The sequence below is a fragment of the Bufo gargarizans genome, chromosome 1, assembly GCF_014858855.1.
Source record: "Bufo gargarizans isolate SCDJY-AF-19 chromosome 1, ASM1485885v1, whole genome shotgun sequence".
In the NCBI taxonomy this organism is placed as follows: domain Eukaryota; kingdom Metazoa; phylum Chordata; class Amphibia; order Anura; family Bufonidae; genus Bufo; species Bufo gargarizans.
In genome coordinates, this window is record NC_058080.1 from 395,946,836 (window position 1) to 396,018,924 (window position 72,089).

Consider the following 72,089-nt stretch of genomic DNA (forward strand, 5'->3'; position numbering starts at 1 on the left):
GCAACAATACCTTATTTTTCAGGCATGTGTACATGCCTAATTTTTCTGGCCTCTGGTGCTGCACTGTGGCTTCAAAAACAAAACAAAAAAAAGGCACATACATGTGTCAATTCCCCTTCGTGATCGTTACCTTGTTGTGGTTAAGGGGTTTGCGTATCACAATGAAGCGATCACCTCTATGAGTGTGTTGGCAATGGCAATGTTGGCACACCCCAGATGATAAGGTCGTTGCTTCATTGTGAACAGACTAAAAGCGATTGGCTGGATAATTTTTCATACCAAAAACATTAATTTTCTTTGTGATCATCTAAGGTGATCATTAAAGCCTACTAGGCCAACAATGGGCCCACACTGCAGAATCATTGTTTTATGGGTCACTTAATTGTCACTGAACTACCTCAGCACGACCATAGGCTTTGAAAAACCGCCATCACCTGCAATCTCCCAAACGTGCGCACGAGCACAGTCATCACTACACCAAGATTGTCGCATAGAGGAATAAAATTTATGTCATGAGTGTGTCAACTATTGACAACTCTTTGCGGTTGTCTAAAATCTATTTGATACACGTCCCCTGATAAGGGACGTAACAGGGATTAAACTGATAGGAATAGTGCTACTTAACACACCACTCATATAGGGTGGCACAGTACATTGCACGCCGCACGCGCAGTGCCCCAAATTGGAAGTAAGAGGGCCGACTAACCATCTTTTTCCATCTCCCGGTTCCTAAAATCTATTCCATACACCGGCCCCTGATAGGGGACAAAACAGAGATTAAACTGGTAAGAACATTTTTAATTTAAAGAAAAAGAGGCCAGCCTTTGCAGAACTGGGTATTTTTTGGCCGCGTTACTGAACGCTCATGCACAATGGCTGTAGGCTCATGCGTCCTTTTGCGGAGGTGACAATCCTGGTCAGTCAAACCCAAGGCAACATCATCGACCTCATTCCATATGCGAAGAGTGCTGGATCAGGCGGTAGATGAGCATAAAGAGGATGAGTTATGGTCACCACCAGAAGCAGCCTTGTCGTTGTCGATTGCTGGACCTGCGGCAACGCAGAGAGAAGAGTCTGAAGAAGAGGAGTCAGAGGAGGAAGGTGGCTTTTAGGAGGTGGAAGACCAACCACAGCAGGTGACCCAGGGGGCTTGTTGTCACCTTTCGGGGACCCTTGGTGTTGTACGTGGCTGGGTCGAGGAAGAGACCTTCAATTACGTCAGTAAGGACAAGGAACGGGACATGGCTAGCTTGGTATCCAACCTTGTGCAAATGGGGAGTTTGTGGTTGTGCAAATGGACTGTTTGCGGTTGTTTGCGGTGCGTTAAACAGGGAGTTTGGTCTGTCAATGTCTGTGAAGTGGGGGTAACCGTTACACTACCTGATCGATACAACATCATACCTGATCGTATACACACACTGGATGTTTTAAAGCACATTATTCCAAACAATTTAGGAATGGTAGGTGATTTATGCCCTTTATGGATTAAAACCCGACTCTGCGTCAACTACGTAATTTTCCATGGGAGTTTTGCCATGGATCCCCCACCGGCATGCCACAGTGCAGGTGTTAGTCCCCTTGAAACAACTTATCCATCACTATTGTGGCCAGAGAGAGTCCCTGTTGGTTTTAAATTTGCCTGCCTATTAAAGTCTATGGCGGTACGCCCCCGTTCGCGAACATTTGCGGAAATTCGCGCTCGCCATTCGCAAACTGAAAATTTTATGTTCGCGACATCTCTAGTAACAGCCACATTATCTGTGTTGTCACTGTGTTATTTGTTCTCAGACATCCCTGTGGGTTACATAGGTGTTCGGGTAACGGTCCATTCACACGTCCGCAAAACACGGACACCAGCCATGTGCGTTACGCATTTTGCGGACCGTACATGGCCGGCACTATAATAGAAATGTCTTTTCACACAGGGTGCTGTCCGCATCTTTTGCGGCCCCCATTGAAAATAAAAGCGGACCCATTTTGCGGACGTGTGAATGGACCCTTACATCTACTACATTATCTGTACTCAGAGAGTCATCAATGTGTTATCTGTGGTGTTACATAGGACTGCAGGTGATATCTACTGCATTATCTGTACTCAGAGAGTTATCACTGTGTTTCTGTGATGTTACATAGGACTATAGGTAACATCTACTACATGATCTGTACTCAGAGAGTTATCACTGTGTTATCACCTACAGTCCTATGTAACATCACAGATAACACAGTGATAACTCTCTGAGTACAGATAATGTAGTAGACGTCACCTGCAGTCCTATGTAACATCACAGATATCTACTGCATTATCTGTACTGAGAGAGTTATCACTGTTATCTGTGGTGTTACATAGGAATGCAGGTGACATCTAAAGCTATACAGCAGGTACAGATACAGCACATGATTGTCAGGAAGGAAGCATTCCTTCCCAGCAATCGCCTGCTCATTTGTGGAGGAAACCACAGCTATTACATGCAGCGATCTCCTCCACAGTATAGGGATGAGTAATCACTAATTCCATCGCTTGTCCCTGCACTGACTAGTTTTTTGCCGGCAACAGATTATGATTACAACTCACAATCTGCCACCGGCAAACAATGATTTTAAGCATGCTTAAAAATCACAATTGCCCAATGAACGAGCCTTTGCTTGTTTATCAGGTAATTGACGGCAGTATTACACTGCCAGATGATCGCTATTGAGCATTCCTTTGATTTTTTAGATAGGAATAATTTAACTCACCTCATCCACTTGTTCGCGCAGCTTGGCTTCTCTTCTTTCTTCTTCTTCTTCTTTTTTTTTTTTTTTTTACCCCTCCAGCCCTATTTTACTGAGCATTCTGTATTGAGAATGCTATTATTTTCCCTTATAGCCATGTTATAAGGGAAAATAATAATGATCGGGTCCCGATCATCTCATAGCAACCATGCGTGAAAATTGCACCACATCCGCACTTGCTTGCGGATTATTGCGATTTTCACACAGCCACATTCACTTCTATGGGCCTGCTTTGCGTGAAAAACGCACAAAATAGAGCATGCTGAGATTTTCACATGAAAATTACCGGTCATATGCACAGCCCCATAGAAATGAATTGGTCCGGATTCAGTGCGGGTGCAATGCGTTCACCTCATACATTGCACCTGCGCGGAAATCTTGCCCGTGTGAAAGAGGCCTTACCCTGGGTTCAGACCTGAGCGTTCTGAAACGAGCGCTCTGTATGCACGATTGTACCGGCGTTTACAATCGCGCATACAGAGACAAGCGAACACACTTTGTCGCGCGTTCCCGAAAGTCTATGTACGGGAACGCGCGACAAACGCCCCAAAAAAAGCTCAAGAACTTGTTTGAGTGAGGACCATGCTTATCTTATGAGACTTTTTAATAGAATATGCGACTTTTTCGCAAAGACGTGCGACTTTTGTAAAGCTTCTTACTGATGGATAAACTGCTACCGTCAAACCACATTTATTACAGTCTTAAAGGGCCGATCATAAATCTGACTTGGCTAAAACTGACTTTAGCCATATGTGAAAGTGGAATGAGCTGTCAGTCGTGATAAATCTGGCCCATCGTTTACAACAACTTTTCAACGCCAGTTTCCAGAAACAAGGGAAATGATAAATCTCCCCCTCTATTCATTCTGTTCATGGCTTAAATCCAATGGTGCAACTAGAAATGGTTAGGCCCTACAGCAACTTTATGAACAACCCCCCCCCCCCCCCCCCCCCCCCCCCCCCATCCCAGTACATTAGCATCATGTTCCTGTGTGCTGCTGGGACTGGGGACTTCCTATTGCTATGTCTGTACAGCAGTTATTTATATTATCTGAGGGGCTCTTGTCTCTATGGAAACACAGGTGGGCGGGGATGTCATGTGACTGCTCCTCTAAACATGCTTGCTGCAATGCATGCTGGGATTTTTACTTTCACTTTGTAGCAGCTCCTCCCACACAGCCGGTCTGAGGAGCTCCTCCAGGGAGGCATGTCATGGTGAACAGGTTAGAAAAATGATATACAGCCAGTACATGTCACATGATAGAAATACTTCATGGTTTTGGCTATTGTCTGGGGCACTTAAGATTTTAGATACTTAGGGTGGCGAACCCCTTTAAGTGAAAGAACCTCATCATTTCTATAGTACTCCAGAAAAAGAGAGAGATAAAGGAAAGAAGCCAAAAGTTCCAGAATCTGCAATGGCCAAGCATTGGAGTCGGTCAGTAAGGTATTTTGCTGTTTAGGGCTGCTAGAGACTTTACTGCGGTCAGAGGGACATTGCAGATACAACCTTCACACATGGACATGGTCTGGCCAACCATAACTTTAACAGTATCCTAAGTTGTAAATTGCAGCCATCATTGCAAAAGTCATATTGTCAGACATTGATTCTGCAGAGAGACTCTGGAAAGATACTGTGATTTGGAATTATGCTTTGATACCGTTGGATGTACTACAAATCCCACCATGCACTTTAGTAAAGAGAGACGTTTACTTTCTAGAAGTAGCCTGGTTACTAACTCCTGTACCGTACACCAGCCATTGCACCCAACACCAAGGGAGCCCCAACATCAGGGTGTGGAAGGAGGAAGGAGGGGTGCACCCTTCTAACACTGTCCTGGACCCACAGAGCATCAGTTTGAGGATTTCCACTGTGATTGACTGCTACAGCCAAAGCTACTACCACTCCTATCCTCCGCTTTGTTGATCCGGGGCTTGCGACAGATGCAGTGTTTGACTGAGCCGTCTTATAGAGTAGCCATTAAAAACAGGGTGCATGACTTGCAGGAGTGTGGAGCTTCTTTCACTGTGATGATTGGTCGGGGACCTGGAGTTCAGATCCCCATGATCAGTATTGATGACCTACAACAGGGTATAGTTTCAGAGCAGCTGGAGTGCTGACAGTTGCTGATCCCTAGCTTACAATGATACATTGATACATTGCAGTGTGCAATACAGTTCTGGTCGGTGCAATGTTCATGCGTTAGTCTGGGGCTATATGGTGATCTTGGGTGTGACAGTGCAGCCATAAAAATGAATGGTGTTGCATCCCAGAATTGCAACAAATCTAACCCTGTTGTATGCGGGAGGGGGTTCAGAGATGTTGCCCTGTGTTTGCAGAGCACTGGTAAAGAACATTACCTATTGCTGCGCCCAGTGCATGGAGGGGTTGTATGGTGAACATGGCGATCTTGACTAGCGGAACAGAGGAAAAAAAATCCGTAACCCGTGAAGTGGTAGAAACGACACTGGGAAGGAGAGGACGAGCGCCAAACTTCTAATCTGTGATGTGTATATATAAGTGATGTAAATAATAGATGGATAGATAAATACCACAATAGATAAACCTACAAGACAGACAGATATAGTATTGTTAACGTTGATTCTTAATGGTATTAGTGCCAAATTACCCTCACTGTAATCAAAATAAAATTTCAACTGGACTAGACCCGAAATCTGGACATTTCCCACCAAAGGAAGTATCTCAAGTGGAGGTTTAAGGAGAAATAATATATATATATACAGTACAGACCAAAAGTTTGGACACACCTTCTCATTCAAAGAGTTTTCTTTATTTTCATGACTATGAAAATTGTAGATTCACACCGAAGGCATCAAAACTATGAATTAACACATGTGGAATTATATACATAACAAAAAAGTGTGAAACAACTGAAAATATGTCATATTCTAGGTCAGGGCTTGACAAATTTCCTTGGAATCTAGGAGCCAGCTAAAAAAGTTAGGAGCCGTTTTTTTTTTACCTTATAAAGCCTTATTTTTAGCGACAAAAATAACACCTCTTAAATTAACATATAAAGAAGTCTAGAACCAAACAACATGGGCATTGTTTATTATCAGTGTACTGTGACGTCACTGTGTGTATAATCCCTGCGCTGTGACGTCACTGTGTGTATAATCCCTGCGCTGTGACGTCACTGTGTGTATAATCCCTGCGCTGTGACGTCACTGTGTGTATAATCCTTTGTGCTGCAGCTGACTGAATTGAGATCCCTTCCCCAGGATGTTTGGTCCGGGCTCATTCATCTCATAGAACTGCAGCTATGAAATCCACAGCGTATTGCAGCAAACACCAGCAAAATGTATAAGATTTTACCAAAAATCCTCACACTTAATAAAATCCACACGGAAATGAACGTACTGTGCACAATTCAAATCCGCACCGTGGTAATATAGGATTTCACCATGTGTAACTGATCGTGGCTGAATTCCACACGCTACATGTAGAGTTTGATAAAAATCCACAACAGGTAATCCTCTGTGGAAAATATTTCCATTGGATTAATTACCCGAGGAATACTGAGGGGCCTTCCAGCTCTCTCATGGATTGTCACCAAGCTTTCCTGGTCTCGTAGTCCTGAGGAGAACATATCTCACTACGGGAACATATAGAGAAGTTATCAGAGGATTTAGCCATTCAGGAGTCTTATGGCAGCTCCTAGGAGACCTGTGTGGTATACAGCCTGTCACCCAGCTTTCCTGAGGAGAACATATCTCAGTGTGGGAACATATAGAGAAGTCATCAGATGATTTGGCCATTCAGTAGTCTTAGTTCTCATAGGAGCTGCAACCCGGCTTTCCAAGAATCCTGAATGGGTAAATCATATAATAACGTATCTAAATGTTCCTATACTGAGATATATTCTCCTCAGGAAAGCTGGGTGACAGACAGCCTGTATACCACACAGCTCTCCTAGGAGCTGCCACCCGGCTTTCTGTGTGGTATACAGGCTGTCGCCCAGCTCTCCTAGAACGGGATAGAACTAAGAAATGGCCGCATGGTAACTGCAGGGATGGTGCAGGAATATCCACCAGTTGTGGCTAGCAGGAACTCCGGCCTAATGACTGCAGCAGGTATGCAGCTCCCTGCTGGGTTCATGGCCGTAGCAGGCAGACATTACAAACTTTGAGCCTGGCGGATAAGTGCAGAGCGCATCATTTACCGCCGCAGAGCAGGCAGTGCAGGGACCTGGCAGCACTTGGTGCCCTGGGATGCTGCGCTGCCCGATCATGTCCCCTGCTGTATACAGCAGGAGGAATGATGATGGGCTGATTGTCTTCCCTCCACTTGTCAGCGAGTGCAGCGCCACTACCTGGGCTCCCGCTCTGCATCCCCTGCACTAACTAATCTTCCCCCGCCGAGGCTCTCTCATCGGGACACGGGCTCCGATGTGTGCTGGACAGTTATCACATAAGTACCGGCCGGACTTCGCCATTTTCAACTGCCCTGGAGATGATGCACGGCGACTTAAGCACGCTGTGACCACTAGACGGCGAGAGAGAGTGGCCAAACCACGATGGAGCTGAAAGCTGAGAGGTCCGGGCAGGGTGGAAGTCCGAGCCTGGGCGCACGTGATTAAAAAAAAAAAAAAAAAAAAAGGTTTAATTTTGCTCCTCGCGGTCCTAACTCTCCAGTGGCTGCGCCCGGCTGCTGGTGCGCTGGGCCTATTTTCAAGCAGGGGCAAATACCCAGACGCCAGGAAAAATTCCTAGTCGCCATGGCGACCTGGTGCCTGGCATTTGTCGAGCCCTGTTCTAGGTTACTACTTTGCACACTCTTGGCATTTTCTTGATGAGCTTCAAGAGGTAGTCACCTGAAATGTCTTCCAACAGTCTTGGAGTTCCCAGAGATGCTTAGCACTTGTTGGCCCTTTTGCCTTCACTCTGCGGTCCAGCTCACCCCAAACCATCTCGATTGGGTTCAGGTCCGGTGACTGTGGAGGCCAGGCCATCACTCTCCTTCATGGTCAAATAACCCTTACACAGCCTGGAGGTGTGTTTGGGGTCATTGTCCTGTTGAAAAATAAATGATGGTCCAACTAAACACAAACCGGATGGAATAGCATGCCGCTGGAAGATGCTGTGGTAGCCATGCTGGTTCAGTATGCCTTCAATTTTGAATAAATCCCCAACAGTGTCACCAGCAAAGCACCCCCACACCATCACACCTCCTCCTCCATGCTTCACGGTGGGAACCAGGCATGTAGAGACCATCCGTTCACCTTTTCTGCGTCGCACAAAGACACGGTGGTTGGAACCAAAAATCTCAAATTTGGATTCATCAGACCAAAGCACAGATTTCCACTGGTCTAATGTCCATTCCTTGTGTTCTTTAGCCCAAACAAGTCTCTTCTGCTTGTTGCCTGTCCTTAGCAGTGGTTTCCTAGCAGATATTCTACCATGAAGGCCTGATTCACACAGTCTCCTCTTAACAGTTGTTCTAGAGATGTGTCTGCTGCTAGAACTCTATGTGGCATTGACCTGGTCTCTAATCTGAGCTGCTGTTAACCTGCGATTTCTGAGGCTGGTGACTCGGATGAACTTATCCTCCGCAGCAGAGGTGACACTTGGTCTTCCTTTCCTGCGGCGGTCCGCATGTGAGCCAGTTTCTTTGTAGCGCTTGATGGTTTTTGTGACTGCACTTGGGGACACTTTTAAAGTTTTCCCAATTTTTCGGACTGACTGACCTTCATTTCTTAAGTAATGATGGCCACTCTTTTTTCTTTACTTAGCTGCTTTTTTCTTGCCATAATACAAATTCTAACAGTCTATTCAGTAGGACCATCAGCTGTGTATCCACCTGACTTCTCCACACTGAACTGATGGTCCCAACCCCATTTATAAGGCAAGAAATTCCACTTATTAAACCTGACAGAGCACACCTGTGAAGTGAAAATTATTTCAGGTGACTACCTCTTGATGCTCATCAAGAGAATACCAAGAGTGTGCAAAGCAGTAATCAAAGCAAAAGGTTGGCTACTTTGAAGAACCTAGAATATGACATATTTTCAGTTGTTTCACACTTTTTTGTTATGTATATAATTCCACATGTGTTAGTTCATAGTTGTGATGCCTTCAGTGTGAATCTACAATTTTCATAGTCATGAAAATAAAGAAAACTCTTTGAATGAGAAGGTGTGTCCAAACTTTTGGTCTGTACTGTGTGTATATGTATGTATGTGTATGTATGTATATATATATATATATATATATATATAATAAATGCATAAAAACATATATATATATATATATATATATATATATATATACAGGTCCTTCTAAAAAAAATAGCATATTGTGATAAAGTTCATTATTTTCTGTAATGTACTGATAAACATTAGACTTTCATATATTTTAGATTCATTACACACCAACTGAAGTAGTTCAAGCCTTTTATTGTTTTAATATTGATGATTTTGGCATACAGCTCATGAAAACCCAAAATTCCTATCTAAAAAAATTAGCATATCATGAAAAGGTTCTCTAAACGAGCTATTAACCTAATCATCTGAATCAACTAATTAACTCTAAACACCTGCAAAAGATTCCTGAGGCTTTTAAAAACTCCCAGCCTGGTTCATTACTCAAAACCGCAATCATGGGTAAGACTGCCGGCCTGACTGCTGTCCAGAAGGCCATCATTGACACCCTCAAGCAAGAGGGTAAGACACAGAAAGAAATTTCTGAACGAATAGGCTGTTCCCAGAGTGCTGTATCAAGGCACCTCAGTGGGAAGTCTGTGGGAAGGAAAAAGTGTGGCAGAAAACGCTGCACAACGAGAAGAGGTGACTGGACCCTGAGGAAGATTGTGGAGAAGGACCGATTCCAGACCTTGGGAGACCTGCGGAAGCAGTGGACTGAGTCTGGAGTAGAAACATCCAGAGCCACCGTGTACAGGTGTGTGCAGGAAATGGGCTACAGGTGCCGCATTCCCCAGGTCAAGCCACTTTTGAACAGAAGCGCCTGACCTGGGCTACAGAGAAGCAGCACTGGACTGTTGCATGTCATTCGGAAATCAAGGTGCCAGAGTCTGGAGGAAGACTGGGGAGAGGGAAATGCCAAAATGCCTGAAGTCCAGTGTCAAGTACCCACAGTCAGTGATGGTCTGGGGTGCCATGTCAGCTGCTGGTGTTGATCCACTGTGTTTTATCAAGGGCAGGGTCAGTGCAGCTAGCGATCAGGAGATTTTGGAGCACTTCATGCTTCCATCTGCTGAAAAGCTTTATGGAGATGAAGATTTCATTTTTCAGCATGACCTGGCACCTGCTCACAGTGCCAAAACCACTGGTAAATGGTTTACTGACCATGGTATTACTGTGCTCAATTGGCCTTCCAACTCTCCTGACCTGAACCCCATAGAGAATCTGTGGGATATTGGGAAGAGAAAGTTGAGAGACGCAAGACCCAACACTCTGGATGAGCTTAAGGCCGCTATCGAAGCATCCTGGGCCTCCATAACACCTCAGCAGTGCCACAGGCTGATTGCCTCCATGCCACGCCGCATTGAAGCAGTCATTTCTGCAAAAGGATTCCCGACCAAGTATTGAGTGCATAACTGAACATAATTATTTGAAGGTTGACTTTTTTTTGTATTAAAAACACTTTTCTTTTATTGGTCGGATGAAATATGCAAATTTTTTTAGATAGGAAATTTGGGTTTTCATGAGCTGTATGCCAAAATCATCAATATTAAAACACTAAAAGGCTTGAACTACTTCAGTTGGTCTGTAATGAATCTAAAATATATGAAAGTCTAATGTTTATCAGTATATTGCAGAAAATAATGAACTTTATCACAATATGCTAATTTTTTTAGAAGGACCTGTATTATTTCTCCTTTGACCTCCACTTGAGATACTTCCTTTGGTGGGAAATGTCCAGATTTCGGGTCTAGTCCAGTTGTAATTTTATTTTGATTACAGTGAAGGTAATTTGGCACTAATACCATTAAGAATCAACGTTAACAATACTATATCTGTCTGTCTTGTATGTTTATCTATTGGGGTATTTATCTATCCATCTACTATTTACATCACTTATATATACATCACAGATTAGAAGTTTGGCGCTCGTCCTCTCCTACCCGGTGTAGTTTCTACCACTTCACGGGTTACGGATTTTTGTTTTCCTCTGTTCCATTTTCATTGACTTAGTGTTAAAACTTTGTTTACACTGATTTGAGCAGCCTACTTCTTTTTAGTGACTTTTCATCCCTATCTTTACATCATCACAGTCCTGTTGGCGCCCTTCTTTCCTCCTCTTCAGGGGCATTCAGTTGATCCCTAGATAGAGTTGGGATAACCTCGTTTTCTTTTTTAAGTTCTTGATCTTGACTAGCTGCAGGAATGGGAGAAGTAGCTTAGGGGCCCATTAAAAAAAAATCTGTGTTACACCCCTGGGCACGTAGCCATGGTGGCAGTGGCGCTCTGAGAAAATATAGAAGTGGGAATCTTGGTGAAGTAAGGATTCCATGACATATCCCAGTCTGAGAAAAGTGGTAGGGATGATGGAGGTGGTGATTGTGTGTTGGACAGGACCTGGGAACTGGATCAAGGTGATAAGGAGGTGAGGACATCAGAGGAGGAGGGTGGTGGGGGTAATAAACAGCAAAGCCAGAACAGCAAAAACCCTGGCAGGGGCAGATCTGATTCTATCAGACCTAGAACAAACTCGGGTGGTGGTGGCTTTGGGCGGGCATCTCTTATGTTGGAATTTTATTCACATTGCTGGCTGACAATACCGTTGCGGTATGCAACCTCAGGCAGAAAATTAGACAAATGGTCATTTAAGCATAAATGCAGGAGCTGTGGCTTTCATGCCCATCCTGGAAAATTTAATTAAACAGCAGTGTGAGCAAGCCCATCCTCTTCCATCTCCCTATTTTTGTTATATGCCGCTACTACTGCCCCTACTGTTGAATAGCAGTGTCCAAAACCAGAAATCATGCTCCCACACGGAGTGTGATTCCCGCCCAGGACATGTTCATCTGAAATAGGCCTAAGGGAGACCTTACATTACATCTAATAATCTGGTTTTCCTTCTCTGAACTCTCTCAAGCTCTCCTATATCTTTTATAGTATATGGAGCCCAAAACCGTATTCAAGATGTGGCCTTATGAGGGATTTATAAAGGTCTAATATTACATTGGGATTATGGGTTTTTATTTCTCTTTTTCTACACCCTAAAATGTTATTTTGTCTGCTGCCTGACATTGTATGCTGCTGCATAGCTTACTCGTAACTAGACTACCCAAGTCCTTTTCTTGTTCTGTTGATCCCAGTTTTATTTCATTGTTTGTGTATCACTAAATTTCATATGCCATGTTATTGCACATGCTGCCAGCTTATCTAGGATCAAAAAAAGCTAATATGCCTGAATTCCATGGTGTTACTACAAGCCCAAAAGTTGCAGTTTTATTTTACATAGAAATTAATTAGTAATATTTATATATTACAGTTATCCAGCCTTGTGCAATGTGTTTTATGCCCTTGTATGGTTTTTCTGTACATGAAACCAAGAGATGTGTGATCTGTGTCTTTTTTTGTGCCTTCCGCAATTTTTGTGCCTTCCGCAATTTGCAGAATGGATCTGGCGGCCCATTGTAGACATGCCTATTTTTGTCCGCAAAACGGAAAAGAATAGGACATGCTATATTTTTTTTGCGGGGCCTCGGAACAGAGCAATGGATGTGGACAGCACACAGAGTGCTGTCTGCATCTTTTGTGGCCCCATTGAAGTGAATAGGTCTGCACCCGAGCCGCAAAAATTGCGGCTCGGATGCAGACCCGAAAAACGCTCGTGTGCATGAGGCCTTATTTTTTTCCTACAGAGCGTTCAGAATGCAATGGTTTTGTCAGCCAGCAATGTAGAGCATAATTCCCACATGGGAGGGGCCCACACAGAGCCATCACAACCCCAGCTTTCCTGCTATTGAGTTTGCAGCAACAAAATTGATATTGAAGTGCAGGAAAAAAATTGTCCCATGCTGGGAAAATTAAAGGAACTTACACAGAATTAGGGCTCATGCACACGACCGTATGTATTTTGCAGTTTGCAAAAAATGGATCTACAAAAAATACGGATAGCATCCATGTGCATTCCGTATTTTGTGGAACGGAACAGCTGTCCCTTCATAGAACACTACTATCCTTGTACGTAATGCGGACAATAATAGGACATGTTCTATTTTTTTTTTGCCGAATGGAAATACGGACATAGGGAAACCGAATGCACAGAGTAACTTCTGTTTTTTCTGCGGACCCATTGAAGTGAATGGTTCCGCATACAGTCCGCAAAAAAAAAAGGAACGGGCACGGAAATAAAATATGTTCGTGTGCATGAGCCCATAGAGGCATGGCCTAGTATGAAAAAAAACTGCCACTATTGCAGTGTATTGTACAGCCATCAAACCCACTGGATCTTCAAGAACCAAGTTGGTCTGGGTACAAAAAGTGTAGAAAAAATAAAATCTTTTTCCTATATCTACACATTTATAATCAGTTAAGGCCTCCTGCACACGACCGTTGTGTGCACCCGTGGCCGTTGTCACGTTTAACGTGTTTTTCTGCGGTCCCATTGACTTTCAATGGGTCCGTGGAAAAATCGGAAACTGCACCGTTTGGCAGCCACGTCCGTGATCCGTGTTTCCTGGCCGTGAAAAAAATATGACCTGTCCTATTTTTTTCACGGCCAACGGTTCACGGACCCATTCAAGTCAATGGGTCCGTGAAAATCACGGATGCACACAAGATTGGCATCCGTGTCCGTGATCCGTGATCCGTGTCCGTTTTTTCCTATCATTTCAATGGCAAACTTGACTTTTTTTCATTTTTCATGTCCGTGGATCCTCCAAAAATCACGGCAGACACACAGAAGAAAAAACGGGCACGGATCACGGTACAACGGAACCACGTTTTGCGGGACGTTAAAAAATACTGTCGTGTGCAGGAGGCCTAAAACTGAAAAACATAAAATATACTACACATGTTTGGTATCTGAAACAACTTGATCTATAAAAAGATCATGTTACTTTTCACGCACGGGGAATTTCATGAAATAAAAAATAAAAAGTATTATGGAATTGAAATTTTGCCTACCTAACTTCCCCAAAAATGGTATAAAAAGTGATGTACCCCCAAAATAGTACCAATCAGACCATCGCCTAATCCCGCAAAAAATTAGCCCCTACATCAGAAAATCGCTCAAAAACTAAAAAAATATGGCTTTTTTTCAAAAATGCTTTTATTGTGTAAAACCAAAATAAATAAATAGAAAATAGACATTAGATATCTCTGCATCCATAATGACCTGCTCTATAAAAATATTACATGATCTAAATGATGGTGAATGCCGTAAAAAAAAAGAACTGTGCAAATTATTTTTTTTTTGTCATCTTACATCACAAAAAGTGTAATACCAAGCAATCAAAAAGTCTAATACAAACCAAAATAGTAACAATCAAACCTCATCTTGCAAAAAATGAGCCCCTATGTGAGACAATTGCCCAAAAAAGAAATATGATGTTTAGAAAATGGAGAGATAAAAACATGATTTTTTTTTTCAAAAACGCTTTATTATGTAAAACTTAATAAAAGTAGACATATTTGGTATCATCGCTTTGTAACAGTCTTCTCTATAAAAATACCACATGATCTATGATCTATGTCAGGTGCACATCATAAAAAACAGAAAATAAAAACTGTTCCAGAACAGCCATTTTTTTATTACATTGCCTCACAAAAAGTGTAATATAGAGTGATCAAAAATCATAGGTATCCCAAAATAGTACCAATAAAACTGTCCCTTTATCCCATGTCCAAAATGGGGTCACTTTTTGGGAGTTTCTACTTTAGGGGTGCATCAAGGGGTCTTCAAATGTGACATGGTGTCTAAAATCCAGTCCAGCAAAATCTGCCCACCAAAAACCATACAGTGCTCCTTTCCTTCTGCGCCCTGCTGTGTGCCCTTTCATCAGTTTACCACCACATGTGGGGTATTTCTGTAAACTGCTAAATCAGGGTAATATATATTGAGTTTTGTTTGCCTGTTAACCCTTGCTGTGTTACAGGACAAAATTAACATGGAAAATCTGCCCAAAAAGTGAGATGTAGAAATGTCATCTCCATATTTCCTTAATTCTTGTGGAACACCTAAAAGGTTAACCAAGTTTGTAAAATCAGTTTTGAATAACTTGAGGGGTGTAGTTTCTAAAATGCAGTCATTTATGGGTGGTTTCTACTATGTAAGCCCCTCAAAGTGACTTCATAACTGAACTGGTCCTTGAAAAAGTGAGTTTTCCAAATTTCCTTAATTTTAAGCCTTCTAACATCCTAAAAAATAAAATTACATCTACAAAATGATGCCAACATAATGTAGACATATGGAATATGAAAAGTAATAACTATTTTGTGAGGTATTACTATCTTCTTTAAAAGATGAGAAATTCTAATTTAGAAAATTATGAACTTTTCCAATTTTCTTGTAAATTTAGGATTTTTTTAAAATAAATAAAGGTGATTTATGTTGACTCAAATATTACCACTATCATGAACTACAATGTGTCACTAGAAAACAATCAGAATGACTTGGATAAGTAAAAGTGTTTTAAAGTTATTACCAAATAAAGTGACGTGTCAGATTTCCAAAATTTGGGACTTAATGTGAAAATGGGTGTGCTGAAGGGGTTGAATAGTCTACATGCGACTGAAAAATTTGAAAGCAACAGTATGAAGACGGGTTGATGTATGTTTTCTTTTACAGGTGTTCACATTACAGAAAAAATATTGCATGTGTGAAGGAGTGAATTTTCACATGCTGGCTTTGTGGTGTTTCTTCCACAGCTTTGGATAAACACAACATTTTTATGCTGTGAATTTGCATATATTGCTTCAAAGGAAAACACCACAAAACCAACATATGTAAATGCATCTAAATATGCTGTCCAGGGAAAGATGGCATATAGCCCCCTCTCCCAGAGACCATGGAGTAGATGTTAAGATGCATATAGAGTGTCTACTGTTACTATCCTCTAGAAGAGATTCCAGTATTGAGAGAGAGAGAGAGAGAGAGAGAGAGAGAGTATACTGCAATTATTAGTTTATTCTCATGTTGTAAAAAATGTGATGCCTCTGTCAGTGGTGTAAATAGAAGTGACTGGCCCCTTCAGCAAATTTTTGAATGCCCCCCCCTGCAACACTTCCTCCAGTTCAACCCTCATTTCTGTGGCTAGTCAAGATTACTCTCAGAGACCAGGCCAGGCAGCAGCTCCGTCCTTTTCGTACACGTATATACTGTATGTCATGTATAATACTGTTGAGTGGGCCTTGACAATAACTTTTCTCAGTCCTCCTTCTGGGTGGGGCCCTTCTGAGTTCCTCCCGTAGCACCTGCTTCCGCTTATTCCTCTATAGCTACGTCCCTGCCCTGTGTCCATGTGGGCGTTCAAACTAAAATAACACAGAATATACAAAAGTTACATATAAGGTATACATACAGTTATAAACAGGTGAAACGTTAAAAATTAGAATATCGTGCAAATTTCATTTATTTGAGTAATGCAACTTAAAAGGTGAAGCTAACTCAATACATGCAAAGCGAGATATTTCAAGCCTTTATTTGGTATAATTTGGATGATTATGGCTTACAGCTTATGAAACCCCAAAGTCACAATCTCACGTACCCTTTGCTCAGGGGCTATGGACTAATTAGCTGACTAGAGTGTGACACTTTGAACCTAGAATATTCAACCTTTTCACAACATTCTAATTTTAAGCTGCATTAACGCAATTCCTTTTAATTTGCATTACTGAAATAAATGGACTTTTGCACTATATTCTAATGTTTCGAGTTTCACCTGTATGTGTACAATGTAAATCAATACAGTAGAAATTGTGTCCAAACTAAGGCTACTTTCACACTAGCGTTGTTTTAATCCGGCGTTCAATTCCGACACTGGAACTGCCCGCCGGATCCGGAAAAACGTGTGAAAACGGATTACATTTGAATCCTGATCAGGCTTTCGATCACAATGGAAAAATGCATTGGAAAAAACGGATCCGCCATTTATGGACTTTAACTTTTTTTTCACATTTTTCGGGTTTAACATGCAAAAGCCGGATCCGTTTTGACTGAACACACGGGGCCGGATCCGGCGTTAATGCAAGTCAATGGGAAAAAAGCCTGATCAGGCGTTCAGTCAAAGTGTTCAGGCTTTTTGGCCGGAGGTAAAAATACTGCATGCTACGTTTTTCTGAAAAGCCTGATCAGTCAAAAAGACTGAACTGAAGACGTCCTGATGCATCCTGAAGGACTGACTCTCCATTCAGAATGCATTAGGATAAAACTGATCAGTTCTTTTCCGGATTTGAGCCCCTAGGACGGAACTCAGCGCCGGAAAAGAAAAACGCTAGTGTGAAAGTACCCTAAATGGAAATAAAGGATGCATCTTGTGTGACTCAAATAGTATGGATTAATATATTTAAATATTATTCCGAGTGTAGGTATAAGTGACAACATCTGTAAGTTAAACATCAGTATAATTTAGGAATATCAAATGTAGACAATCTTCATTCCTAGAAGATAAGGGATGTCATATAAGCAGCTAGAGCAACTAGGGCAGCCCTTTTATCTGCAGGTTTGATTTCAAACTTCCTTGTCTGAAACACAGAAGAGAGAGTTTGTCTATCAAGGCTATTGAGATTAGATGAATATTTGTATATTTATTGAGATCCCCTTTAAAAATGTCAATGTCACTAAGCTAATAAATGTTTATATGCTTGGTGAATTCTTAGGAGGAAGGAAACTGCTCTTAGTACATCATACGTAACGTGATCCACCATTCACTCTAAGAACCTCCTGTTACCGGTCCCTGCACATTTCTATAACCTCAAACATTCAAGTCACTGAACACATTCTTATGCCCAGACAAGGTGGAGATAGAGTCAAAAGGCTCAAAATTAGGGAAATCTTCTGGATACAGTATATAAACTGCACAATCTTGAACCATGCAGCATAAATCGATAATATGAATTCTACTGGTTTATTTAAATTGCTGGACATGATCTGATATGATGATAATAGTACTCTGTCTCATCCTCATTTTTCCATTTGTTAAACTATTTCTGTAGGTTGGCTGGAATCCCCACTACGTTACTCCTCCCGTCTTGGCTATATACTGTATACACATCCGAATCTCTATCTTCCATCTGTGGAAATTTAGTGTAACTGTCTGCTCATGTGTTTCTGCGCCTCTCTCAGGCCCATAATCTCTTGAAGATGGCCTATCTACTTTTGCTATGCTTAAACTATACTGATGTTTAATTTATATTGATGCTGTCACTTATACCTACAGTGAATAATATTTAGTTGGGATACGATTTCTACTGTATTGAATCACATTGTACATGTATATAAATGTATGTACACCTCTGTATGTTCTGTTCTAGTTTGATGAAAGTCTACACGGACCGAAACATCACATGTTTTTCCACATAAGAATAAACTGATAATTAGAGATGTCGCGAACATAAAATTTTCCGTTTGCGAACGGCGAACGCGAATTTCTGCAAATGTTCGTGAACGGGCGAACCGCCTCTGACTTCAATAGGCAGGCGAATTTTAAAACCCACAGGGACTCTTTCTAGCCACAGTAGTGATGGAAAAGTTGTTTCAAGGGGACTAACACCTGGACTGTGGCATGCCGGATGGGGATCCATGGCAAAACTTCCATGGAAAATTACATAGTTTTTTTTTTTTTTTTTTTTTTTTTTTTGCTTTCAAAAAAATTTATTGGGAAAACTACAAAACATTTGCAATAAAAAGTTTTTACAATCTCTCAATTCTTAGTGACCCAACTAATTATATATAAATATAAATATATTCAACTAGTCTTTTTATAACATTTAGAAAACCCTCCCCTCCCTCCCCCCCGATTTGTGGTGCGTCAAAGTAGGACCCCTATATATAAAACAACTTGACCTCAGCTAATCAGACCTCCAACCACCCCATATCCTACTCCATTGGTATTCAATTTCTCTCCGTCTATATATAATTTTCTCGTAGTTCTTTACCTTATCAATTAAATTTATCCATGTATTTATGTCTGGAGTGGATCGGGCAAACCAGGTCCGACTGATCAAAACTCTAGCCAACATCAGTATTCTACTCAGGAAGATCTTTTGATACTTGTGATTTTTTAGTTTGGAAAGATCATTAAGAACAAATACTTGTGGTTCAAAAGGAATTAGAATTTTTAGTTTATACATAATACAATTATTGATACTATTCCAGTAATTTATAAGTTCTGGACAGGTCCATATCATATGGAGAAAGTCTGCTCCTACAGTGTCACATTTGGGACAGTTGGACGTGTCTCTTAACCCGCATTTATTCATCCATAGGGGAGTAATATATAATCTGTGGCAAATATAGAATTGTATTAGAACATGGTTAAAGTTCTGGGATAATAAAGATAAATTCCCAAAAATATTCTCCCACCCTTCTATTTGTAAATTCGGACAATCCACCTCCCACGCTTTTTGTCCTGGTGAGTGTATATCACTAAACCGTACCTTAAGTAATAACTTATATATATATGAAATTTTTATTCTAGAAAGTGTACCCCCTACCCAATCATTCAGAAAAGATGAATTATCTATATCCAACAACCGCTTATCATCCAAACTAGATAATACAGATCGCAATTGAAAATATCTAAACCATGAAAGATTTTTTATATTATGTGTCATTTCTATAAAGGGTTTAATTTCTCTATCTTTAACTACCTGTGAAATATATAAAATTTTATTCTTCTGCCAAAATGTGTCAGCTGCAATTTCATCCAGCCTTTGTAAATACAAATTATGCCAAAGAGGCGTAAATGTAAGTGAACCCTTAACCTTCAACCATGTCCTAGTTGTAGCCCACACCTTGAGGAGTAGTTTTATAGTCTCTTTATAGCCTTGCTCGTAACTCTTCAATAGGCCAGATTCCAACAAGGTAAAAATATTATTGTGAGCGTGACTAGATACCAACTTCCCCAGTAGTGCACTGTTCTCTGATTCATAGCACATCAATAACTGGGCTGCAATAAAATACCCCTTAAAGTAGGGGAGATTTAAACCCCCACACTCCACTGATTTATACAAATATTCCAACTTAATTCGAACTCGCTTTCTTCCCCATATTAAATCATTAATTATTCTTTCCATAAGTTTAAAATGTTTGTCTTGTATCCAAATAGGTGTATTCCTGAGCACATAAAGAAATTGTGGTAATATCACCATTTTAACTAGTGAAACTCGATCAGCTCTAGATAGGGGAAGTTTCAGCCAGATTCCTATTTTAGCTCTAATCTTTACCATTATGGGGATCAAATTAAGTTCTAGAAAATTTTCGACCCGAGGCGATATAGTCAAACCCAAGTATTGAAAAGTATCAACAATATCCAACTGTGTAACAGGAACCTCTTTCTGTGGCAGGGGGTCTATTGGGAGCAGACTGGTCTTGGCCCAGTTTATAAGAAGACCAGACACCTCACCAAATACTTTAACCATTTGAATAATCCTAGGGAGAGTAGTTTCCGTATGATCTATAAAAAACAGAACATCATCTGCATATAATGAGATACGGTCTTGTATTCCTAGCGTACCAAATCCTTTAACCTGATCGTCCTGCCTGATGGCCATCGCAAGGGGTTCGATATACATATCGAATAATAAGGGAGATAGTGGGCAACCCTGACGGGTGCCTCTGTTTAAATCGATACTACTACTCAGAATTCCATTAAGACTCAATTTAGCCCTTGGGGATCTATACAATAACTTAAGAGTGCGTATAAACCTCTCTCCAAAGCCCATCCTAGCAAGAACCTTCCAGAGGAAACGCCACTCCACCCTGTCAAAGGGCTTGGAGGCATCCAATGACAGGATGGAGCGGGCGGTCCCCCCAGGGGCCTGGATATTAGAAAAGAGCCTATGCAAATTATGATGTGTACCCTTGTTTTGAATGAAACCGCTCTGATCTGGATGGACAATGGAGGAGATGACCCTAGAAAGCCTTGTAGCAAGGACCCTCGCAAAAAGCTTTACATCTGCATTGAGCAGTGAAATTGGTCTATAAGATTCTAAATCTAAAGGGTCCTTGCCTTTTTTTGGAATTAGTATTATTGTGGCCTCCATCATTGAATCCGGCAGCATCCCATCCTCCATTGATTCAGCAAAGACCTCCAATAATCTAGGAAAGATACAGTCCCCGTATTTACTATAAAATTCATATGGAAGCCCGTCTGAACCCGGAGTAGAATTGGCTGAACATAGTTTAATGGCTCCCTCAAGTTCCTGAATTGAGACCTCCAATTCTAGTGCTTTCTTTTGCGTCTCAGTAATAGTTGAAAAGTTGATCCTATCTAGATAGAGATCTATCTTATCATCTGGAAAATTACATAGTTGACGCAGAGTTGGCTTTTAATCCATAAAGGGCATAAATCACCTAACAATCCTAATTTTTTTTGAACAACGTGGTTTAAAACATCCAGTGTGTGTATACGATCAGGTATGATGTTGTATCGATCAGGTAGTGTAAGGGTTACGCCCGCTTCACAGACATTGACAGACCAAACTCCCCTTTTAATGCACCGCAAACAACTGCAAACAGTCCATTTGCCCAACCGCAAAATTCCCACTTGCACAAGGTTGGATACCAAGCTAGCCATGTCCCATTGATGTAATTAAAGGTTTCTTCCTCCACCCAGCCACGTACAACACCAAGGGTCCCCGAAAGGTGAATTGAATTGATTTTTCGAACGGAAAGATGGTTAAAAAAACGCTGGCTCCCTTCCCTTTGTTTGAATCCACGCCACGGTCACTGCGTCTGCGCCGTGCAATTTACTGTCACACCCGATATGAGTGGTATTTTCTGTAGTACTATTCTCATCAGTTTAATCCCTGTTACGTCCCCTATGCGGGGACGTGTGTCGAATTGATTAGTCCTTGTCGAATTAACGACATCCTGAAATAATTTTGTTCTGAGCTCTGTACTTGCTTTGTATTGGAATTGATGGGGATTTTTTTAAATTTTCTGCATTATTTCTAATAAAAAAATCATAATAAAGTCTCTTAATAGTTTATTTTATGTATTAAAAACCCATACAACTTAAAAAAAAAAAAAGTTTTTTCTATGAAAAATTATCCAGCCGATCGCTTTTAGTCTGATCATAATGAAGCAACGGCCTTATCTGGGGTGTGGCAACATTAGAGGTGATGATCGCTTCATTGTGATATGCAAGCCCCTTCACCACAACAAGGTACCGATCACGAAGGGGAATTGACACATGTATGTGCCTTTTTTTGTTTTGTTTTTGCAGCCACAGTGCAGCACTAGAGGCCAGAAAAATTAGGCATGTACACATGCCTGAAAAATTAGGTATTGATGCAGCGGCCAGAAAAATTTATGTTTTTCAGGCAGAAAGGTGACTAAAACATTGCGGCTTGAACCCTAGTTGCTGGTGGAGAATTCACGAAAGTCATCCGGTACGCAGACATTAAATACAGGAGCGTGGGGGACCATTTTGAGGCCAAGGCATTTCATCAGGCCTTTTGTTAGTCAAACGTATCCCCCACTGTCAGTCCCTTCGGGATCCATGCCTCATTCATCTAAATGAAGGTGAGGTAATCAACACTTTTTTGACCGAGGCGACTTCTTTTGTCAGTGACAATGGCTCCTGCTGCACTGAAGGTCCTTTCTGACAGGACACTTGAAGCGGGGCAGGCCAGAAGTTCTATCGCAAACTGGGATAGTTCAGGCCACAGGTCAAGCCTGCACACCCAGTAGTCAAGGGGTTCATCGCTCCTCAGAGTGTCGATATCTGCAGTTAAGGGGAGGTAGTCTGCTACATGTCGGTCGAGTCGTTCTCTAAGGCTGGATCCCGAAGGGCTGTGTAGGACTGAAAAAGCTCCTCCATCAACAACACATCTGTAAAGCATCCTGTCCTTGCCGCCATGGTCATGGTAGGAGGAGGATTACTTTCACCTCTTCCCCTGTTAGATTCCCGTTGTGCTGTGACATCCCCCTTATAAGCTGTGTAAAGCATATTTTTTAGTTTGGTTTTGAACTGCTGCATCCTTTCTGACTTCCGGTAATTATGTAACATTTCCGCCACTTTCTGCTTATACCGGGGGTCTAGTAGCGTGGCCACCCAGTACAGGTCGTTCTCCTTCATCCTTTTTATACGAGGGTTCCTCAACAGACATGACAGCATGAAAGACCCCATTTGCACAAGGTTGGATGCCGAGCTACTCATTTACCGTTCTTCGTCCTCACTGATGTCATTGGCGTTCTGTTCTTCCCCCCAGCCACGTACAAGACCACGGGTCCCAGATAGGTGACAATAACGAGCACCCTGGGATGCCTGCTGTGGTTGGTCTTCCTCCTCCTCAAAGCCACATTCCTCCTCTGACTCCTCTTCCTCATACTCCTCTTCCAGCGTTGCCGCAGGTCCGGCAAGCGATGATGACAAGGCTGTTTCTGGTGGTGATGGTGACCACAACTCTTCCTCTTCCTCTTCACGCTCATCTACAGCCTAATCCAGCAATCTTCGCAGGGCACGCTCCAGGAAGAAAACAAATGGGATGAGGTCGCTGATGGTGCCTTCGGTGCGACTGACTAGGTTTGTCACCTCCTCAAAAGGACACATGAGCCTACAGGCATTGCACATGAGCGTCCAGTAACGTGGCAAAAAAATTCCAAGCTCCGCAGAGGCTGTCCTAGCACCCCAGTCATACAAATACTCGTTGACGGCTTTTTCTTGTTGGAGCAGGCGGTCGAACATTAGGAGTGTTGAATTCCAACGTGTCGGGCTGTCGCAAATCAAGCGCCTCACTGGCATGATGTTTCGGCGCTGAATGTCTGAAAAGTGCGCCATGGCCGTGTAGGAACGCCTGAAATGGCCACACACCTTCCTGGCCTGCTTGAGGACGTCCTGTAAGCCTGGGTACTTAGACACAAAGCATTGTACGATGAGATTCAACACTTGTGCCTTGCACGGCACATGTGACAACTTGCCCAAACTCAATGCCGCCAACAAATTGCTTCCATTGTCACACACAACTTTGCCGATCTCCAGTTGGTGCGGGGTCAGCCACTGATCCACCTGTGCGTTCATGGCGGGAGTGCTGGTCCGGTGTGGCTCTCTGCTTTCAGGCAAGTCAACGCCAAGACAGCGTGACACTGTCGTATCCGGGATGTGGAATAGCCCCTGGGGAGCTGGGGGGATTCAGTTGATGTGCAGCCAGACGCCGCAGCAGAAGAGGACTCAGCCGAGGAGGTTATGGAAGAGGATGGAGTAGGAGGAGTAGAGAAGGTGGCAGTAGGCCTGCCTGCAAGTCGTGGCGGTGTCACCAACTCCGCTGCAGAGCCACGCATTCCATGCTTGGCAGCCGTCAGCAGGTTGACCCAATGCGCAGTGTAGGTGATATACCTGCCCTGACCGTGCTTTGAAAACCAGGTATCAGTGGTCAGATGGACCCTTGCCCCAACAGTGTATGCCAGAGATGCCATGACTTCCTTTTCAATCACTGAGAAGAGGTTTTGGATTGCCTTATTTGAACAAAAAAATTGTCCGGGTACCTTCCACTGTGGTGTCCCAATAGCAACAATTTTTTTGAAGGCCTCAGACTCCACCAGCTGGTATGGTAAAAGCTGGCGGGCTAAGAGTTCCGTCAAGCCAGCTGTCAGACGCCGGGCAAGGGGGTGACTCTGTGACATTGGCTTCTTACGCTCAAACATTTCCTTTACAGACACCTGACTGTGGGCAAATGAGATGGAACTGCTGAAGGTGAGAGGCGGAGTGGCGGGTGGTTGAGAGGGGGCAAGGAGGACAGCAGTGGTTGACGTGGCTGAAGATGCTGGACCAGGAGGAGGATGGTGGCTTTGAGCTTGTGTGCTGCTTCTACTCGTCATCATGTGTTGATCCCATAGGCGTTTGTGATGTGCAATCATGTGCCTTCGCAAAGCAGTTGTACCTAGGTGGGTGTTGGATTTCCCACGAGTCATTTTATTTTGGCACAGGTTGCAAATGGCATCGCTGTTGTCAGAGGCAGACACACAAAAAAAAATGCCACACTGCTGAGCTATGCAATGACTGCATTCTGGTGGTGGCAACAGCCTGCGTTGATTGGCGTGCTGTCTGGCTGACCCCGGGTGCCGATACATGCTGTCTGACTGTGCCACTAGCTCCTTGCGACGACCTCCCCCTGCTTTTTTATTTGCAAGGTATTTGAGTGAATGACACCCTGTAACGGTATGAGTGGAGGCCTAGCCAGTGGCCACAATACAGTCTGTGTGGGCCTGACACACACACACAGGCTTGCAATTTGCAAATGTGATTATATCACAGAAAAAATTTAAATATAATTTTTTATCTGCAAGGCATTTGAGTGAATGACACCCTGTAACGGTATGAGTGGAGGCCTAGCCACTAGCCAGTGGCCACAATACAGTCTGTGTGGGCCTGAAACACACGGGCTTGCTAATGTGATTATGTCACAGAAAAATATTAAATAGAATTTTTTTATCTGCAAGGTATTTTCTGTCACACCCTGTATGAATGGTGTGCACGTGCTGTCTGTGACTGAGCCTGCAGCCTCTCACACGGGCAGCCAGGCAACTGCAATATATATATATATATATTTATATATATATAGATACAAAAATTGGACTGCACTCCAAACAATTCGTGAAAAAAAATCTGTGTTTATTCACCCATCTATGGCAAAGCGACGTTTCGGCTCCAACTGAGCCTTTCTCAAGCATTGGTGAACAGTGCATGGCAAGTATATAAAGGTGTATCCCATATACAATCAATAAAATCACATAATTGGTACTTTACAAATAGTATCTGTATATAATACATACATGTGCAAAAACCACACATTCATTTATGTTACATCAAGTGACATGTGCTTAATCAAATGACGGAAGTCAGAATTGTGTCATATTACAGAGAAATACCAAAGAGTACATGATTGTTTGCACCTGTAGCTTATTAACGTATCATTAATATATTAGCTAGAATGGTATCCATGTGCAGCAATACAAAGGATTAATGAATTTTACCCTGATAGAAGGATGGAAGCCCACATATACTGTAGCGCCGATCGGCGCGTCCTGTGCAGTCCAATGCGCATGTCCCAGCCTGCCCGCGTCATCAGTAGAGGACACATCCAAGCACCAGGCCGCCGCCTACTGATGACATCAGCCTGCACCTTAGTGACGCCCATCGATGTCAGCAAAAGGCCGCGCCTGCGCAATGTTCTCATCGCCATATAGCCACCATATTACTTAATGGAATCCTGCAGGGGAATGATCTTTACTGTACATCTAAATATCTAATACACGTTCTGCAATGTCAGTTGCTGTGGTCGCTTACCACAATACAGCAGGTGGGATGCGTCATCATCTTTGTCCAAAATGATGAACGCACCTCCGATGTTCCCACATAGGCCCCCGGCACGTCAGTGTCGTTGGCCCTGTGGGATCTTACCCAGCTTCGTTAAGCAACTATGAGGGTACTCCTCATTACAGCAGAACGTTGTCCACATAAGGACAGTATAAGAGGAATTAGATCCCTTCCCCATTGTTGCATATTTCAGCTGGATGGAATACACGTCTGGACTGCACAAAAATATAAAAATATGTAGATCAAACTAAAATAGTAGAACAAACTAAAATAGTTTTCTCTGGGGCTTGTCATCCACTCTCAGGTTCATCCATCTTCCAAAGTACCTTCGGTATCAGATTTGTCTAAAAAGACAAGTAAGAGATGTGTTAGTGACTGTGTGAAACAAAATTGTGTTTAAAATATTTTAGTTTTTTCTATATAAAACCAATGATTCAGTACTACACACAGGATAATACACAAAGTTCATACATGTTGCATCGGGGCAAACTGTTACCTCACGTAATCCCACCATATCTATAATCAATGTTTAAACCTGCAGGATGAAGGCTTTTTAGAGTCTGAATCCACTGCATTTCCTTTTTCTTTAATAAAGCTATCCGGTCCCCACCTCTCCGTGGCATTGGAACATGGTCTATGATCCAACACCTAAGGTCTTTTTCTTGTGTTTGAATAGCCCAAAGTGTCTTGGGACTGGTAGGTCCTTACGGCCTTTCCTAATTGTATGACGGTGGTTGTTTAATCTGGTTTTCAGATCTGTAGATGTTTCTCCTACGTATAATATTTCACATGGACAGGATAGCACATAGATAACAAATGGGGTATCGCAGGTTAGATGGAATTTTATGGGGAATACTTGTCCCGTCTCAGGGTGTACAAATGTCTTGGATCTCCGGATCAACCCACAATTGACTCAATGTAGACACGGATAGCACCCCGTGCCCAATGGTGCCAGTGTGGTCTGTATCACCCTAGATTTAGGGCCCAAATCGGCCCTCACTAGTTGGTCTCTAATATTGCGAGGTCTACGGTAGGCACACAGGGGAGAGGTTGCAAACTCAGGTATCTTTTTAAGGCAACTACCCAATATAGGCCAATGTCTTTTTATAATTTTGCTGATCGAGTCACTATACTCTGTATACGTAGAGACAAACGTAATTTTATTCGGTTTTTCCTTGTTGACCTTGCCCTGTAATACAGTATCACGATCCATAGTCAACACCTTCTGTTTCTGTTCGATAAGTAATTTATTGGGATAACCCCGTTGTCTAAATTTAGTGACCATGTTATCAACCGTCTGTTCAAGGGCATCACTATTGGCTACGATTAGTTTAGCTCTTAAAAATTGCGAGTGTGGGAGGTGTTTCACCATGCTACTGGGGTGGCAACTCTCATATCTCAGTATCATGTTCCTATCTGTGGGTTTCGTATATAATGATGTAGTGAGCTTACCATTGGAAATCTCCACGTTAGTATCAAGGAACTGAACTGAGGTATTAGAATATGTCAAGGTGAATTGTAGTTCACCATCAATCCCATTGAGGTAATGGTGAAAATCAGACAATTGTTCCTCCGTACCTGTCCCGATGAGGAAGATGTCGTCTATGTATCGCCACCAGCCCAAAAGATACTGGGCATGGTGGGACCCATAGACGACATCTTCCTCAAAACGGCGCATAAATATGTTGGCATACGTTGGGGCCACATTGGACCCCATCGCCACGCCGCGTTTTTGGATATAAAACGTGTCCTGAAAAAGAAAATAATTGTACTCCAGTACTATCCTCAAGAGCGATATGACAAACGAGCTCGCCTCAGGCGTCATGGATGACGCATCCAGCATACTTTGTACCGCCGTGATGCCCTTATGATGGTTAATGGAGGTGTATAGAGACACCACATCAAATGATGCCAGAGTGATCTCGTTAGTCATATCCAAGTTCACAGAATTGAGCTTCTTCAAAAAATCATGATGTGTCCCTAATATAGGACTGACCCCCTGTAGAAAAGTTGCGTAACACTCTGTCTAAGAAAATAGATATGTGACAGAACACTGAATCCGTGCCTGAAACAATGGGGCGCCCGGGTGGGTCCACCATTGTTTTGTGCACTTTCGGCAGGACATAGATCACCGGAGTGATGGGGTGGGAGACCGTAAGGTATTCCCTAAGGCCCTCATCTATAATGCCCGCTTGTGTTGCATCTGTCAAACATTCATCAATTAAACGCATGATATTAAACTTGGGATCATAAGATTATCTCACAGTATACATTTTCATCACTAAGTTGCCTTAGGATCTCCTTGGTATATTTGGAGGTATCAAGTACCACAACGGCACCGCCTTTGTCGGCCGGTTTTATCGTGAGCTCGGTATCCCTCTTCAATTCCAGTCAATGCATGTATCTCAGCCGTAGTGAGATTGGGAAACCTGAAGCTCTCATTGTGCGGAAGAGCCCTCAGGGCACCAATCTCATTTTTGACCGCTGAGATATACGCATCGACGGCTGGTTCATTTACAGTTGGATTAAAATAACTTTTCTTTGACAAATTAAACATCCTGCATGTAAATTCACTGGACCTTGTTGTCTGTTCACCACCCTTCCCCTGGAACCACACTTTAAGCTTGATAGAGCGAAAAAAATTACATAAGTCAGACTCAACATCTAACCAATTAATCTTTGCATTGGGACAAAAGGATAATCCTTTCGATAGAACAGATACCTGTGCAGGTGTCAATAATTTAGAAGAAAGGTTAATTACCGCTATTTCTTCTTTTTTTGAATTTGAGTCCTGGTTTTCATATTGTGACTTCTGTTGGTCTCTTCTGTGCCGGCGGCCGCCTCTTCTGGTTCGTCTCCTCTTGTTGTATGGGAATCCATTTTGTTCCCTAAAAAAACTTCTGGCTCCCCTTTATGTATCTGGATATTTTTTCTCACTTTTTTTTATTATCCCTCATGTTGTTGAACGGGGGATTGCCGGGTTGCCAGCTGTAAATATCTCCCTTCTTGTAGTCTTCAATATCGCATGCCCACTTGATCCTTTTTCCATCCTCTAACTCCATCTGTAACTGTTGAAGTTTCCCCTTTAAATTTTCTTTAAACTCGATAACTTGATCTTCTGTCATATGTGCACAGAGCTGTTGTTCAATGTGTGCCATGTCAATGGTCAGTACAGCGACCTCTTCCTGTAGAAATTCAACATTTAATAATATGAAGTCCAGTATCTTCATTACTGGGTAAGCACCTGCTGCCGTCCTTGGATTTTGGACCCATATATCCGAAGGGTGGTGCCGCCTGTGGTTTTTCTTTTTTCATTTTTCAAGTGTTACCGGCTGAGCACACCATCTACAACTATTTCCATTACAAAAGACTGTTATACTGGTTGGTTTTGATCTACCAACATGTCACAACCTGATGCACCCAGTGGCTATGTCTATACACAGGAGGACGCGGAGCGCATTATTGGTGGCATCGAGGGAGATGCTGCTTTCCTCACCACCCCATCGTTAAAAGAAACTCAAGAGAAAATACGAAAATCAGTCAAGAAGGACATTATCGTTAAAGCTGCATATGACGACCCTTGGACATTATTATAAAGAACAACGCATTCCGAGAGGTATGCGGTCACATCTCCGTCCTAATTTATTTTCACACAGTGATCCTTATTGCAAACGCTTTGAAGCTCTGTCCAATAAATATTCCATGGACTTCATATTATTAAATGTTGAATTTCTACAGGAAGAGGTCGCTGTACTGACCATTGACATGGCACACATTGAACAACAGCTCTGTGCACATATGACAGAAGATCAAGTTATCGAGTTTAAAGAAAATTTAAAGGGGAAACTTCAACAGTTACAGATGGAGTTAGAGGATGGAAAAAGGATCAAGTGGGCATGCGATATTGAAGACTACAAGAAGGGAGATATTTACAGCTGGCAACCCGGCAATCCCCCGTTCAACAACATGAGGGATAATAAAAAAAAGTGAGAAAAAATATCCAGATACATAAAGGGGAGCCAGAAGTTTTTTTAGGGAACAAAATGGATTCCCATACAACAAGAGGAGACGAACCAGAAGAGGCGGCCGCCGGCACAGAAGAGACCAACAGAAGTCACAATATGAAAACCAGGACTCAAATTCAAAAAAAGAAGAAATAGCGGTAATTAACCTTTCTTCTAAATTATTGACACCTGCACAGGTATCTGTTCTATCGAAAGGATTATCCTTTTGTCCCAATGCAAAGATTAATTGGTTAGATGTTGAGTCTGACTTATGTAATTTTTTTCGCTCTATCAAGCTTAAAGTGTGGTTCCAGGGGAAGGGTGGTGAACAGACAACAAGGTCCAGTGAATTTACATGCAGGATGTTTAATTTGTCAAAGAAAAGTTATTTTAATCCAACTGTAAATGAACCAGCCGTCGATGCGTATATCTCAGCGGTCAAAAACGAGATTGGTGCCCTGAGGGCTCTTCCGCACAATGAGGGCTTCAGGTTTCCCAATCTCACTACGGCTGAGATACATGCATTGATGGAATTGAAGAGGGATACCGAGCTCACGATAAAACCGGCCGACAAAGGCGGTGCCGTTGTGGTACTTGATACCTCCAAATATACCAAGGAGATCCTAAGGCAACTTAGTGATGAAAATGTATACTGTGAGATAATTTATGATCCCAAGTTTAATATCATGCGTTTAATTGATGAATGTTTGACAGATGCAACACAAGCGGGCATTATAGATGAGGGCCTTAGGGAATACCTTACGGTCTCCCACCCCATCACTCCGGTGATCTATGTCCTGCCGAAAGTGCACAAAACAATGGTGGACCCACCCGGGCGCCCCATTGTTTCAGGCACGGATTCAGTGTTCTGTCACATATCTATTTTCTTAGACAGAGTGTTACGCAACTTTTCTACAGGGGGTCAGTCCTATATTAGGGACACATCTGATTTTTTGAAGAAGCTCAATTCTGTGAACTTGGATATGACTAACGAGATCACTCTGGCATCATTTGATGTGGTGTCTCTATACACCTCCATTAACCATCATAAGGGCATCACGGCGGTACAAAGTATGCTGGATACGTCATCCATGACGCCTGAGGCGAGCTCGTTTGTTATATCGCTCTTGAGGATAGTACTGGAGTACAGTTATTTTCTTTTTCAGGACACGTTTTATATCCAAAAACGCAGCGTGGCGATGGGGTCCAATGTGGCCCCAACGTATGCCAACATATTTATGCCCCGTTTTGAGGAAGATGTCGTCTATGGGTCCCACCATGCCCAGTATCTTTTGGGCTGGTGGCGATACATAGACGACATCTTCCTCATCGGGACAGGTACGGAGGAACAATTGTCTGATTTTCACCATTACCTCAATGGGATTGATGGTGAACTACAATTCACCTTGACATATTCTAATACCTCAGTTCAGTTCCTTGATACTAACGTGGAGATTTCCAATGGTAAGCTCACTACATCATTATATACGAAACCCACAGATAGGAACATGATACTGAGATATGAGAGTTGCCACCCCAGTAGCATGGTGAAACACCTCCCACACTCGCAATTTTTAAGAGCTAAACTAATCGTAGCCAATAGTGATGCCCTTGAACAGACGGTTGATAACATGGTCACTAAATTTAGACAACGGGGTTATCCCAATAAATTACTTATCGAACAGAAACAGAAGGTGTTGACTATGGATCGTGATACTGTATTACAGGGCAAGGTCAACAAGGAAAAACCGAATAAAATTACGTTTGTCTCTACGTATACAGAGTATAGTGACTTCGATCAGCAAAATTATAAAAAGTACATTGGCCTATATTGGGTAGTTGCCTTAAAAAGATACCTGAGTTTGCAACCTCTCCCCTGTGTGCCTACCGTAGACCTCGCAATATTAGAGACCAACTAGTGAGGGCCGATTTGGGCCCTAAATCTAGGGTGATACAGACCACACTGGCACCATTGGGCACGGGGTGCTATCCGTGTCTACATTGAGTCAATTGTGGGTTGATCCGGAGATCCAAGACATTTGTACACCCTGAGACGGGACAAGTATTCCCCATAAAATTCCATCTGACCTGCGATACCCGATTTGTTATCTATGTGCTATCCTGTCCATGTGAAATATTATACGTAGGAGAAACATCTACAGTTCTGAAAACCAGATTAAACAACCACCGTCATACAATTAGGAAAGGCCGTAAGGACCTACCAGTCCCAAGACACTTTGGGCTATTCAAACACAAGGAAAAAGACCTTAGGTGTTGGATCATAGACCATGTTCCAATGCCACGGAGAGGTGGGGACCGGATAGCTTTATTAAAGAAAAAGGAAATGCAGTGGATTCAGACTCTAAAAAGCCTTCATCCTGCAGGTTTAAACATTGATTATAGATATGGTGGGATTACGTGAGGTTAACAGTTTGCCCCGATGCAACATGTATGAACTTTGTGTATTATCCTGTGTGTAGTACTGAATCATTGGTTTTATATAGAAAAAACTAAAATATTTTAAACACAATTTTGTTTCACACAGTCACTAACACATCTCTTACTGTCTTTTTAGACAAATCTGATACCGAAGGTACTTTGGAAGATGGATGAACCTGAGAGTGGATGACAAGCCCCAGAGAAAACTATTTTAGTTTGTTCTACTATTTTAGTTTGATCTACATATTTTTATATTTTTGTGCAGTCCAGACGTGTATTCCATCCAGCTGAAATATGCAACAATGGGGAAGGGATCTAATTCCTCTTATACTGTCCTTATGTGGACAACGTTCTGCTGTAATGAGGAGTACCCTCATAGTTGCTTAACGAAGCTGGGTAAGATCCCACAGGGCCAACGACACTGACGTGCCGGGGGCCTATGTGGGAACATCGGAGGTGCGTTCATCATTTTGGACAAAGATGATGACGCATCCCACCTGCTGTATTGTGGTAAGCGACCACAGCAACTGACATTGCAGAACGTGTATTAGATATTTAGATGTACAGTAAAGATCATTCCCCTGCAGGATTCCATTAAGTAATATGGTGGCTATATGGCGATGAGAACATTGCGCAGGCGCGGCCTTTTGCTGACATCGATGGGCGTCACTAAGGTGCAGCTGATGTCATCAGTAGGCGGCGGCCTGGTGCTTGGATGTGTCCTCTACTGATGACGCGGGCAGGCTGGGACATGCGCATTGGACTGCACAGGACGCGCCGATCGGCGCTACAGTATATGTGGGCTTCATCCTTCTATCAGGGTAAAATTCATTAATCCTTTGTATTGCTGCACATGGATACCATTCTAGCTAATATATTAATGATACGTTAATAAGCTACAGGTGCAAACAATCATGTACTCTTTGGTATTTCTCTGTAATATGATACAATTCTGACTTCCGTCATTTGATTAAGCACATGTCACTTGATGTAACATAAATGAAGTGTGGTTTTTTGCACATGTATGTATTATATACAGATACGATTTGTAAAGTACCAATTATGTGATTTTATTGATTGTATATGGGATACACCTTTATATACTTGCCATGCACTGTTCACCAATGCTTGAGAAAGGCTCAGTTGGAGCCGAAACGTCGCTTTGCCATAGATGGGTGAATAAACACAGATTTTTTTTCACGAATTGTTTGGAGTGCAGTCCAATTTTTGTATCTTCATTACTGGGTAAGCACCTGCTGCCGTCCTTGGATTTTGCACCCATATATCCGAAGGGTGGTGCCGCCTGTGGTTTTTCTTTTTTCATTATATATATATATATATATATATATATATATAAAAAATTAATAAAAAAAGAGCACACTGATTTACCAGCCCTGAAAAGGGCTTTTTGGGGTGCTGTCAGGGCGCTGTCCTTACAGCAGATGAGTCTGTGGATACAGAACACTGCCCTAGCTAACGCTTTCCCTATTGAATCAGCAGCAGCAGCACTGTCCCTCCTCTCACTGTGAATGCAGTTTCCGAATGAATCTAAAATGGATGCTGTCCAGGAGGTGGGAGGGTCTGGGAGGGAGGGTCTGCTGCTGATTGGCTGGAATGTGTCTGCTGACTGTGAGGTACAGGGTCAAAGTTTACTCAATGATGATGTATAGTGGGCGGTCCGAACATCGCATATGTTTGCCCGCAGCGGCGAACGCGAACAAGCTATGTTCGCCGGGAACTATTCGCCGGTGAATAGTTCGGGACATCACTACTAATAATTGCATTATTCTGTCTCTAATTTTTTTTTTGTACAATATAACTAACTATAAAAGCTAAAATTTCTGGGGTAATTGTGTTAAGTGTTCTTGCCTCCACCAGTAGTCTACAACTGGAGTGGGCGGAATAACTGGGTGGAGTGGCTTGAGTAACTGTTGTGTGGTTGGAGTGGCTGGAGTAACTGTGGAAAGGTTGGACTGGGCAAAGTAACTTTATGGAGTGGGCAGAGAAACTGTGTGGAGTGTTTGGAGTGAGTAAAGATAGTAAACATTACACTAACCAATTGATTGATCAAATACACGGGTCCCGTTCTGTGGCCATTCCGCATCACGGATGCGGACCCATTCATTTCAATGGGTCCGCAAATCCGGAGATACGAAACACTACGGAAGCACTACGGAGTGCTTTCTGAGGTTCCGCACCGCAAAAAGATAAGGCTTGCGGATCTATTTAAGTGAATGGGGCCGCGATCCCTATGCGGCTGTCACACGGCAGGTGCCCATGCTTAGCGGACTGCAATTTGCGGTCCACATCATGGGCACGGGCTTTACACGGTCGTGTGAACGAGCCCTTACATTAAGGCTGGGTTCACACCTGAGCGTTTTACAGCGCGTTCCTACGCGCTGTAAAACGCACAACAGGCAAGAACCAATGATTCCCTATGGGAATGGTTCTCACCTGGGCGTTTTACAGCGCGTACGATCGCGCTGTAAAACGCCTGACGCTCAAACAAGTGCTTGAGCTTTTTTTTTGGGCGTTTGTCGCGCGTTTTGGCCCATAGACTTCAATGGGAACGCGCAACGCTTGATTTTCGCGCGTTTTTGACACATAAAACGCGCGTTCGAACGCGCGTCTTGGATTTTGCAACATGCAGGAAAAGGCACAACACCAGGTGCAAAGCACAGTTTTGGAGAGAATCCAGCATGGAGGAGTCTCTCTGTGACACCGAGAACCTCATCAGGCTGGTGCAAGGCAAACGCTGCCTGTATGACACACAGGATGCCAACTACAAAAATAGGAGGAGCAGGCAGCAGGCCTGGGAGGATATTGGCAAAAGCATCTGGCCAGATTGGAGAAGTTTCACCAAGACAGTGAAACAGGGAAAAGGTATTTCCATGTGTGTTCTAATGTGAAAAGTAAACTCCTTGTGTGCAGTGGTGTCCCAACTATATGTAATAGCCCTGGCCAGCTCTACCTGCAGCCCTCCAGCTGTTGTCAAACGCCACCTCCACAAATGCTGGGCTGTATTTTACTTGCTGGAGCCTGTGCAGGCATGCATGGACTTGGATTTTAGCAACAGCTAGAGGGACGCAGCATCACCATCCCTGTTCTTGTATATGGGCACTCAGTGGCCTTAGTTTACAAAGAATGATGTGCACATTAGATGTTGTAATAGTGTCCCCTCGCCCCTTTAGTTTTTAGTACTGTCCTGGTTCACCCTCCCCCACATTCTGGTACAATGCAATGGGCCAGTATGTTCAATTTGCAGTGGTTCCACTATCTTGTGCCAGACTGCGCTCTTTCAATCCGCAAATGTAGTGGCATTTTGAAATGTAGGCCTAAGTTTGGGTTGAGGGATTTGAATCCTAAGTTGTTATTGATATTGTGTACTTTTTAGAATTAGACTGTTTGTGGGCTATGGGTGGCAAGGCATATGTTAGGTGCTTCGGTTTGTAACGTGCCAGTATTGGGCACCTTGATGGGATCCGTTATTTCACCCTCCTTGGCTTATATTCTACTGGCCGAGTATTGGCCACTTAAATGGGACACCTGATTTCGCCCATATTTCTAAACCCTTGTTAATGGGCGACTATTGATGGCCACTATAGGGGCATCCTCAAGGGGCACTATATAGGTTAAAAAAAAACAAATGCACAAAAGATCGTTTCCAAATTTATCATTTAGCCCTAGTCATAATCAACCAAATTTGAAAATCAAATAATATCTAAACACTCTTTTCAGACAAAAAATATAAATGAACATAAATTTAGATGGCTTCCAATTGCCAGGGTAACGCCCCATGTGGTGTCAAAAAATATGCGTTGAAGTGGTCCCGGACAGCTGCACCGTGCCGGGTCCCACGCACACCGCTCGGATTATGACTCTCAAAGGAATGGCTGAGGGAATCTTCGAAATTAAAGCCATCCCGTAGACGGACAAAATTATGCAGAGCACACGCTGCCTTCACGGCCGAGATAGCGGTCTCCAATTTTAAATAAATGGGAGAATGGAGAAAGCGCCATTTGATCGCTAAAATCCCGAAGGCGCACTCCACCACCCTGCGTGCCCTTGTCAGCCGGTAATTAAATACCCGCCTGGCAATGGAGAGTCCCCGGCTGGAGTACGGCCTCATCAGATGCTCCCCCAGCGCAAAGGCCTCGTCCCCCACAAAAACAAAGGGCATAGCGGGAAAAGTGGTCCCAGGCAGTGTGGTGTTCCCCGGGAGGTCCAGCTCATTATTATTGAGCATTTGCCCAAAGGCCGAATGCCCGAAAACAGCTGAGTCTGAGCTGCTGCCGTAGGACCCCACATCAATGTATCTGAAGCAATAGTTTGCATCACACACCGCAAAAAGAACAAATGAAAAATATTTTTTATAATTAAAAAATTGACTCCCGCTCCTTATGGGCTTCTGAACGCGGATGTGTTTGCCGTCTATTGCGCCGACACAGTTTGGGAAATTGCAGGATTCTAAAAACTGATCCGCAATTTGCAGCCAGTCCTCCTTCTGTGGTTGGGCCATCACAGCAGGATGAAGGACGTCCCAAATTGCCACGCAGGTTTCACGGATGATCATACTGGCTGTGGACTTCCCAATGAGAAAGGCGAAGTGTAGACTGGCCAATGACTGTCCGGTAGCTAAATACCTGAAACAAATGTAAGAAAATAAAGAGACATGAACGGATGCTTTTTATTTCGTTTTTCATAGTCAACACTATCAAAGGCAAATGGAAAAGCCTGAAAGACGCCTTTATCCGCCATCGCCGCAAACAAAAGGAGCAGAGGAGCGGATCGTCCCCAGGCGCACGCTCCAGTTATGTGCATGCAGCCCAAATGTCATTTTTGATACCGTGCACCGAAATGCGGAGGTGAGTCAAGGGCATACACATTGAGGAGAGGATGTGGTATGACATTACATACATTCAATTTCATATGGGGAACATACTTACCTATATTTTCCACTTCACAGCACCGATAGTAGCTGGGAACCCAGCCAGGCGCAAGCTGATGAGGAAGAGGACGAGGGCACAATCGACAGTGAGCCGGGCCCATCTATGGGGCCAATGAGTCCTCCAGCCCCCCCCCCCCACTCCGACTTTCGTCAGCCCCATGCAGACTGTCCAAGCCGTACCAGAGGCAAGTCGGCAGCCCCGACATAAAAGGAGGAGAACTGAGAGACAGGAGGACCGGCTAATCGGCTGCCTGGATGCCCTGGCACATCCTGTGCCAAAACTTAGCAGCGACGCATATTTTCTCCTCAGTCTAGAGGAGAAAATGCTACATGTGCCGAGACATCTCATCACAAAAGTAAGGGAGGAGGTGACTAACACCATTGACAAGTATTGCCTCCCTTATGAGCTAGCAACGTCTAGCACTGCCCCACAGCATCCCCCACAGCAGCCACCACAGCCACCACAGCAGCCACCACAATATGGCCACCAATATGGGCCACAATATTGCCCACAATATGCCCCACAATATGGCCCACTACATCCCCAACATGCACAACAACACCCTCACACATACCCAGCACACACATACACACAAAGTAACATACAACACCCTCTTGAGACATGGCAGACACAACACACATCATACCCATATCCCTCTTCAAGCACGGGCCCAAGCACCTCCACCATCACCACCACTGAAATGCCACCCGCCAATCAGTCTCGCGGAGCCAGAGAGACACGGCGGGATCCCGAGGCAGAGTTTTCTGGGCCGCAATATGAAACCCTTTGAGAAACTTAGAAGAGGGAAATTCTCCGGCTCAAGGGTTTGGGAGCCAAAAAGGGCACTTATCTAGAAAAATGTTTGTAATATTTTGATGTTATTTATACTACATTGCTCCTTTGTTTGTAAAACAGTTTAAACACATTTTATTTGGAAATGTATGATGTGAATACATTCACCAAAGTTAAAAAAATTGAAACAACTGTTTGGACTATTTTTGGAAAGTGAGGGGTAAAACATGGCCAAATGTGGATACATGATGCATGTATGGGATATCTATGCCACACGTTGACAACATACACATCACATACCCCCCGCACAAACACTCATACGTCACAAACAGCAAGAGAAACAGGGCGAAACTCAGATCATGGCACAACACACTGCAAATGGTTTAAATGGCCACAATAATAGGCTACTTACCGCAAAGTAATGACCAGTCTTTCCACTGGTGGGATGCAGTCCCGCATGAAGGTGTCCTGACGCTGCAAATGAGGAGACAACAGAACCAGGAGCTCGTCAAAGCTGGGAAACAAAAAAATGTTCATGGTTAACTATACAAAAAGCACAAAACACTTAGCTTAACCATTGCAAAAACATTGCAACCACTGTATACGTACTAACCTGTGGATGGACATCCTGGTGTAGTCCAAAAACTTGTCCTCATGGGCACGGAGGTTGGCATACAGTGCCCAGAACTGGCCCCTCTCCTGTCTATTCGCAATCACAGGATGGACCCAGAAACGTCGCCTGCTGTCCCGCCTTCTCCTCAAGCGTTCCAGGTGGATAGCTGCAACAAGTGCCGCAACACGTCGCCGTCTATAGCATTCCATGATGACTACAAACCACACACTCTACCAACACACATGGAATTTCACACCTCCAATGCCCTAGGATTGGCCAAACTTCATATACACAGGGATATTTGCTGATTGGACAACACTGCAGTCAATCACAGAAACGCGCGTCAAACGCGCGTTTACTATTGCAAAAAACGCGCATAAAAACGCACATAAAAACGCGCGTAAAACGCGCGTCTCAGAAAGGCTCAGGTCTGAACCCAGCGTAACCCCTTCAACCCCGGGCCTGTTTTCACCTTCCTGCCCAGGCCATTTTTGCAAATCTGACATGTGTCACTTTATGTGGTAATAACTTTAAAACGCTTTTACTTATCCAGGCCATTCTGAGATTGTTCTCTCGTCACATATCATACTTCATGACAGTGGTAAAAATGAGTAAAAAAGAAAATCTTTTTATTTATAAAAAAATACCACATTTACCAAACATTTTGAAAAATTTCCAAATTTCCATTTCTCTACTTTTATAATAGATAGTAATACCTCCAAAAATAGTAATTATCTTACATTCCCCATATGTCTACTTCATGTAGCACCCTATCACAGCCCTTCTCTTCTAGTGATCAGTGTGTGTGTGTGTGTGTGTGTGTGTGTGTGGGCGGGGGGGGGGGGGGAGAGCATTCTCAGCTCACTTGCATGGCCCAATACTCAGGGGAATGGTCTTGTAACAGTTTCTTGAGATGTACCAGCAGAGAGAGTAAGGCCTCTTTCACACGGGCGTCATATTTTTGGCCCGGATAAAAGGCGGGTGCGTTGCGGGAACACGCGCGATTTTTCCGCGCGAGTGCAAAATATTGTAATGCGTTTTGCACTCGCGTGAGAAAAATCGTGCATGTTTGGTACCCAAGCCCGAACTTCTTCACAGAAGTTCGGGCTTGGGATTGATGTTCTGAAGATTGTATTATTTTCCCTTATAACATGGTTATAAGGGAAAATAATAGCATTCTGAATACAGAATGCATAGTATAATAGTGCTGGAGGGGTTAAAAAAAAATTAAAGTTAACTCACCTTCTCCTCTTGATCGCGTAGTTCCTGGTCTCTTTACTTCTTTAATGATGAGCTGTGGGCTAAATGACCTGTGGTGACGTCAGATCACATGCTCCAATCACATGGTCCATCACCGTGGTGATGGAGCATGTGATCTGACGTCACCACAGGTCCTTTAGCCCACAGCTCATCATTAAAGAAGTAAAGAGAACGGGAACTACGCGATCAAGAGGAGAAGGTGAGTTAACTTTTTAATATTTTTTTTAACCCCTCCAGCACTATTATACTATGCATTCTGTATTCAGAATGCAATTATTTTCCCTTATAACCATGTTATAAGGGAAAATAATACAGTGAATAGACAGTCTCCTAGAACCCATGGGTGAAAATCGCACCGCATCCGCACTTGCTTGCAGATGCTTGCGATTTTCACGCAACCCCATTCATTTCTATGGGGCCTGCGTTACGTGAAAAACGCAGAATATAGAACATGCTGCGATTTTCACGCAATGCATAAGTGATGTGTGAAAATCACTGCTCATGTGAACAGCCCCATAGAAATGAATGGGTCTGGATTCAGTGCGGGTGCAATGCATTCAACTCACGCATCGCACCCACGCGGAATACTCGCCCATGTGAAAGGGGCCTAAGGGTAAAGCCAAATGGTCCATCTGTGGCCATTCTAGCTGGATGCTCATTTGTTGAGTTCTTGTTGAATCAATTGTTAATGTGACTAGAGTTGAGCGAACACCTGGATGTTCGGGTTCGAGAAGTTCGGCCGAACTTCCCGAAAATGTTCGGGTTCGGGATCCGAACCCCATCCGAACTTCGTCCCGAACCCGAACCCCATTGAAGTCAATGGGGACCCGAACTTTTCGGCACTAAAAAGGCTGTAAAACAGCCCAGGAAAGGGCTAGAGGGCTGCAAAAGGCAGCAACATGTAGGTAAATCCCCTGCAAACAAATGTGGATAGGGAAATGAATAAAAATAAAAATTAAATAAATAAAAATGAACCAAAATCTATTGGAGAGAGGTCCCATAGCAGAGAATCTGGCTTCCCGTCACCCACCACTGGAACAGTCCATTCTCAGATATTTAGGCCCCGGAACCCAGGCAGAGGAGAGAGGTCCCGTAACAGAGAATCTGTCTTCATGTCAGCAGAGAATTAGTCTGCATGTCATAGCAGAGAATGAGGCTTCACGTCAGCCACCACTGCAACAGTCCATTGGCATATATTTAGGCCCAGCACCCAGGCAGAGGAGAGAGGTCCCGTAACAGACAATCTGGCTTCATGTCAGCAGAGAATCAGTCTGCATGTCATAGCAGAGAATCAGGCTTCACGTCACCCACCACTGCAACAGTCCATTGTCATAAATTTAGGCCCAGCACTAGTGTTGAGCGGCATGTCCCATATTCGAATTCGCGAAATTTTGTGAATATTCGAAAGAATATTCGTAAAATATTCGCGATTATTCAAATTCGTTATTATTTCGCATATGCGATAATTCGAATTTTCGCATCGCATAATACATATGCTATGCAAAATTCACATGTGCGCTAATGAAATCGCCTTACGAAGATTCGCAACTCAATTCAATCACTAATGTATGAATGCAATGCCCTTTGCCTCTGTTCTGGGACAAGTGTAGATATTCGCATGTGCGCTAATAAAATCGCCTTACGAAGATTCGCACCTCAATCACTTTCTAGGGAATGTGAGACTTTTGGGAATCAATCGAGATACAGTGGGGGGTGATGACAGTAGTTGACAGAGTACAGATCAATGTAATCTGTAAGGTGGAAAGTAAAATAAAAAATACGAATATTCGTAAATCGAATTTTACGAAGTTCTACGTATTCGCGAATATGGTGCTATACTATATGAATGCACAGGCCTTTGCCTCTCTGTTCTGGGGACAAGTGTAGATATTTGCATTTGCGTTAATAAAATCGCCTTACGAAGATTCGCAGCTCAATTCAATCACTAATGTATGAATGCAAAGCCCTTTGCCTCTGTTCTGGGACAAGTGTAGATATTCGCATGTGCGCTAATAAAATCGCCTTACGAAGATTCGCAACTCAATTCACTAATGTATGAATGCAAAGCCCTTTGCCTCTGTTCTGGGACGTGCCGATATTCGCATGTGCGCTAATAAAATTGCCTTACGAAGATTCGCGCCTCAATCACTTTCTAGGCAATGTGAGTAAGATCTGAGCTGTTGGACCTTTGGGAAACAATCAATTATATGTGTACTGTAATTTTGTGGGGGGGGGGGAAAAAAACAAAAAACGAATATTCGTTTTTACGAATATATAGCACTATATTCGAAATATTCGCGAAGTTGCGATATTCGCGAAAAAAATTTGCTTTTCGAATATTCGCGCTCAACACTACCCAGCACCCAGGCAGAGGAGAGAGGTCCCGTAACAGACAATCTGGCTTCATGTCAGCAGAGAATCAGTCTGCATGTCATAGCAGAGAATGAGGCTTCACGTCAGCCACCACTGCAACAGTCCATTGGCATATATTTAGGCCCAGCACCCAGGCAGAGGAGAGAGGTCCCGTAACAGACAATCTGGCTTCATGTCAGCAGAGAATCAGTCTTCATATCATAGCAGAGAATCAGGCTTCACGTCACCCACCACTGTAAGAGTCCATTTTCATAAATTTAGGCCCAGCACACAGGCAGAGGAGAGAGGTCCCGTAACAGAGGATCTGGCTTCATGTCAGCAGAGAATCAGTCTGCATGTCATAGCAGAGAATCAGGCTTCACGTCACCCAACATTGGAACAGTCCATTGGCATATATTTAGGCCCCGGCACCCAGACAGAGGAGAGGTTCATTCAACTTTGGGTAGCCTCGCAATATAATGGTAAAATGAAAATAAAAATAGGATTGAATGAGGAAGTGCCCTGGAGTCCAATAATATATGGTTAAGGGGAGGTAGTTAATGTCTAATCTGGACAAGGGACGGACAGATCCTGTGGGATCCATGCCTGGTTCATTTTTATGAACGTCAGCTTGTCCACATTGGCTGTAGACAGGCGGCTGCGTTTGTCTGTAATGACGCCCCCTGCCGTGCTGAATACACGTTCAGACAAAACGCTGGCCGCCGGGCAGGCCAGCACCTCCAAGGCATAAAAGGCTAGCTCTGGCCACGTGGACAATTTAGAGACCCAGAAGTTGAATGGGGCCGAACCATCAGTCAGTACGTGGAGGGGTGTGCACATGTACTGTTCCACCATGTTAGTGAAATGTTGCCTCCTGCTAACACGTTGCGTATCAGGTGGTGGTGCAGTTAGCTGTGGCGTGTTGACAAAAGTTTTCCACATCTCTGCCATGCTAACCCTGCCCTCAGAGGAGCTGGCCGTGACACAGCTGCCTTGGCGACCTCTTGCTCCTCCTCTGCCTTGGCCTTGGGCTTCCACTTGTTCCCCTGTGACATTTGGGAATGCTCTCAGTAGCGCGTCTACCAACGTGCGCTTGTACTCGCGCATCTTCCTATCACGCTCCAGTGCAGGAAGTAAGGTGGGCACATTGTCTTTGTAGCGTGGATCCAGCAGGGTGGCAACCCAGTAGTCCGCACAGGTTAAAATGTGGGCAACTCTGCTGTCGTTGCGCAGGCACTGCAGCATGTAGTCGCTCATGTGTGCCAGGCTGCCCAGGGGTAAGGACAAGCTGTCCTCTGTGGGAGGCGTATCGTCATCGTCCTGCCTTTCCCCCCAGCCACGCACCAGTGATGGACCCGAGCTGCGTTGGGTGCCACCCCGCTGTGACCATGCTTCATCCTCATCCTCCTCCACCTCCTCCTCATCCTCGTCCTCCTCGTCCTCCAGTAGTGGGCCCTGGCTGGCCACATTTGTACCTGGCCTCTGCTGTTGCCAAAAACCTCCCTCTGAGTCACTTCGAAGAGACTGGCCTGAAAGTGCTAAAAATGACCCCTCTTCCTCCTCCTCCTCCTCCTCCTCCTGGGCCACCTCCTCTTCCATCATCGCCCTAAGTGTTTTCTCAAGGAGACATAGAAGTGGTATTGTAACGCTGATAACGGTGTCATCGCCACTGGCCATGTTGGTGGAGTACTCGAAACAGCGCAACAGGGCACACAGGTCTCGCATGGAGGCCCAGTCATTGGTGGTGAAGTGGTGCTGTTCTGTAGTGCGACTGACCCGTGCGTGCTGCAGCTGAAACTCCACTATGGCCTGCTGCTGCTCGCACAGTCTGTCCAGCATGTGCAAGGTGGAGTTCCACCTGGTGGGCACGTCGCATATGAGGCGGTGAGCGGGAAGGCCGAAGTTACGCTGTAGCGCAGACAGGCGAGCAGCAGCAGGATGTGAACGCCGGAAGCGCGAACAGACGGCCCGCACTTTATGCAGCAGCTCTGACATGTCGGGGTAGTTGTGAATGAACTTCTGCACCACCAAATTCAGCACATGCGCCAAGCAAGGGATGTGCGTCAAATTGGCTAGTCCCAGAGCTGCAACGAGATTTCGCCCATTATCACACACCACCAGGCCGGGCTTGAGGCTCACCGGCAGCAACCACTCGTCGGTCTGTTGTTCTATACCCCGCCACAACTCCTGTGCGGTGTGGGGCCTGTCCCCCAAACATATGAGTTTCAGAATGGCCTGCTGACGTTTACCCCGGGCTGTGCTGAAGTTGGTGGTGAAGGTGTGTGGCTGACTGGATGAGCAGGTGGAAGAAGAGGAGGAGGAAGCCGAGAAGGAGGAGGTGGCAACAGGAGGCAAAGAATGTTGCCCTGCGATCCTTGGCGGCGGAAGGACGTGCGCCAAACAGCTCTCCGCCTGGGGCCCAGCTGCCACTACATTTACCCAGTGTGCAGTTAGGGAGATATAGCGTCCCTGGCCGTGCTTACTGGTCCACGTATCTGTGGTTAGGTGGACCTTGCTACAGATGGCGTTGCGCAGTGCACACTTGATTTTATCGGATACTTGGTTGTGCAGGGAAGGCACGGCTCTCTTGGAGAAGTAGTGCCGGCTGGGAACAACATACTGTGGGACAGCAAGCGACATGAGCTGTTTGAAGCTGTCTGTGTCCACCAGCCTAAATGACAGCATTTCATAGGCCAGTAGTTTAGAAATGCTGGCATTCAGGGCCAGGGATCGAGGGTGGCTAGGTGGGAATTTACGCTTTCTATCAAATGTTTGTGAGATGGAGAGCTGAACGCTGGCGTGTGACATGGTTGAGACGCTTGGTGACGGAGGTGGTGGTGGTGGTGTTGGTGGTTCATCCCCTGTTTGCTGGGCGGCAGGTGCCAACGTTCCTCCAGAGGCGGAGGAAGAGGCCGAGGCGGCAGCAGCAGAATAGGCCGAGGCGGCAGCAGCAGAAGAGGTAGCAGGGGGAGCCTGAGTGACTTCCTTGGTTTTAAGGTGTTTACTCCACTGCAGTTCATGCTTTGCATGCAGGTGCCTGGTCATGCAGGTTGTGCTCAGGTTCAGAACGTTAATGCCTCGCTTCAGGCTCTGATGGCACAGCGTGCAAACCACTCGGGTCTTGTCGTCAGCACATTGTTTGAAGAAGTGCCATGCCAGGGAACTCCTTGAAGCTGCCTTTGGGGTGCTCGGTCCCAGATGGCGGCGGTCAGTAGCAGGCGGAGTCTCTTGGCGGCGGATGTTCTGCTTTTGCCCACTGCTCCCTCTTTTGCTACGCTGTTGGCTCGGTCTCACCACTGCCTCTTCCTCCGAACTGTGAAAGTCAGTGGCACGACCTTCATTCCATGTGGGGTCTAGGACCTCATCGTCCCCTGCATCGTCTTCCACCCAGTCTTGATCCCTGACCTCCTGTTCAGTCTGCACACTGCAGAAAGACGCAGCAGTTGGCACCTGTGTTTCGTCATCATCAGAGACATGCTGAGGTGGTATTCCCATGTCCTCATCATCAGGAAACATAAGTGGTTGTGCGTCAGTGCATTCTATGTCTTTCACCGCTGGGGAAGGGCTAGGTGGATGCCCTTGGGAAACCCTGCCAGCGGAGTCTTCAAACAGCATAAGAGACTGCTGCATAACTTGAGGCTGAGACAGTTTCCCTGGTATGCATGGGGGTGATGTGACAGACTGATGGGGTTGGTTTTCAGGCGCCATCTGTGCGCTTTCTGCAGAAGACTGGGTGGGAGATAATGTGAACGTGCTGGATCCACTGTCGGCCACCCAATTGACTAATGCCTGTACCTGCTCAGGCCTTACCATCCTTAGAACGGCATTGGGCCCCACCATATATCGCTGTAAATTCTGGCGGCTACTGGGACCTGAGGTAGTTGGTACACTAGGACGTGTGGATGTGGCAGAACGGCCACGTCCTCTCCCAGCACCAGAGGGTCCACTAACACCACCACGACCATGTCCACGTCCGCGTCCCTTACTAGATGTTTTTCTCATTGTTATGGTTCACCACAACAACAAATATATTATTTGGCCCAATGTATTGTATTCAAATTCAGCGGGATATAAATTTGAGGCCTAGTATTTAGGCGCTGGGTGACCGGTATGGATTTAGTGACAGAATTAGACTTGGAAATGCACAGAAGCGTGTGTGTGAAGTTATTCTGAATGACCCTATGTGCACCTTGAATATTATATACCCTTTTAGGGATAGATTTCAAATAGCTCTGATATAGCAGAAACCACTAAATTATGAAATTGCTAAATTGGGAATTGTATTTCAACCCAGAACAAGAAATGTGCTTGAACGGACACTAAATAACTCGCCCAGCTACAGCACTAAGGACAGATTTAGCTGGATATAAATTTGAGGCCTAGTATTTAGGCGCTGGGTGACAGGTATGGATTTAGTGACAGAATTAGACTTGGAAATGCACAGTAGCGGGTGTGTGAAGTTATTCTGAATGTCCCTATGTGCACCTTGAATATTATATACCCTTTTAGGGATAGATTTCAAATAGCTCTGATATAGCAGAAACCACTAAATTATGAAATTGCTAAATTGGGAATTGTATTTCAACCCAGAACAAGAAATGTGCTTGAACGGACACTAAATAACTCGCCCAGCTACAGCACTAAGGACAGATTTAGCTGGATATAAATTTGAGGCCTAGTATTTAGGCGCTGGGTGACAGGTATGGATTTAGTGACAGAATTAGACTTGGAAATGCACAGTAGCGGGTGTGTGAAGTTATTCTGAATGTCACTATGTGCACCTTGAATATTATATACCCTTTTAGGGATAGATTTCAAATAGCTCTGATATAGCAGAAACCACTAAATTATGAAATTGCTAAATTGGGAATTGTATTTCAACCCAGAACAAGAAATGTGCTTGAACGGACACTAAATAACTCGCCCAGCTACAGCACTAAGGACAGATTTAGCTGGATATAAATTTGAGGCCTAGTATTTAGGCGCTGGGTGACAGGTATGGGTTTAGTGACAGAATTAGACTTGGAAATGCACAGTAGCGGGTGTGTGAAGTTATTCTGAATGTCCCTATGTGCACCTTCAATATGATCTACCCTTTTAGGGATAGATTTCAAATAGCTCTGATACAGCAGAAACCACTAAATTTTTAAATTGCTAAATTGGGAATTGTATTTCAACCCAGAACAAGAAATGTGCTTGAACGGACACTAAATAACTCGCCCAGCTACAGCACTAAGGACAGATTTAGCTGGATATAAATTTGAGGCCTAGTATTTAGGCGCTGGGTGACAGGTATGGGTTTAGTGACAGAATTAGACTTGGAAATACACAGTAGCGGGTGTGTGTGAAGTTATTCTGAATGACCCAATGTGCACCTTGAATATTATATACCCTTTTAGGGATAGATTTCAAATAGCTCTGATATAGCAGAAACCACTAAATTATGAAATTGCTAAATTGGGAATTGTATTTCAACCCAGAACAAGAAATGTGCTTGAACGGACACTAAATAACTCGCCCAGCTACAGCACTAAGGACAGATTTAGCTGGATATAAATTTGAGGCCTAGTATTTAGGCGCTGGGTGACAGGTATGGATTTAGTGACAGAATTAGACTTGGAAATGCACAGTAGCGGGTGTGTGAAGTTATTCTGAATGTCCCTATGTGCACCTTGAATATTATATACCCTTTTAGGGATAGATTTCAAATAGCTCTGATATAGCAGAAACCACTAAATTATGAAATTGCTAAATTGGGAATTGTATTTCAACCCAGAACAAGAAATGTGCTTGAACGGACACTAAATAACTCGCCCAGCTACAGCACTAAGGACAGATTTAGCTGGATATGAATTTGAGGCCTAGTATTTAGGCGCTGGGTGACAGGTATGGGTTTAGTGACAGAATTAGACTTGGAAATGCACAGTAGCGGGTGTGTGAAGTTATTCTGAATGTCCCTATGTGCACCTTCAATATGATCTACCCTTTTAGGGATAGATTTCAAATAGCTCTGATACAGCAGAAACCACTAAATTTTTTAATTGCTAAATTGGGAATTGTATTTCAACCCAGAACAAGAAATGTGCTTGAACGGACACTAAATAACTCGCCCAGCTACAGCACTAAGGACAGATTTAGCTGGATATAAATTTGAGGCCTAGTATTTAGGCGCTGGGTGACAGGTATGGGTTTAGTGACAGAATTAGACTTGGAAATGCACAGTAGCGGGTGTGTGAAGTTATTCTGAATGTCCCTATGTGCACCTTCAATATGATCTACCCTTTTAGGGATAGATTTCAAATAGCTCTGATACAGCAGAAACCACTAAATTTTTAAATTGCTAAATTGGGAATTGTATTTCAACCCAGAACAAGAAATGTGCTTGAACGGACACTAAATAACTCGCCCAGCTACAGCACTAAGGACAGATTTAGCTGGATATAAATTTGAGGCCTAGTATTTAGGCGCTGGGTGACAGGTATGGATTTAGTGACAGAATTAGACTTGGAAATGCACAGTAGCGGGTGTGTGAAGTTATTCTGAATGTCCCTATGTGCACCTTGAATATTACATACCCTTTTAGGGATAGATTTCAAATAGCTCTGATATAGCAGAAACCACTAAATTATGAAATTGCTAAATTGGGAATTGTATTTCAACCCAGAACAAGAAATGTGCTTGAACGGACACTAAATAACTCGCCCAGCTACAGCACTAAGGACAGATTTAGCTGGATATAAATTTGAGGCCTAGTATTTAGGCGCTGGGTGACAGGTATGGATTTAGTGACAGAATTAGACTTGGAAATGCACAGTAGCGGGTGTGTGAAGTTATTCTGAATGTCCCTATGTGCACCTTGAATATTATATACCCTTTTAGGGATAGATTTCAAATAGCTCTGATATAGCAGAAACCACTAAATTATGAAATTGCTAAATTGGGAATTGTATTTCAACCCAGAACAAGAAATGTGCTTGAACGGACACTAAATAACTCGCCCAGCTACAGCACTAAGGACAGATTTAGCTGGATATAAATTTGAGGCCTAGTATTTAGGCGCTGGGTGACAGGTATGGGTTTAGTGACAGAATTAGACTTGGAAATACACAGTAGCGGGTGTGTGTGAAGTTATTCTGAATGTCCCTATGTGCACCTTCAATATGATCTACCCTTTTAGGGATAGATTTCAAATAGCTCTGATACAGCAGAAACCACTAAATTTTTAAATTGCTAAATTGGGAATTGTATTTCAACCCAGAACAAGAAATGTGCTTGAACGGACACTAAATAACTCGCCCAGCTACAGCACTAAGGACAGATTTAGCTGGATATAAATTTGAGGCCTAGTATTTAGGCGCTGGGTGACAGGTATGGGTTTAGTGACAGAATTAGACTTGGAAATACACAGTAGCGGGTGTGTGTGAAGTTATTCTGAATGACCCAATGTGCACCTTGAATATTATATACCCTTTTAGGGATAGATTTCAAATAGCTCTGATATAGCAGAAACCACTAAATTATGAAATTGCTAAATTGGGAATTGTATTTCAACCCAGAACAAGAAATGTGCTTGAACGGACACTAAATAACTCGCCCAGCTACAGCACTAAGGACAGATTTAGCTGGATATAAATTTGAGGCCTAGTATTTAGGCGCTGGGTGACAGGTATGGATTTAGTGACAGAATTAGACTTGGAAATGCACAGTAGCGGGTGTGTGAAGTTATTCTGAATGTCCCTATGTGCACCTTGAATATTATATACCCTTTTAGGGATAGATTTCAAATAGCTCTGATATAGCAGAAACCACTAAATTATGAAATTGCTAAATTGGGAATTGTATTTCAACCCAGAACAAGAAATGTGCTTGAACGGACACTAAATAACTCGCCCAGCTACAGCACTAAGGACAGATTTAGCTGGATATGAATTTGAGGCCTAGTATTTAGGCGCTGGGTGACAGGTATGGGTTTAGTGACAGAATTAGACTTGGAAATGCACAGTAGCGGGTGTGTGAAGTTATTCTGAATGTCCCTATGTGCACCTTCAATATGATCTACCCTTTTAGGGATAGATTTCAAATAGCTCTGATACAGCAGAAACCACTAAATTTTTAAATTGCTAAATTGGGAATTGTATTTCAACCCAGAACAAGAAATGTGCTTGAACGGACACTAAATAACTCGCCCAGCTACAGCACTAAGGACAGATTTAGCTGGATATAAATTTGAGGCCTAGTATTTAGGCGCTGGGTGACAGGTATGGGTTTAGTGACAGAATTAGACTTGGAAATGCACAGTAGCGGGTGTGTGAAGTTATTCTGAATGTCCCTATGTGCACCTTCAATATGATCTACCCTTTTAGGGATAGATTTCAAATAGCTCTGATACAGCAGAAACCACTACATTTTTAAATTGCTAAATTGGGAATTGTATTTCAACCCAGAACAAGAAATGTGCTTGAACGGACACTAAATAACTCGCCCAGCTACAGCACTAAGGACAGATTTAGCTGGATATAAATTTGAGGCCTAGTATTTAGGCGCTGGGTGACAGGTATGGGTTTAGTGACAGAATTAGACTTGGAAATGCACAGTAGCGGGTGTGTGAAGTTATTCTGAATGTCCCTATGTGCACCTTCAATATGATCTACCCTTTTAGGGATAGATTTCAAATAGCTCTGATACAGCAGAAACCACTACATTTTTAAATTGCTAAATTGGGAATTGTATTTCAACCCAGAACAAGAAATGTGCTTGAACGGACACTAAATAACTCGCCCAGCTACAGCACTAACGACAGATTTAGCTGGATATGAATTTGAGGCCTAGTATTTAGGCGCTGGGTGACAGGTATGGGTTTAGTGACAGAATTAGACTTGGAAATGCACAGTAGCGGGTGTGTGAAGTTATTCTGAATGACCCTATGTGCACCTTGAATATTATATACCCTTTTAGGGATAGATTTCAAATAGCTCTGATACAGCAGAAACCACTAAATTTTTAAATTGCTAAATTGGGAATTGTATTTCAACCCAGAACAAAAAATGTGCTTTGACGGACACTAAATAACTTTCCCAGCCACAACAGGACAGCGGTAACGAGAGATTTAGCGGGATATAAATTTGAGGCCTAGTATTTAGGCGCTGGGTGACCGGTATGGATTTAGTGACAGAATTAGACTGGGATATGGCCAAAAAATAACCACACTATTGCTGGTTAAATGCACTTGGTGATGGGCGCAGCTTGCCCCTGATGTAGTATATGGCCAAAAAATGAACAGACTATTGCTGGTTAAATGCACTTGGTGTCACAGCTTGACCAACCACACTACTGAGGGTTAAATGCACTTGGTGACGGGCGCAGCTTGCCCCTGATGTAGTATATGGCCAAAAAATGAACAGACTATTGCTGGTTAAATGCACTTGGTGACGGGCGCAGCTTGCCCCTGATTTAGTATATGGCCAAAAAATGAACAGACTATTGCTGGTTAAATGCACTTGGTGTGATAGCTTGACCAACCACACTACTGAGGGTTAAATGCACTTGGTGACGGGCGCAGCTTGCCCCTGATGTAGTATATGGCCAAAAAATAAACAGACTATTGCTGGTTAAATGCACTTGGTGTGACAGCTTCACCCTGATGTAGGCTTTAGCCAAAAAACAAACGCACCATTGAGGGTTAAATGCACTTGGTGACAGGCGCAGCTTGCCCCTGATGTAGTATATGGCCAAAAAATAAACAGACTATTGCTGGTTAAATGCACTTGGTGTGACAGCTTCACCCTGATGTAGGCTTTAGCCAAAAAACAACCACACCATTGAGGGTTAAATGCACTTGGTCGCAGCTTGTGCTGGCGCACCACAAGACACAAAATGGCCGCCGATCACCCCAGAAAAATGTGACTGACAAACGGTCTGGGCAGCCTAAAAACAGTGAGCAATTGAGGATCAGCAGCTCAATGATCCACAGCTGCAGATCGATCAGTTAATCAAGTCCTTTGGAGGAGTTAATCTGCCTAATCTCGCCCTACTGTCGCAGCCGCAACCTCTCCCTACGCTAATCAGAGCAGAGTGACGGGCGGCGCTATGTGACTCCAGCTTAAATAGAGGCTGGGTCACATGGTGCTCTGGCCAATCACAGCCATGCCAATAGTAGGCATGGCTGTGATGGCCTCTTGGGGCAAGTAGTATGACGCTTGTTGATTGGCTGCTTTGCAGCCTTTCAAAAAGCGCCAAGAAAGCGTCACAAAAGCGCGAAGAAAGCGACGAACACCGAACCCGAACCCGGACTTTTACGAAAATGTCCGGGTTTGGGTCCGTGTCACGGACACCCCAAAATTCGGTACGAACCCGAACTATACAGTTCGAGTTCGCTCATCCCTAAATGTGACACATAAAATTGCCCTCTGTGAACAGGGATGTGCTGCTGACAAACAATGTATCTGTATGGAGATGAAGAATTATACCAGCCATCATTCATCCTCGTGAAAAGTGGTTGATTGTTGCATGCAAAAACGAGATGGCAATGATCAGGAACAAACGACTCACCTGACAAATGAGTGTCCGCCTGGTGCATGACGTTTTGATGGACGTCACGTGGGTGCCCACGAGAGAGGAAGAGGAGGGGAGCTCAGAGGGAGAGACTGAGCAGCAGATAGGGAGGGGAAGGAGTAGAAGCAGGCAGAACTCGCAGTGCACGGGAGGCAAAAAGCAGACTGCAAATGTATCTGGAGCGAGCCATCCACCATGCACAGTCACATCTTGCGCTCCCAGGACGCCGGCACATGGCTCCACAGTGTGGGCTTTTTATAATGTGTCAGCTGCTGACAATAGTCTTGCCGTCTGCAGCCTGTGCTGTCAACGCATAAGTCATGGTAAGCCCAACACTCACCTAGGGACGACATCCTTAAGAAGGCACCTGCCCTCTCATCACCAAGCCCAGTGGGGGCAACACCGTCAGAACCCACAAAGACACATTCCTTGTGCTTCCCGTCCTGCCTCTTTTCATCTCTCTCCTCCCATTTTTCCTCCACTCCACCTTCCACCATACAGTCGTCGTGTTCACCTGGCAGAAGGCAGGCTTCCATGGCCCAAATGTTCGAGCGTAAAAAGTTGATGACGTCGGATAACCCTCTTGTCCAACGGCTAACCGCTGGCTTGCTGGAACTGCTAGCCTGCCAACTACTGCCATATAAACTGATGGACTCGGAGGCCTCTAGAAAATTTGTAGCCTTTGACTCACCGCAATGGAAAGTCCTCAGAAGGAAATATTTCTCCCACAAGGGCATCCCAGAGCTATATGGCTACGTTCGGCAGCAAGTGAATATATCTCTGGCACACAGTGTTGGTGCCAAGATACATCTGACCACAGACACGTGGTCTAGCAAACACGGGCAGGGAAGGTACATAACTTTCACTGCCCACTGGGTGAACATTCTGACGGCCGTCAAGCATGTAACCCGTGGCACCCATGTGGATTTGGTGTTACCGCCTTGGATTGCATGCAGGCCTGCCTCTTCTTCTCCTCCTTCTACTCTATCCTCCATCTCCTCCTCGGCTGACTCCTCCTTTTCCACTGCTACCAACTCTTCCGCTGCACCCCCCAAGCTCCCCAGAACCTATTCGACATTTGACAGTTGGTTTGAATGGTGCCAATCTGCTGAGCGCACTGAGACAGGGCAAAATGACACACGTGCTGTGCATGGCACACGTCCTGAACTTAGTCGTGCAGCGATTTGTTGCCAAATACTCCAGGGTCCAGGAAGTCTTGTGGCAGGCCTGGAAAATCTCTGGCCATTTTAGAAGATCTTACATGGCTATGGCTCGCCTTGCTGACGCTCAGTGGCGACACCACCTGCCTGTCAGACGTCTGATTCGTGACAACCCGACGCGCTGGAACTCCACCTTGTATATGCTTTATAGGCTGCTATAGCAGCTACGTGCCGTTAATGACTACCTGTACGAACGAACTCTGCAGCAGGACAGGTTCTGGGGAGCTTGGTTTCTTTTCACCGTGCCAGTGGCTGCTCATGTGCGACGCATGCAGACTTCTGCGGCCATTTGATGAGATCACCAAACTGATCAGTCACAGCCAGGGCGCCATCAGTGACATTGTAACTTAAGTCTTCTTTCAAGCTGCCTAGGAGCAGGAGCAGGAAGATGGGAAAGTCGCAATGCTAAATGAATTCCCAGGGGGGGGTACTCCATCTGAGACAAGTCAGCAGGAGTGTGAAGAGGAGTCAGAGAAGGATGGTGGCTGGGGAGAAGAGGAGGAGGAGTAGCAAGAAGAGCAGGCTTTAAGGGGGACTTTAAACTTTTCGGGGATCCCTGGTGTTGTCCGTGGCTGGGGGAGGAGACTGAGGACGACATTCTCCTGGAGGATGAGCAAGAGCCAGGGTGCTCCACCACTTCCAATTTAGTGTTGAGGGACCCCGTATAATAAGCATAAAGGGCAATGACCAGTACTGGGTGGGAACGTACTTAGACCCCCGGTATAAGCACAAAATGGGCGACATGTTACCAGCATCACAGACGGCTATCAGAATGCCGTGCTTCCATGCCTTGATGTGAGAGATGCTTCATTCTACTGTTGCGGGCGCTGGCAGAGGAATTTCCACCCACAGAGAAACAGTTGCGGATACCAATACTACCGCGCCTGCAAGAAGAGGGCGGTTTGAAGATGTGTTGGTCATTTTGCATATGAGATCATCCCTTGCAGCCAACCCATCGACAGCCACCCTCTGGATCCAGCCTCAGGGAACGCCTAGAACGACAGGTGTCCGACTACATCGGGTTAACGGTCTATGTGGACATTCTGAGAAGCGAGGAACCCCTGGACTACTGGGTGTGCAGGCTTGACCTGTGTCCAGAGCTGGCACAATTTGCCATTGAACACTTGGCTTGCCCTTTGTTTAGTGTCCTGTCCGAAAGGACGTTCAGCGCAGCAAGGGGGATTGTGCCCGATAAGTGCACTCGCCTAGCTCATGACAGTGTGGACTACCTCACATTTCTAAAAATGAATGAGGCATGGATCTCAGAGGAATTCAAGACCTGTGACGACTACATGTAATTGAATTTCCTCATGTCAGCTTACACATATCCGCCACCACCCAGAACAAAGAATGATCCTTGTCTTATGTATATACAGAGGCATAAAAGGCCTTTTCTGTCAGGTGAATGCCCAGTGGTCTACAGTAAACTTTTTATCCAGTGGCGGCCTAATGTACCTCCAGACACATAATCACTTGTTCTTTTCTGTCAGGTGAATGCCTAAGTTTTGGGGCCTGTACTGACCTACAGTAAAATTGTTATCCACTGACCGTCTAATATACCTCCAGCCACATAAACACTTCTTCTTTTCTGTCAGGTGAATGCCTAATTTTTGGGGCCTGTACTCCACTGGCCTACAGTAAAATTGTTATTTAGTGACTGCCTAATGTACCTCCTGCCACACAAACACTTGTTCTTTTCTGTCAGGTGAATGCCTAATTTATTGGGCCCGTACTCCCGTGGCCTAAAATAAAAATTTTCTAGGCTCCAGCAGGGCACATTTTTGAGAGTTTCCCTTTAAGATGCATTAAAATGGCCCCTTATTAAAAATACATATTTTTTGTGGGAATTTGTGCCATTGATCGCCCTCTGGTATGTCACTGTCCATGTTGTGGGACTATTTGTGCACTCCTAGTAATTATTTGGTGGCTGCAAATATGACCTGAAGGTTTTAAGGTTCGCCTGCCATTAAAGTGAATGGGGCCCGCTGCGAACGTGAGGTTCGCGAACATTTGAAACGTCCCGGCCGATGTTCGTCCATCACTAATCGCTAACAAGCATTACTATGAATGCTCATTAGCGATTATCGGGCAGAAAATCCGCCCATCTAAGACACCCTTTAGTATAGCTGCAATTAACTAAGAAACATATGGCCATTTTTTTTAAACCCCTCTAGATAAGAAAGGAACAATATTAGAAGTTCAACTTAGATGAATCCAATATGTGTTATCAATAATCATTTCTACTGTATATTCAGTCTCAGTAAGGGCACCTACTGTTATATCCCTGTGTACTTTTCAGATGGAAAGATCATTGCTTTAGTCGCCCAGATGCTTTGCAATAAATTAAATATAACAAATCCGGTTATTACACTCTAAAAGAAAGGCTTCAAACAAGAGAGCCTGAAACAAATTTCTAAGTGAAGCACTAATCTTGCACTTTGTATTTTTGGTTGGAACCAGCAGGATTGTTTTATTAATTGGTTCCAAGTACACTTTTCTTCACACCTGGCTCTGATTGAATAGCACATTGAGGAGTGAAGCCGTGGAAATCATCAGGGATGGAAACTGCTTCTCTTTGTCTCAGTATAATTAGGTGGGAAAAAAAATCTGTAAAGTTTAAAAAAAGCAAGACTTTCTCAACAGACATTATTTAGGAGAGACCCAATTAACAAGATTAACTCTGCCTGCTGTATGAGCTAATGTTTCTGTTTTAGATTATATGGAAGATAGCATAATAGATGCTAGCCATTAGAAGATCAAGGTGATGTTCCATTGCTCTTTATATCAGGATTCTATCCACCCGACAAAAATAAAAACCATACTGAAGATGATGTCACTAAATTATTTATTCAGTGACAATTTTATTATAACTATAATATTAGAGTTGAGCGAACACCTGGATGTTCGGGTTCGAGAAGTTCGGCCGATCCGAACCCGATCCGAACTTCGTCCCGAACCCGAACCCCATTGAAGTCAATGGGGACCCGAACTTTTCGGCACTAAAACGGCTGTAAAACAGCCCAGGAAAGGGCTAGAGGGCTGCAAAAGGCAGCAACATGTAGGTAAATCCCCTGCAAACAAATGTGGATAGGGAAATTAATTAAAATAAAAATTAAATAAATAAAAATTAACCAAAATCAATTGGAGAGAGGTCCCATAGCAGAGAATCTGGCTTCCCGTCACCCACCACTGGAACAGTCCATTCTCAGATATTTAGGCCCCGGCACCCAGGCAGAAGAGAGAGGTCCCGTAACAGACAATCTGGCTTCATGTCAGCAGAGAATTAGTCTGCATGTCATAGCAGAGAATGAGGCTTCACGTCAGCCACCAATGCAACAGTCCATTGTCAGATATTTAGGCCCAGCGCCCAGGCAGAGGAGAGAGGTCCCGTAACAGAGGATCTGGCTTCATGTCAGCAGAGAATCAGTCTTCATATCATAGCAGAGAATCAGGCTTCACGTCACCCACCACTGCAACAGTCCATTTTCATAAATTTAGGCCCAGCACCCAGGCAGAGGAGAGAGGTCCCGTAACAGACAATCTGGCTTCATGTCAGCAGAGAATCAGTCTTCATATCATAGCAGAGAATCAGGCTTCACGTCACCCACCACTGCAACAGTCCATTTTCATAAATTTAGGCCCAGCACCCAGGCAGAGGAGAGAGGTCCCGTAACAGACAATCTGGCTTCATGTCAGCAGAGAATCAGTCTTCATGTCATAGCAGAGAATCAGGCTTCACGTCACCCACCACTGCAACAGTCCATTTTCATAAATTTAGGCCCAGCGCCCAGGCAGAGGAGAGAGGTCCCATAACAGAGGATCTGGCTTCATGTCAGCAGAGAATCAGTCTTCATATCATAGCAGAGAATCAGGCTTCACGTCACCCACCACTGCAACAGTCCATTTTCATAAATTTAGGCCCAGCACCCAGGCAGAGGAGAGAGGTCCCGTAACAGACCATCTGGCTTCATGTCGGCAGAGAATCAGTCTTCATGTCATAGCAGAGAATCAGGCTTCACGTCAGCCACCACTGCAACAGCCCATTTTCATAAATTTAGGCCCAGCACCCAGGCAGAGGAGAGAGGTCCCGTAACAGAGAATCTGGCTTCATGTCAGCAGAGAATCAGTCTGCATGTCATAGCAGAAAATCAGGCTTCACGTCAGCCACCACTGTAAGAGTCCATTTTCATAAATTTAGGCCCAGCACCCAGGCAGAGGAGAGAGGTCCCGTAACAGACAATCTGGCTTCATGTCAGCAGAGAATCAGTCTTCATATCATAGCAGAGAATCAGGCTAAACGTCACCCACCACTGCAACAGTCCATTGGCATATATTTAGGCCCAGCACACAGGCAGAGGAGAGAGGTCCCGTAACAGAGGATCTGGCTTCATGTCAGCAGAGAATCAGTCTGCATGTCATAGCAGAAAATCAGGCTTCACGTCACCCAGCACTGTAAGAGTCCATTTTCATAAATTTAGGCCCAGCACCCAGGCAGAGGAGAGAGGTCCCGTAACAGACAATCTGGCTTCATGTCAGCAGAGAATTAGTCTGCATGTCATAGCAGAGAATGAGGCTTCACATCAGCCAACACTGCAACAGTCCATTGGCATATATTTAGGCCCAGCACCCAGGCAGAGGAGAGAGGTCCCGTAACAGAGGATCTGTCTTCATGTCAGCAGAGAATTAGTCTGCATGTCATAGCAGAGAATCAGGCTTCACGTCACCCAACATTGGAACAGTCCATTGGCATATATTTAGGCCCCGGCACCCAGACAGAGGAGAGGTTCATTCAACTTTGGGTAGCCTCGCAATATAATGGTAAAATGAAAATAAAAATAGGATTGAATGAGGAAGTGCCCTGGAGTCCAATAATATATGGTTAAGGGGAGGTAGTTAATGTCTAATCTGGACAAGGGACGGACAGGTCCTGTGGGATCCATGCCTGGTTCATTTTTATGAACGTCAGCTTGTCCACATTGGCTGTAGACAGGCGGCTGCGCCTGCGTTTGTCTGTAATGACGCCCCCTGCCGTGCTGAATACACGTTCAGACAAAACGCTGGCCGCCGGGCAGGCCAGCACCTCCAAGGCATAAAAGGCTAGCTCTGGCCACGTGGACAATTTAGAGACCCAGAAGTTGAATGGGGCCGAACCATCAGTCAGTACGTGGAGGGGTGTGCACACGTACTGTTCCACCATGTTAGTGAAATGTTGCCTCCTGCTAACACGTTGCGTATCAGGTGGTGGTGCAGTTAGCTGTGGCATGTTGACAAAAGTTTTCCACATCTCTGCCATGCTAACCCTGCCCTCAGAGGAGCTGGCCGTGACACAGCTGCCTTGGCGACCTCTTGCTCCTCCTCTGCCTTGGCCTTGGGCTTCCACTTGTTCCCCTGTGACATTTGGGAATGCTCTCAGTAGCGCGTCTACCAACGTGCGCTTGTACTCGCGCATCTTCCTATCGCGCTCCAGTGCAGGAAGTAAGGTGGGCACATTGTCTTTGTAGCGTGGATCCAGCAGGGTGGCAACCCAGTAGTCCGCACAGGTTAAAATGTGGGCAACTCTGCTGTCGTTGCGCAGGCACTGCAGCATGTAGTCGCTCATGTGTGCCAGGCTGCCCAGGGGTAAGGACAAGCTGTCCTCTGTGGGAGGCGTATCGTCATCGTCCTGCCTTTCCCCCCAGCCACGCACCAGTGATGGACCCGAGCTGCGTTGGGTGCCACCCCGCTGTGACCATGCTTCATCCTCATCCTCCTCCACCTCCTCCTCATCCTCGTCCTCCTCGTCCTCCAGTAGTGGGCCCTGTCTGGCCACATTTGTACCTGGCCTCTGCTGTTGCCAAAAACCTCCCTCTGAGTCACTTCGAAGAGACTGGCCTGAAAGTGCTAAAAATGACCCCTCTTCCTCCTCCTCCTCCTCCTCCTCCTGGGCCACCTCCTCTTGCATCATCACCCTAAGTGTTTTCTCAAGGAGACATAGAAGTGGTATTGTAACGCTGATAACGGCGTCATCGCCACTGGCCATGTTGGTGGAGTACTCGAAACAGCGCAACAGGGCACACAGGTCTCGCATGGAGGCCCAGTCATTGGTGGTGAAGTGGTGCTGTTCTGTAGTGCGACTGACCCGTGCGTGCTGCAGCTGAAACTCCACTATGGCCTGCTGCTGCTCGCACAGTCTGTCCAGCATGTGCAAGGTGGAGTTCCACCTGGTGGGCACGTCGCATATGAGGCGGTAAGCGGGAAGGCCGAAGTTACGCTGTAGCGCAGACAGGCGAGCAGCAGCAGGATGTGAACGCCGGAAGCGCGAACAGACGGCCCGCACTTTATGCAGCAGCTCTGACATGTCGGGGTAGTTGTGAATGAACTTCTGCACCACCAAATTCAGCACATGCGCCAAGCAAGGGATGTGCGTCAAATTGGCTAGTCCCAGAGCTGCAACGAGATTTCGCCCATTATCACACACCACCAGGCCGGGCTTGAGGCTCACCGGCAGCAACCACTCGCGGTCTGTTGTTCTATACCCCGCCACAACTCCTGTGCGGTGTGGGGCCTGTCCCCCAAACATATGAGTTTCAGAATGGCCTGCTGACGTTTACCCCGGGCTGTGCTGAAGTTGGTGGTGAAGGTGTGTGGCTGACTGGATGAGCAGGTGGAAGAAGAGGAGGAGGAAGCCGAGAAGGAGGAGGTGGCAACAGGAGGCAAAGAATGTTGCCCTGCGATCCTTGGCGGCGGAAGGACGTGCGCTAAAGAGCTCTCCGCCTGGGGCCCAGCTGCCACTACATTTACCCAGTGTGCAGTTAGGGAGATATAGCGTCCCTGGCCGTGCTTACTGGTCCACGTATCTGTGGTTAGGTGGACCTTGCTACAGATGGCGTTGCGCAGTGCACACTTGATTTTATCGGATACTTGGTTGTGCAGGGAAGGCACGGCTCTCTTGGAGAAGTAGTGGCGGCTGGGAACAACATACTGTGGGACAGCAAGCGACATGAGCTGTTTGAAGCTGTCTGTGTCCACCAGCCTAAATGACAGCATTTCATAGGCCAGTAGTTTAGAAATGCTGGCATTCAGGGCCAGGGATCGAGGGTGGCTAGGTGGGAATTTACGCTTTCTCTCAAATGTTTGTGAGATGGAGAGCTGAACGCTGCCGTGTGACATGGTTGAGATGCTTGGTGACGGAGGTGGTGGTGGTGTTGGTGGTACATCCCCTGTTTGCTGGGCGGCAGGTGCCAACGTTCCTCCAGAGGCAGAGGAAGAGGCCGAGGCGGCAGCAGCAGAAGAGGTAGCAGGGGGAGCCTGAGTGACTTCCTTGGTTTTAAGGTGTTTACTCCACTGCAGTTCATGCTTTGCATGCAGGTGCCTGGTCATGCAGGTTGTGCTCAGGTTCAGAACGTTAATGCCTCGCTTCAGGCTCTGATGGCACAGCATGCAAACCACTCGGGTCTTGTCGTCAGCACATTGTTTGAAGAAGTGCCATGCCAGGGAACTCCTTGAAGCTGCCTTTGGGGTGCTCGGTCCCAGATGGCGGCGGTCAGTAGCAGGCGGAGTCTCTTGGCGGCGGGTGTTCTGCTTTTGCCCACTGCTCCCTCTTTTGCTACGCTGTTGGCTCGGTCTCACCACTGCCTCTTCCTCCGAACTGTGAAAGTCAGTGGCACGACCTTCATTCCATGTGGGGTCTAGGACCTCATCGTCCCCTGCATCGTCTTCCACCCAGTCTTGATCCCTGACCTCCTGTTCAGTCTGCACACTGCAGAAAGACGCAGCAGTTGGCACCTGTGTTTCGTCATCATCAGAGACATGCTGAGGTGGTATTCCCATGTCCTCATCATCAGGAAACATAAGTGGTTGTGCGTCAGTGCATTCTATGTCTTTCACCGCTGGGGAAGGGCTAGGTGGATGCCCTTGGGAAACCCTGCCAGCGGAGTCTTCAAACAGCATAAGAGACTGCTGCATAACTTGAGGCTCAGACAGTTTCCCTGGTATGCATGGGGGTGATGTGACAGACTGATGGGGTTGGTTTTCAGGCGCCATCTGTGCGCTTTCTGCAGAAGACTGGGTGGGAGATAATGTGAACGTGCTGGATCCACTGTCGGCCACCCAATTGACTAATGCCTGTACCTGCTCAGGCCTTACCATCCTTAGAACGGCATTGGGCCCCACCATATATCGCTGTAAATTCTGGCGGCTACTGGGACCTGAGGTAGTTGGTACACTAGGACGTGTGGATGTGGCAGAACGGCCACGTCCTCTCCCAGCACCAGAGGGTCCACTAACACCACCACGACCATGTCCACGTCCTCGTCCCTTACTAGATGTTTTCCTCATTGTTATGGTTCACCACAACAACAAAAATATTATTTGGCCCAATGTATTGTATTCAAATTCAGCGGGATATAAATTTGAGGCCTAGTATTTAGGCGCTGGGTGACCGGTATGGATTTAGTGACAGAATTAGACTTGGAAATGCACAGTAGCGTGTGTGTGAAGTTATTCTGAATGACCCTATGTGCACCTTGAATATTATATACCCTTTTAGGGATAGATTTCAAATAGCTCTGATATAGCAGAAACCACTAAATTATGAAATTGCTAAATTGGGAATTGTATTTCAACCCAGAACAAAAAATGTGCTTTGACGGACACTAAATAACTTGCCCATCCACAACAGGACAGCGGTAACGACAGATTTAGCGGGATATAAATTTGAGGCCTACTATTTAGGCGCTGGGTGACCGGTATGGATTTAGTGACAGAATTAGACTTGGAAATGCACAGTAGCGTGTGTGTGAAGTTATTCTGAATGACCCTATGTGCACCTTGAATATTATATACCCTTTTAGGGATAGATTTCAAATAGCTCTGATATAGCAGAAACCACTAAATTATGAAATTGCTAAATTGGGAATTGTATTTCAACCCAGAACAAAAAATGTGCTTTGACGGACACTAAATAACTTGCCCAGCCACAACAGTACAGCGGTAACGACAGATGTAGCGAGATATAAATTTGAGGCCTAGTATTTAGGCGCTGGGTGACTGGTATGGATTTAGTGACAGAATTAGACTTGGAAATGCACAGTAGCGTGTGTGTGAAGTTATTCTGAATGACCCTATGTGCACCTTGAATATTATATACCCTTTTAGGGATAGATTTCAAATAGCTCTGATATAGCAGAAACCACTAAATTATGAAATTGCTAAATTGGGAATTGTATTTCAACCCAGAACAAAAAATGTGCTTTGACGGACACTAAATAACTTTCCCATCCACAACAGGACAGCGGTAACGACAGATTTAGCAGGATATAAATTTGAGGCCTAGTATTTAGGCGCTGGGTGACCGGTATGGATTTACTAACAGAATTAGACTTGGAAATGCACAGTAGCGTGTGTGTGAAGTTATTCTGAATGACCCTATGTGCACCTTGAATATTATATACCCTTTTAGGGATAGATTTCAAATAGCTCTGATATAGCAGAAACCACTAAATTATGAAATTGCTAAATTGGGAATTGTATTTCAACCCAGAACAAAAAATGTGCTTTGACGGACACTAAATAACTTGCCCATCCACAACAGGACAGCGGTAACGACAGATTTAGCGGGATATAAATTTGAGGCCTACTATTTAGGCGCTGGGTGCCTGGTATGGATTTAGTGACAGAATTAGACTGGGATATGGCCAAAAAATAACCACACTATTGCTGGTTAAATGCACTTGGTGTGACAGCTTGACCAACCACACTACTGAGGGTTAAATGCACTTGGTGACGGGCGCAGCTTGGCCTTGATGTAGTATATGGCCAAAAAATGAACAGACTATTGCTGGTTAAATGCACTTGGTGTGACAGCTTGACCAACCACACTACTGAGGGTTAAATGCACTTGGTGACGGGCGCAGCTTGCCCCTGATGTAGTATATGGCCAAAAAATGAACAGACTATTGCTGGTTAAATGCACTTGGTGACGGGCGCAGCTTGCCCCTGATTTAGTATATGGCCAAAAAATTAACAGACTATTGCTGGTTAAATGCACTTGGTGTGACAGCTTCACCCTGATGTAGGCTTTAGCCAAAAAACAACCACACCATTGAGGGTTAAATGCACTTGGTGACGGGCGCAGCTTGCCCCTGATGTAGTATATGGCCAAAAAATAAACAGACTATTGCTGGTTAAATGCACTTGGTGTGACAGCTTCACCCTGATGTAGGCTTTAGCCAAAAAACAACCACACCATTGAGGGTTAAATGCACTTGGTCGCAGCTTGTGCTGGCGCACCACAAGACGCAAAATGGCCGCCGATCACCCCAGAAAAAAGTGAGTGACAAATGGTCTGGGCAGCCTAAAAACAGTGAGCAATTGAATTTCAGCAGCTCAATGATGCACAGCTGCAGATCGATCGATTAATCAAGTCCTTTGGAGGAGTTAATCTGCCTAATCTCGCCCTACTGTCGCAGCCGCAATCTCTCCCTACGCTAATCAGAGCAGAGTGACGGGCGGCGCTATGTGACTCCAGCTTAAATAGAGGCTGGGTCACATGGTGCTCTGGCCAATCACAGCCATGCCAATAGTAGGCATGGCTGTGACGGCCTCTTGGGGCAAGTAGTATGACGCTTGTTGATTGGCTGCTTTGCAGCCTTTCAAAAAGCGCCAAGAAAGCGTCACAAAAGCGCCAAGAAAGCGACGAACACCGAACCCGAACCCGGACTTTTACGAAAATGTCCGGGTTCGGGTCCGTGTCACGGACACCCCAAAATTCGGTACGAACCCGAACTATACAGTTCGAGTTCGATCATCACTATATAATATGTATTTGTAATGATTATGTAGAGAACGTCTGCAAAGCAATACTGATATGATGTGACTGATTTATTGTTATTAGTCACGTTGATGACAGCATTTCATTGACCAAGAGCTTAACCTAAAAGACTGAAGGTAAATTCACAACATTGTTTTAAATCAATGGCAGGTATGATGAAAAATACACTAATTAACAATTATATATATATCTATATAGTAACATACAGTAGTCATAGATTTCTTTTGTGCAGAGTTATAGCAGAAATGTGTGCTTTTAGCATTTTTCACAGGTTTATGCCAGTATATCTGTTTAGTTGAATAAATATGTACTCTGCACACCTTGGATCCAGTGTGGGTGCCTGTGAGAGTGGTTTAGACAATATAAGTTAAATCCACGACACTCCAAAAGTTGATGCAAGATAAATAATCTCATTTAATTCTTAATAAACAGAATGCTGTTAGTATACATCCAGTGCAAATTCATTTACATATAGTATTTATGCCATATCAGATAGAAAAAAATCCTGAACGTTTCGGTCTGTGCGACCTTCTTCAGCGGGGTCTGTAGGCAGAGAGAATAGGCGTGCGCTGGATGTTTTTTTCTATCTGATATGGCATAAATACTATATGTAAATGAATTTGCACTGGATGTATACTAACAGCATTCTGTTTATTAAGAATTAAATGAAATTATTTATCTTGCATCAACTTTTGGAGTGCCGTGGATTTAACTTATATAGTATATCTGTTTAGGACACTGGAAAGCATAAGCAAGGTATAAGTTAACCCCTACACCTACTTTTTTGTGGTTGTTTTTTTCTCTCCGCATCTCAAAGGTCATAACTTTTGTTTTTATTTTTCTGTGGACATAAATTGCATTTTTAAATAGCACACCCTAAATATCAACAATACTGTACTTTTTTATTTATTTTTTATTCCTCTCAAGACATAACCCAAAAGCTGATATAAAATTAAATACATTTAAAAACAATTAATATATTCATGGAACAGTGCCAAATATATGGATGACCACCCACCCAGCACAGTACAGACCTCTGATAAGGTCCAATAACAGATACTGTCAGAACTCATATCTATGTCAAGAAACAATCTCAATAAAACTAAAATAAAAAAAAATTACCAATGTATATGGAAAAAAATATATCCCACTGTTGTCAAAGAAAAATAATGTGGCATCAAAATACATACACAAGAATACCCACTCTCTAAAACTAACAATTCCTGTTATTCTGTTCCAGGCCTTCCTGGATTCCAGTTCGGCAGTTAACTTTCTGCACCAGGCATTCAAGATCCAGCTCCAAATCCCACAGTGTGCCTGGAAAAGTACTTGGTGAGGACATTTGTCAACAGAGTGCCTCGCCCTTGGATCTCCAGGTGTGAAAGCTGCATTCTGAGAAGATTACCTTGTTGGGATTATCTCCTGTTGGGGTTATCTTGGCTATTTCATGCACCTGTGATTAACTGGTACAATGGGGAGATTATTTGTTGTGGTTTACAATTCCATTAACACTGTCTGACTAAGGTGCTCTCTGCTTAGAGGTCCTAGGATAGATCCAGCTTACAGATCCTGCATCTCCCCTATGCCAGCTACGCATATCTTTGACTAGAGGGAGACTGAGACTCTGCCACAGCATCGTCCCTATGACTGCCCCTATTGATCTGTTGCCTGGAACTACACCACGTGGCAAGGTTTACTCGCTATGTCTATATGAGACTCAAGCCAGGTCAGAGTATATTAAAGAATACCTTGAGAGAGGTTTAATGCTGAAGTCATCCTCTCCCTCCAGAGTCTGCTTTTTCTTTAAAAGCAGATCAGAACTCTTCACCCTTGTAAGGTCATGGTAAAGAACAAGTAACCTCTGCTTGACAGATTACAGTGTTGGACCTTCAAGCGGCCTATAATTTGATCTGTTTACAAGAGGGTGATGAATGGAAGACTGTGTTTAATACCCACGATGGTCATTATGAGTATCTCATTATGCCCTTTGGTCTGTATAACACTCTTACTGTCTTTCAGGAATTCATCAATGATATTTTCCATGTTTTGCTGTATGGTTGTGTTGCGGGTTACCTGGATAATGATGTCTGTGACCCAGAAAGGGGCAGAGACGGGCCTCCTGGTCAGACACGCAGGTGGCAGACAGGCAGTGAATATATAGTAGCTACTGTCTCTAATGTCTAACAGAGAATGTCATCTTTGTATTCTTTTCCAGGTCCTCTCAGGTGCCTTGGTGATGTGTTTTCCAGCAGGTGGCATATGCTTTTTCAGAGCCTTAAACAAGCATGGAACTAACCACTACATTCTTTTCCCCGCTTTGGGCAGGAGTGGACCAGTCCTGCTTCCTACCAAGGTGGTGGTTTCAGGAAGCTGTAGTTAATTGGAGTTAGACCAGAGGTGGGCAAACTTTTTGACTCATGGGCCACAATGGGTTCATATATTGGACCCGGGGGCTGGACCAAGAGTAGATGGGTGGGGCATTTGTATGAATTAATATAAATTAAATTTAAATTTCGTAACATTAAAGATTTAGTTTAATTCAAGGTAGAAAAGCATAAAAAGAGTTATTGTAAAAAACTTTTATGCAATGTACTTCTTTCATAACATAGTATGTAAAACTCACCTTCAATTTTAGTGGGAAAAGTGTTGTTGGTCTCCCTTGTTTGCTAAGTCATCAAAGTCTCCATAGTGCCCCCCCATATTGTGCCAGTATATAGGGACCCCATAGTGCTTCCCCTCTTCTACATAGTGACCCCCATAGTGCTTCCCCCCCTTCTCCATAGTGCACCCCCATATTTTCGCAGTATATAGGGCCCCCATAGTGATTCCCTCTTTTCCATAGTGGCCCCCATAGTGCTTCCCCTCTTCTCCATAGTACCAATCCATATTGTGCCAGTATATAGGGCCACCACCCTTCTTGCCACAGTGTACTATAAATAATAAAAACAATAAACAAAAGAGAGAGAAGAAAGCAACAAAGTTGCGGCACTCACCAGGATACAAAAAATCTTCTTTAATGAAACTTCCTTGGAAGTAGATACATCAGGGGTGCAGGGGCGGACACAGTGTTGCAGCGGCGACGGCCGTTTCGCGCGTAAGAATGCGCTTCCTCAGGCCGCTCAATACGTCACGACGCAAAAGCGTCCTTTTATGGGGGCGGGCAGAGGACGGCCGGCGCCGTTACCCACAGCTGCGCGCTCCTGAATTCAAGTGACATATTAAAAACATGCGTACAGCAAATATAAGGTACAAATATAATCAACTAAAGATGCGAAAATTAAGACATACAATAGTTCATACTGTGCATGATCGTGAATAAACGGCATAAACATTATTAGAGGATGGTGTATATAATATTCTATAAATGGCAATTTAATACAGAATATGGGACTACAACTGGTTCTTGAGTAAATGAGGGCACGTTCCGTTGGATCAAAAAACAATTAGTCTGCCTGAATCGTGATGAGACATAGATAAATAAATAAATAAACCGCGACTCACGGACACATTACGTTGGAAGAATCTCGAGCTCTTTCATGGTTGAGTAAGCAGACCAGCATGGTCATTAAGCCGGCCGACAAGGGAGGGAACGTGGTCCTGATGCCCAGGGAGTACTATGTGGAAGAGGCTCATCGACAATTGGGAGATAATACGGTATACTCTAAGCTTAGAGGGGATCCTATACCGGGTATAGCATCCAAATTGTTTGTGTTAATTAACCGCTACATTTGCAGCGGCTTCTTACCAAACAATATGAGAGAACGACTCATTCCCTCTTTTCCCAAAATTCCCACGTGGTACTTCGTACCAAAGGTTCATAAATCACTGACCCGTCCCCCAGGACGCCCCATCATTGCAGGGATCGGGTCAGTGACAGAGCCTTTATCCGGCTATATAGACTGGCTCCTCAGACCTCTGTTGCGCAGCACTCCAACCTATCTTAAGGATACGGGTGATTTCCTTCGTGCGCTCAATGACCTTGAGTGGCAGGAGGGGTTTCACCTGGTATCCCTGGATGTCGAGAGCTTATATACTCGCATCCCCCATGATTTGGGTCTTCATGCTGTTAAGACGGTGCTGCGCAAAACGAACAAAAGTGTTGAATACATTGATTTTGTTGTTGAGGCCCTGGACTTGGTACTCAGCAACAATGTCTTCCAATTCGATGGTCTCTGGTACCGCCAGGTACTAGGTACCGCGATGGGCACTCCAGTTTCGTGCACATTCGCGAACCTGTACCTGGCGGTATTTGAGGAGACCTACATTTTTTCGACGGATAACCCCTATCTATGCCACATTCATTCATTCCTGAGGTATGTGGATGATATTTTTCTGGTCTGGCGGGGGAGTGAGGAGTTATGCCATGCATTCGTCGACCACCTTAACACACACAACCAGATGAACATGAGGTTCACCATCAATTTTGGTGGTGGGTCCCTGGACTTCTTGGATGTGCGGGTCGACGTAAAAGAAGGCAGGATACACACCAGTGGTTATCGTAAACCTACTGCCACTAACTCCCTCCTCCACCAGACCAGTTTTCATCCACCCTCAGTGAAGCGTGCGGTTCCGTATGGACAGTTTGTCCGGCTCCGCAGAATTAATGACACTGATGAAGGTTTCTTCAGGCAAGCTGGAGAACTTCGTAATAGGCTTTTGGATAGGGGTTATCCGTCGAATGGTGTTTCAGCGGCTCTCCGCAAAGCCGCCAAACTTAACCGTACCTCCCTACTTAGGGAGAGAGACACAAACACCATGCAATCACGGTTTGCATTCTCTTTTCTTTACAGCACTGCCGCAGACACCGTTAAACAGGTGATAAACCAAAATTGGGACCTCCTGAGAGGAGATCCTTCTCTTAATAGTATTACGGACGAAAGACCTCTGATCGCATTTAGGAAATGCCCCACACTTAAGAATAAACTTGTAAGGAGCGTCTATTCGACACCGAAGGGCGGGACCTGGTTAGGGAAGCCCAAAGGCAACTTTAGATGCGGTCATTGCTCTTTTTGTTCACTTAATACTTGTAGCAAGTATCTACTCCTGGGGGGGGTGACACATACAGTACGGGAATTTATTAACTGCCGAACACCATATGTGGTGTATGTGGTCTTCTGCCCTTGTGGGCGCTTTTATATAGGTAAGACAATACGCCCTCTGTTTGAGCGTATTCGTGAGCATGTAGGCTCCATACGCTCAGGCAGAGGTAGTCCGCGTCTCATGGACCATGTCCGTAATGCCCATGGTGCACATCCTCGGTGCCTCTCCTTTGCCGGGGTGGAGCATGTCGGTCCCATCGCTCGCGGTGGTGACCGGCATCGCCTACTCCTGCAGAGGGAGGCAAGGTGGATCATGCAGACAGGTGCCATGGGCCCGGCTGGCATGAATGACAGGAATGACATGTCTGTCTTCCTGTGATTGATGAGTGCAATTTGAAGCGCTGTACGAATCATGACATGTGTCCGTGAGTCGCGGTTTATTTATTTATTTATCTATGTCTCATCACGATTCAGGCAGACTAATTGTTTTTTGATCCAACGGAACGTGCCCTCATTTACTCAAGAACCAGTTGTAGTCCCATATTCTGTATTAAATTGCCATTTATAGAATATTATATACACCATCCTCTAATAATGTTTATGCCGTTTATTCACGATCATGCACAGTATGAACTATTGTATGTCTTAATTTTCGCATCTTTAGTTGATTATATTTGTACCTTATATTTGCTGTACGCATGTTTTTAATATGTCACTTGAATTCAGGAGCGCGCAGCTGTGGGTAACGGCGCCGGCCGTCCTCTGCCCGCCCCCATAAAAGGACGCTTTTGCGTCGTGACGTATTGAGCGGCCTGAGGAAGCGCATTCTTACGCGCGAAACGGCCGTCGCCGCTGCAACACTGTGTCCGCCCCTGGACCCCTGATGTATCTACTTCCAAGGAAGTTTCATTAAAGAAGATTTTTTGTATCCTGGTGAGTGCCGCAACTTTGTTGCTTTCTTCTCTCTCTTTTGTGCATTTCTACTCGTTGGCTACTTCTGCAGAGCACCACCGATCGGATATCCTCATACCGCGAGCACGCTGATTTGGATACCTTAAAGCTATCTAAGTGGAGGCAGTGCCGCCGTGTTTCCTTTCTCCCTGCGTTCGTTTAATAAAAACAATAAACACATATACTTACCTTATGCTGCTGTCAGTGATGCGATGCAGGCCTCTTCCAGCCTGTGTCCCGCTCTGTACAGCTCAGGTGACGCAATTACGTCATTGCGCCGCCTGTACCGGCCTCTGATAGCCTACAGGCCTAGTGCCTGTAGCCTATCAGAGGAACAGGGAAGGGAGACGCCTCTCCCCTGCTCCTCCGCACCATTCATCTGTAACTCTGTCCTGAGGACGGCGATACAGATAAATTTAGAGATGAGCGCTTCCACAATGGAATCGCTCATCTCCACTCCTGCTGCCTCCAGACAGAAATGGCCCACCTCCGGCACTGGGCCCTGCTGATGGCGCCCCCCTCTTCTGTCCTCCTCGTGAGCTGTAGAAACAACCCTGGGAGGAAGCATGGAATCCGGAACCCGCAATTCTCAATCGCCGCCTGAGCTCCACCCCGGCTCCCTCACTTCCCATCGCAGTCGCATGAGCAGATCTGCGGGCCGGATAAAAAGGTTGTAGTTTGCTCATCACTGAGTAAGACTGTGAAAGAGACCAGACAACATGACGCAGTGAGGGAGTGTTTTCCCCTCTTGCTGCAGGAGCCCAGCGAAAACTCCTATAACAACCGAGTAATTGAGCGTTGTACAATGACCCTACAAGCTGCCTTGCTGGGCTCCTATTAACACCAAAAGAGCCGCTCAACAGTA